The sequence below is a fragment of the Molothrus aeneus genome, chromosome 2, assembly GCF_037042795.1.
Source record: "Molothrus aeneus isolate 106 chromosome 2, BPBGC_Maene_1.0, whole genome shotgun sequence".
NCBI lineage: Eukaryota > Metazoa > Chordata > Aves > Passeriformes > Icteridae > Molothrus > Molothrus aeneus.
In genome coordinates, this window is record NC_089647.1 from 116,200,058 (window position 1) to 116,261,005 (window position 60,948).

Here is a 60,948-nt window from a genome sequence, read left to right on the forward strand (position 1 = left end):
GATTTTCTGAATTGTTTGGGTTGTTCTGTTCTGATCTGAACAGATTTTCTTCAAAATGAAAATATTCCTTTCTCAAAAGGAAATACACAACCTCAGGCCTAAGAGCAAACACAGAAGATTTCAGGCTGTGCAATAGGAAGGGGGTGGGAATTGGGAATTGTCAGTGACAAGTGGGTTCTACTGGAAGTCCCATCTTGGATTCAACAATGGGATTGGTATCTTGATCCTCGCAGTTAAGAAATGTGGATTTCCACATCGGCCCCATCTTGCATGAATTACTGCAGATCTGACAAATCTGAGTTATTGGGCTCCTCCTGGGAGGTTTTTCAAGCCAATTGTAACAGCAGCTGATGGGAACCAGCTGCTCCAGCAGAATGAGGAACCAGATCCTTGGCATTTGATGAATTAATAAAGCCAGGCACAATACAAATGTCAGCAACAGCCAGCAATCCTCCAGGAGAATGGGGAGCAAAAGGAAAAGAGCAGGAATGCAGCTGCAGCAGCTCCTTGGCCAACAGGTAGGGGGGAACCATTTCATCATGGCAAAAGCTTGGAAAGCTTTTCCATGATTCCCAAAAAAAGGAGCTCCTTGCATCGAGATCAGAACAGAAGTGCAGGGCTTGAATGAATGTCTGGCTGTTCATCTGGGGGGAAGCCAGGCAAAGAGAGAGGGATTGCACATCAATTGTCCAAAAGGGCAGGGTCAGAGCCTGTGTGACTGGGAATGTGGCTGAAATTGGGGACAGAAATCCTTTCACTGCCACAGTTACAGTTCCAGAGGCAAGAGGAGGGACGTGAGTACAAATAAATATCTGAAAAAAAGGGGCAGAGGGGCTTTGTAACAACCGACCTTGGTTGTGTCAGGGTTTTGCATTTGGATCAAACAGAATTTCCCAGTTGTGTCAGGGTTTTGCATTTGGATCAAACAGAATTTCCCATGGAGAAGGAGCTCTGTACAGGGGACAAGCTGAGGAACTGAATCCCAGAATCATGGAATGGTTTGGGGTGGAAAGGACCTTAAAGCTCATCCCATTCCACCCCTGCCATGGCAGGGACACCTCCCACTGTCCCAGGCTGCTCCCAGCCCCAGTGTCCAGCCTGGCCTTGGGCACTGCCAGGGATGCAGAGAATGATCAAGGCCAGCTTGGATGGGGCTTGGAGCAGCCTGGGACAGTGGGAGGTGTCCCTGCCATGGCAGGGGTGGCACTGGATGAGCTCTGAGGTCCCTCCAACCCAAACCATCCCAGGATTCTGGGATCCTGACTGAGCTGCTGCTATTTAGGGAATTGGTCTGGGAGTTTCTGGGTAATTCCCTGAAAAGGCAGCTCAGTGTTCAGTGGTGGTGGAGAAAGGAAAAAGCCAGGGAGCAATGATTAGAGAACTAAACAAAATAAAAATGGATTTTGCCTCTGTTCAAACCCATTATGTGCAACCAGAAGGAAAGAGAAGGGAGGGAAATAAAGCTGAGGAGAAATGTAGAAGGGATTAATAGATTGGAAAAGATGTGAATGGGAATATAGATCCAGAAAGTCCTGAGGAATGAGGAACAGGGTAATAAAACTGGTAATAAAAGAAGGAGAAGCTCTAATCAAAGTATCAGGCAGAGAATTTAACAGAGACCAAAGGAAGATCTCTTTAATTCCAGTTGTAATTAAGTTGTGAAAGCCTTGATCCCAACACAGGGAGGAGACCAAAGGTTTCAATCTGTTGGGAGACAGTTTGGACAAACCCAGGTAGGCCAGGTTTGTCTGAGCTGATGAACTCTGGCCACAGCCTCCAGCCCAGCTGGGAAATCCCAGAGTTCCAGGAATGCAGGAGGGCTGAGCTGGCTCCTGGGCCCTTCTGCTCTTCCCATGGATGAACCCCTGGATGCTCCATGCCATGAAAAAATCCATTCTGTTGGGATTCAGCTCCCTGTAAAGAGAGATTTCAAAGGTGGTTTTCCTTGCCCAGCTCTCACAGACCTGCTGGAAATCCTTCTCCATAAATTAAAGATTGGTACAAACAAAGCAGGAAATTCCACGACATTTCCAGGGGCTGCCATTGTTGGAATCTCCCCACTCCTGGTGGAATTCCTGCCCCATGCCTCCTTCTGGGAAGGGATGGAATAATGTGGATGGAATAATGGAATAATCCCAAAAAGGAGCTGCCAGTCACAATGGACATCTCCAGCCCTTTGAGCAGGGATTCTTTCCCAAGGCTGTCCTCAGGTTGTGGATTTTGGTTTTCCATGTTCTGGAGGAGAGGAGGCTCCAGGAGAACTCCTTGAGGCCTTCCAGTGCCTTAAGGGGGCTCTAAAAAGGAGGGAGAAGGAGTTTTTATCCACAAATAGTGACAGGAGAAAGGGGAATGGCTGCCAGTGCCAGAGGGCAGGGCTGGATGGGATCTTGGCAATGAGGAATTGTTCCCTGGCAGGGTGGGCAGGCCCTGGCACAGGGTGCCCAGAGCAGCTGGGGCTGCCCCTGCATCCCTGGCAGTGCCCAAGGCCAGGCTGGGCACTGGGGACAGTGGGAGGTGTCCCTGCCATGGCAGGGGTGGGAATGGGACAATCCTCAAGCTCCTCCCAATCCAAACCATTGTGGAATTCTATAATTCCATGGTTTAACTGATAATATTGGAGAGTTCCTTCAAACAGAGGGGTGTTTTTTCCAGGGAGCACAAAGGTTTTGCACAAATTACTGGGTTTGGGGGGAAATGTGCTTTAAATTCTTCACTGGATGTCATGGAGTTACATCCCTTAAAGTTCCCAGGAAAAAACTTTTCCTCCCTGAATGGAATTGACCTGTTGTGATCCATTTGCTGGGATTTGGTCATGGCATTGTCCAATTTCCAGTGTGGATTTATCCAGGATATCAAACATGAGTTAACCCTGAGTCTGACCTCACTCAACAACAAACTGAAATATTCCACTGAAATATCCACAAGATTTTTTTTCAACAGGAAAAAAATCCCAATGAATTCTCAGCTGGTCAAAACATGTAAAAAAAATGCTGCATCTCGGTATTGTTTGAAACCCTAAATATTCAGTTTTCATGGTGAAAGTCAATCAAGGATGTTCCAGGGGAAACTCTGCTGAGCTGGTTGGCTGCTTTACTATGGAATAGTCAAATATTCCAGGCCTTGAGCTGCTCCTAAAGTTATTTAAACAGATTAAAGTCGGATAAGGGAAGCTATTAATTCTTCAATCATATGATCTTATATTTATTCTCATAATCAAATACCATTCCCACCCCCTCAGTTCCATGAAATAAATGTGGATTCAGACTCTGCCTCCAGTTCAAAAGAGAAATTAAATTACAGTAAGTTTGCTTTATATGGAATTGCTTCATCAGGAGGCAGAGTTCCTCTAATCATATTTAAATATAGGCACTGGAAGCCAAACATTGACCAGGGGTTAAAGGAATATTATGGGGGATTTAATGGAAACCCATTTATAAAGCACAAAAAGAATTTTAAATCGCGTCGGGGTAAATCGAGATGATCCCAAATTCAGCAATGAACTTCCACAGCCACTGCCATGTCTTGGAAATGAGATTATTTTAAATCATGATTGGAATGGCTGTGGAAGTGTGGAAAAAATAGTGAGAACAGAGCGGGAAAATGGTGGATTTTGGCTCCAGTGCAGCTGAGATTTCCACAAGGTAAATAAAAAGCATGTTCATGGATTTTCTCTGCCTCTGCTCATCACCAGCACGGCTGGAAATCCGTGCTTGGGAGAAGAGCAGCTGGGAAGGGGCTGGAGGCCCAGGAGGGGTTGGAGAATCCCTGAGGGAGCTGGGCAGGGGCTGGGGAATCCCTGAGGGAGCTGGGCAGGGGCTGGGGCTGGAGCAAAGGAGGCTCAGGGGCCCTTGTGGCTCTGCACAAGTCCCTGCCAGGAGGGCACAGCCGGGGGGGTCGGGCTCTGCTCCCAGGGAACAGGGACAGGAGCAGAGGGAACGGCCTCAGGCTGGGCCAGGGCAGGCTCAGCTTGGACAGCAGCAGCAATTTGCCCATGGAAAGGGAGCTCAGGCCTTGGCAGGGGCTGCCCAGGGAGCTTTGCAGTGCCCAGCCCCGCAGGTGTCCCCTGCAGGTGGCACTGAGTGCTCTGGGCTGGGGACAAGGTGCTCATGGGGCACAGCTGGGGCTCTGTGACCTTGGAAATCTGTTCCAGCCCCAGGGATTTGGGGGTTCTGGGATGAAGCAGCCCTTTTGCCACTGCCTGGGGGTCTCTGCCTTCCTCCAGCCTCCCTGTCCCCCTCAGCAAAGGACAAACTAAGAGATCACAGTGTTTAAAAAACCCCAAATCAAGCAGCCAGGGAGCAAGGAGAGAGTGCAGGAAAGGTGGGATGGGGAGAACTCCCTCCTCCTCGACCAACACCTTCTTTAGGAAGTGCCACCTCCATGAGTCTCCTCAGGCACCCCAGCTCAGAGCTTCTGGAGCCTTTCTCTGCAGCCTTCCAGCCTGGCCTCAGTAGGGTCATTTCACCTCACCCTGGCACTCCCAGCACTCCCTGTGGAATATCTCGAGGCTACACAACCACAAATCCTAGAGAAACAATATTTAAGTTTTCGAAGACAATTGCCTTGTTTTTAAGCCCAACCACTGGCTTGGCCCAGGGTATGGATTTTGTGCCTGGCAATCTCCAATTTGCACCAGATGTGAAGGAAAACTATTCCCTACACATCCCCCAAAGTGCCCAAATTCCTTCTCCTTTGTGTTCCCTTAACCTCAGCTTCCATCCCACATAACTCCCCTCACCTCAACTATGCTCTGTGGAATAACATTGAATTTTGGTCAGTTCATTGTTGGCTTTGCTTGTCCTTGGTGTGTGACAGCCTTGGCTGGTGGAGAAGGAATCCAAGATGGGAATCCAACCCTTTGCCTTGCACTGCAGGAATAGTTTCCATTCTGGCCCCTGTTTTTCACACTCTCCTGACTTTCCAAAACACTCACCTTTGGACATGGAGTTTTCCAGGGGTGGTGTTTGCCTGGAGGTGAAATTTCCTTGGGTGAGTGAAAGCTGGAGCAAAGATGTGGCTTTTACTTTATGGGAGAGTGGAAAAACCCCACTTTTGTTGTTCCAGGTTGAGGGGAAAGCAGTGTAACCACATTTCTAAGAAGGGCAGATCCGCTGAGGTTTGGGATTTGACAGCACGGCCGGAGCTGCTGGACTCATCCCTGTGTCTGCAGGGGACAATTTGAGTCCAACAACCCAAGCAAGCAGCCACCCCAACTCATTCCTGGCCCCTTTTCCCTGTGTAAGCACAAACCCAAGAGCTGGGTTATTCCCCTAGGGGCTGAAAAAGCTAAAGTTCGATTTCTGATCATTTACTGGAATGTGTTTCATGAGCTCGTGTGTCAGGGACTTGTTTGTCTAGGTAAATCGGGAGAACTGAGTGGGACTAAAAGCGTTGGAATTTCCTTGTGCTGTTGTTTTTATTTTTCCTGCTTAAAACACCTCCCTGAGGTCTGCAGGGCTTGGAGCTGGGAGAGCAGCTGAGGAATCCTGCATGGAGCCAGGCTTGGAGGGACAATTGTCCTGCTATGGAATCGTGGAACCCCAGACTGCTTTGGGTTGGGAGAGTACTTAAAGATCATCCCATTCCATGGGCAGGGACAGCTCCCACTGTCCCAGGCTGCCCCAAGCCCATCCAGCCTGGCCTGGGACACCTCCATGCTTGTACTGCTGAGAAGGCACTCCCAGGTCACCTTTATTAATGAACAGTAATTAGCAACTCACCAGGAATGAGCAGCACTGAGAAGCTGTGACAACCCAGTTGTCACTCCGTGTGTGACATTGGACAGGGAGGAGTCCCACAGTGGGGTGGGTCATTCCAGCAGCAATTCCAGGAGCAGTGGGTGGACAAACCCAGGGATCCCTGTCTGTCTGTCTGTCTGTCTGTCTGTGCTGCACCTGGAGCTGCCCTGGGGAAGGAGCAGAGCTCCCCGTCCCTGTCCTTGGAAGAAATTCCATAGGTGTGAAGGTTCTCCCACAAATCCCAGCAGCATTTCAGTCCAGCTCAAGCCTTGCCCTCAGTCTGGACTTCTCTGGAGCACGAGGCCAGACCAGGCAGCTCCTGAGGCCACCTCCAGCCTGACCTTCCCATGACCCCACACCGCATTCCAGGGCTGGTTTTGCCACGTGTCCCCGGTGGCAGTGCCACCAGGCAGCTTGGCAGAGCCATGCACTGCCTGGATTATTCCCTGTTCCCACTGCCCAGGGGCTGGGAGAGCATCTCCCCCTCTCTGGGGGAGTTTTACCCCACGGTGCTCCCCAAATTTGTCACTCCCACAAGGTTTGGCTGTACCTGGGCCTCTCAGATCACCACAACTCCTGTCCCTCCTGCAAGTCCCCACCTGCCACCCCTGCCAGGTGTTTGCTGTCCTGCTGTTGGCACCACACACCAGCCCCACACTGGGATTATCAGCTCTGGGACCCCCAGATAACCATGGGGAATTCAGCCCCATGCTGGGATTATCAACTCTGGGACCCCCAAAAGTCCATGGGGAATTCAGCCCCATGCTGGGATTATCAACTCTGTGACCCCCAAAAGTCCATGGGGAATTCAGGCCCATACTGGGATTATCAGCTCTGGGACCCCCAGATAACCATGGGGAATTCAGCCCCATTCTGGGATTATCAACTCTGGGACCCCCAAAAGTCCATGGGGAATTCAGCCCTGTCCTGAGCTCCTGCCAAGTGTGTGCTGAGTGCCTGGGAGAGATCACAGGATCGTGGAATGTCCTGAGCTGGAGGGACCCCCAGGGATCCCCCAGTGCCAGCCCTGCCCTGCCCAGAGCCCAGCAAACCCAGCCTGGGCATCCCTGGCAGCGCTGGCCAAAGGCTCCCGGAGCTGTGGCAGCCTCGGGGCCGTGCCCATTCCCTGGGCAGCCTGGGCAGTGCCAGCACCCTCTGGGCAAGAACCTTGCCCTAAAACCCAACCCAAATCCCTCCAGGCCCAGCTCCCTGGGGGCTGTCAGGTCACAGGGGGCAGAGATTGGAGCTGCCCCTCCTTCTCCCCTCCCATGGAAGCTGTACCTGCAGTGAGTCTCCTCTCAGTCCCCTCCATCTGAGCACCCCAAAGGGGTCACAGCCTCACCACCCTGCCCCAGGGGCAGCAGCAGGGACAGGCCAGGGTGGGCATGTCCTTGGGGTGAGAGAGCAGGGACAGAGGTGAGGACAGTCCTGCAGGTCAGCGAGTGCAGAGCAAGGCTCGTGTGGTCAAATCCCTTTGTGGCTGACAAGTGTAATCCTGTGGTCAAGGCCCAGCAATCAGCACTGGCCTCACACAGAGGAGCAGCTGGCAAGGAATCATTCCTGAAAGTCAGCTCCCATGGCACTGCACATCTGGAACCGCTGGCAGCAGGCACTCCAGGGGCACTGACACTCCTGTGCCCAGGGAGAAGGGTCAGGGCACTGGGAGGAAGCTGGGGGGGCCATCACATGCTGGCCTGACCTTTTCCTTCCCCTGGCTGCAAGGCACAGCTCAGATCCCTCTGCCAGCTCCCTCTGCCGTGGCAGCAGCTCCAGGATCAGGGGGATTTGCTCTTCTGCTTCCCCAGCTCTGTGATAACAGAGACTGGAATAAAGGGGGTCTATGGCACCCCTCCCCAGAAATGATAAAACCAAGAGGATTAAAAATAGTAAAGCTGAAACAGCCCCAGGGCCCTGAGTTCCCTGCTGGCCCCATGTCAAGGAGCTCTGTGATCCTGAAGGTCCCACTGCAGCTCCTCAGAGGGACAGCTCTGAGCTCTGCTCTGGGACAGGGACAGCACCCAGGGAGAGGCTGGGGCTGGGCCAGGAGGGATTTGGGTTGGATTTTAGGGCAAGGTTCTTGCCCAGAGGGTGCTGGCACTGCCCAGGCTGCCCAGGGAATGGGCACGGCCCCGAGGCTGCCACAGCTCCAGGAGCCTTTGGCCAGCGCTGCCAGGGATGCCCAGGCTGGGCTTGCTGGGGGCAGTGATCAAAGCAGGAACAGGCAGAGCCATAGGGCAGTGGTGAGACCTGAAAGGAAAAAATCCCACTGGATTTGGAAGCTGGAGGCCACTCCAGGCCTTCTGCCAGGAGGGATCTCAATGCTGCTGCTCAGCACCCAGCAGTGACATCTGTGGGACATCTGTGCCCCAGTTCTGCTCATTGTCACTGCTGGAGGTACCCCTGACCTCAGCAGTGCTGGCTACACCTCATTTACTCCATGGCCTCTCTCACACAGATCCCAGAATGCCAAATCCCTGGTGCTGGCCCAGCCCTGCCAGCCCATGCAGTGCCAGCTGTGCCCCATGGGCACCTTGTCCCCAGCCCAGAGCACTCAGTGCCACCTGCAGGGGACACCTCCAGGGCTGGGCACTGCAAAGCTCCCTGGGCAGCCCCTGCCAAGGCCTGAGCTCCCTTTCCATGGGCAAATTGCTGCTGCTGTCCAAGCTGAGCCTGCCCTGGCCCAGCCTGAGGCCGTTCCCTCTGCTCCTGTCCCTGTTCCCTGGGAGCAGAGCCCGACCCCCCCGGCTGTGCCCTCCTGGCAGGGACTTGTGCAGAGCCACAAGGGCCCCTGAGCCTCCTTTGCTCCAGCCCCAGCCCCTGCCCAGCTCCCTCAGGGATTCTGCAGCCCCTGCCCAGCTCCCTCAGGGATTCTGCAGCCCCTGCCCAGCTCCCTCAGGGATTCTGCAGCCCCTGCCCAGCTCCCTCAGGGATTCTCCAGCCCCTGCCCAGCTCCCTCAGGAGGGTTTTCCTGTCCCTGGGCTTCCCAGTTGAGGCAGAAGTCTCTCTCCCAATCTCAAATGGTTGCTCTTCTGATCTTGAAGGAATCCCTTCATGTTTTCCCTTTTGCCCTCCAATTTGCCTTTCCTCCAGTTTGGCCAGAGACCTCCTTGTATCCCAGAGCTCCTGCAGCTCCACTCCATGAAATGTCCCTGCAGGCAGCACTGCCAGGGATCCAGGGGCAGCCCCAGGTGCTCTGGGAATTCCAGCCCAGCCCCTGCCCACCCTGCCAGGGAACAATTTATCCTCAATTTCCAACCTAACCCTACTCCATGGCAGTTTTGGCATGTGTCAGAGCCCAGCACGAAGCTCATTATGCAAATGAGGCCGGCTCCTGGTGTTATTCCTCAGTAATGAGCAGCAGACCTTGAATCCTGACCTTTCCCTGCTGTTGGGTTCTCTCTGCTGCTCAGTTTGTTGGGTTTGGGTTTTGGTTTTTTGGGTTTTTTTGTTGTTTTTTTTTGTTTTTATGGCTCTGTCCTCGCCTCACCAGCCCCGAGCCAGGTGGATTGGGCACAACTGAAGGTCAGGAGCATTTTCCTGCCAGCTCTGCCCATGGAAGTGGCTGGAGCAGCGCTGGAGGGGGCTGTATTTATATTTATGGCCATGCAGATGAGCTCGCAGTTGGACGCGGTCCTGCTGGAAGGAGCAGGGATGGAGGGATGGAAGCACAGCTCTTTGGGGACACGCTGTGGTGGCTCCCGAGAACGCCAAAAAAACCCAAAAAACAAAAGCAGCACAATCCTGCTTTTCCTTGGCTGGGAGCAGGAGCAGGTGAGGAACCCAAGGTGACAACTCAGAGGGGCAGCAGGGGCCGGGTTTTGGTGGCCAAATTCCAGCGCTGAGCAGTTTGAAAGGAAGAAAATGGTGATTCCAGTTCTGCACTCAGCTGGATTCAGAGGAAGGGCCAAGGGCATCCCAGCTGCTGTAAATCAGGAGCTGGGATTGCCTCTGGAGTAACCCCAGGGCTGGGCAGGGGTCCCTCGGGCAGCACCCACTGAACTGGGGGAGTTCTTCCTGTGCAAGGGGCTCCCTCCATCCTGCAGCATTCCCAGCAGGCTCCTCCAGCTCCAGATGCCCTTCCAAGGAAAATTCTCTGACTCCTTCAAAAGGAGGCTCAGGGGCCCTTGTGGCTCTGCACAAGTCCCTGCCAGGAGGGCACAGCCGGGGGGGTCGGGCTCTGCTCCCAGGGAACAGGGACAGGAGCAGAGGGAACGGCCTCAGGCTGGGCCAGGGCAGGCTCAGCTTGGACAGCAGCAGCAATTTGCCCATGGAAAGGGAGCTCAGGCCTTGGCAGGGGCTGCCCAGGGAGCTTTGCAGTGCCCAGCCCTGCAGGTGTCCCCTGCAGGTGGCACTGAGTGCTCTGGGCTGGGGACAAGGTGCCCATGGGGCACAGCTGGCACTGCATGGGCTGGCAGGGCTGGGCCAGCCTCTGGGATTCGGGGATTCTCCTCTGGCTCCCTCTCCAGCCCCTTCCCAGCTCTGTTGCCCATTATGGGAGTTTCAATCCCATGGGACAAACCACCCAAATCCTCAAAGGTGTTTTGGTTCCTCAGTCCCACTGATTAAATATGGATTACACACCATGAGGATTTACACTGTCCCTTGCTTTCCTGGAAGGACTCAGCAAATCCAGGTTTTTCCTTTGAACTCATGGAGTTCATGGTGATCCTGCCATGAGGAATCCTGGCCTTGGGCACTGCCAGGCATCCAGGGGCAGCCACAGCTTCTCTGAGCCGCTGTGCCAGGGCCTGCCCACCCTCACAGGGAGGAATTTCTTCCTGATATCCCATCTAATTCCATTGTCAGTCAGTTTACAATCATTGTCCTTTGTCAAAGGATGCATTAAAGCACCTGGTAACACCTTAGAGAATTCCAGTCAGGAATGTATCCATCATCCCAGCCAAATACTCAAAATTCCTGCAATTTATGGGGTCTTCCTATTTGTCCATTTCTTCATGGCCTGTTTGGTTTATAGTTTTGTTTCTTGGTTTGTTGTGTTTTTTTTGTAGGTTTTTTGTTTTATAGTTTTTTGCTTTATAGTTTTTTTATCTATATATGTAAACAGCAGGAGGATCCCATTTGGACTGTTGACATGGACTGTTTGTTGACATGGACTTTTTTTACTGGAATGATCTCCAAAGGGAAAGATAAACATTTTGCTTCTTTAATTGTCCCTCCCAGTAGGAAATGGGATTGAGAGCAGTGATTCCAGCTGGAGCTGGGACCTGCATCCTCCAGGGTGCTCCAAGAGAAAAGCCAAGGGACGTCCTGCTGTCCTGATTTATGGAAAAACGTGTCTCTGGGTGAGATAAAATCCTCTCCTGCTTCCCTGGCAAAAGTGCCCCAGATATTTTTCTATCTTATCAGGCTCCCTCTCGTTTATCAGGATGTTTAGGCAGAGCTGGAGGTCAAACACACAGCTCCATGCTTGGCCAGGCACGGGCTGAGACGGAGCCTTTGGAGGAAGGAATGGGAACAAACCTCCTCCCCACAGGTCTGGGCTCCTGAGAAGGGGGGACACAAGTGACACATCACTCCCCAGCCCACTCTCGACCACTTGTGGTTTTAATTCTGATATTCTTGGCAATATGTGGGATATTTATCAGAATTAAAACCCGAATAAAGCACAAAATATGAAGTTTTAGGGGCCAGTTTGAAGAGAAATTCTGGGTTTGATGAGAGGTTGAGACCTCCGTTCTGGGATTAAATTACGCCAGGTGAGCTGTGGGATCTGTGTTTGTATTTTAGTGATGCAGAATTTGATCATTCTGGGTGTGGGCTGGCAAAGTCAGCCCCCAGAGATGGGGATCCCTCCTGTTCAAGGCTCTTTGTCTTCAGCCAAACCATCCAAGCCATCCCACAATTTGGAATTTGGATGCTTGGGGTTATTCTGGAGGAGGATCAGTTTGCCTGGAGGAACCTTTCCATTTGGGCTCAGCACTCATGGCACAGCACTGAAATCCCAGCTCAAATGGGAATGGATCAGCATGAGGAATATCCAGAGCTGCAGCTCAGCTCCTTCCACAGAGGAATGAGTGGGATGCAGCATTGGAATCCAATTTGGATTCGTATCTGAGGGAATTGTGGTCAGGAAGGTCAGGATGTCTCCTCATCATACAAAATTCCTGAATTACGGCCCTGAAGAGGTGAGTGCTGGCTTTTCCCTTGGAATGTCTTTTGGGATAACCTCAGAGGAGACACACATGCAAAGCCAGGAGTCTGTCCTGTGAAATCCACTGATTCCCAGCTCCACAGGAACAACAAGCTGAAGGCCACTGGAGCAAACAAATAAACACCCACTTGACTCCAGACTCTTGGATGTTTGTGGGACCAAATCCTGACTTTTAGCTGGAATCTGGTGTCTGTTATCACCAATTTGCATTAGGAACCTTGTGCTGGTTTTTTTTTTTCTGCCACTAGAACAGCAGCAAATTCCTGAAAATCAAGCTCCAGGATCACCCCCCTAAGTCAGACACTGCACACAATCCCAGGCTTACACACACACCAAGGTCTGCAGACACACCGTGAAAAATCTGATTTATTTTCAAAATGAACATGAATTTTGATGAAAATGGTAATTCCTAATCTTTGTTCCATCCTCAGGTCAGCGAAAGGCAGCACCAGAAATATCCAACTCATGGTTCTTGAATGTGGCACTGGAACAAAAAAAAAAAGCAGGATCAAAAGGCACTTCCATGATGTTGGTGGGATAAATGGATAAACCAGGCTTTTCTGGCCACCACACTCAGAGTGTTGTAGAAATTCCAAGGTGAATCAACGCTTCCAGGCTTTCTCCTGGAGCTGCTTCTGGAGCCTTCCGTGGAGACACCAGGATGTGTTTCTAGAGAGCTGGACACGAGCAGCTCCAGCAGGGCAATTATCCGCAGGGAATCCAATTAAAAGATTACTGTTCTCCAGCCAGGAGTGTTCTAGAGATGCTCAGAATTATCTGTTGAAATCCCTCAGGCAGCTTACCCGGAATAACCTTCTCCTGGATCCACTCCAGCTCCCAGGGGAGGCTCCAGCTCAGGAAATCATCTTGGTGCGGAGCAGCTCGAGCTGCACGTGAGCAGCACTTCCCAGCAGGATGCAGGAATTGTGCCATCCCTGCCTCCCTCAATGCAGATAACGGCAGCAGGAAGGTTCCAGTGGGTTTCGGAGGGCTGGGAGGAGGCTGCTGAGAATCTCTGTGGATTTGCTGTGCTTTGTAGAACCATGGAATGATTTGGGTTAGGAGGGATCCTGAAGGTGATCCCAATCCCACCCCTCTGCCATGGCAGGGACACCTTCCACTGTCCATCCTGGCCTTGGGCACTGCCAGGGACCCAGGGGCAGCCCCAGCTGCTCTGGGAATTCCAGCCCAGCCCCTGCCCACCCTCCTAGGGAAGAATTCCTAATTCCCAAAATCCCACCCATCCCTGCCCTCCTTCAGCTTACAGCCATCCCCCTGGTGCTATCACTCCATGCCCTCCTCGACCATGGGAACACCCTGAGTTCTGGAGTGCAGGTTAATCTCCCAAATCCCACATCCCCTCACCCTGGGAGCCATCCCAGAGAGGGAGATGACCCCATGTGACCCAGCAAACCAGCATGAGGACTTCCCCTGGCTTCCAGAACCTTCCTGAGGGAGCTGGTGCTGGATAGGGGATATTGGGAAGCCAGCCCAGCGCAGAGCAGAGGATCCAGAGCATTCCTGGGCCTGCCAGGTCTCCTGGGTGCCACCGGACCCTCACCTGGAGCCCAGGCTGGGTCCAGGGCAGGGCTGGCCTCTGCCTGCCCCTCTAGAGGCAAGGACTTTCTGCTGGAAGCAGGAGCTGGGTTGCGAGACCCGTTTGCGCAACGGGATCGCAAACGAGCCCAAGGTCAAGGCAGGGGGAGGAAACAAGAAACGAGGAATGTTCCTGTGCTCATGCAACACATCCCAGGTTTCGTGGGCAGGGATTTCTTAACTCCTGTGCTGACACCCTTGTTTGCTTTCCTTGGGTTGGAAATGATCAGCTCTCCTTGCCTTTAGCCACGTGGGAAGCCCCACATAACCCCAGACTCGGGGTTTTGTGCGGCCTTGGGATGAGTTTTGGCCTCTGTGACCTCCCGGGATGGTTGTGAGTCAAACTGAGATTTTTCCTGCCAAAATAAACAGCAGTGGAAGTGGAATTTTCTCCGACAGTCGGGCTCAGAAGATGCCACTGCTGGAGGTCATGTGGGGTGGCTGCCCTGGTTTTTGGGGTCATTCAAACGTCCTGACCTGGCCTTTGCTTCTCCTCTGACTGTGCAGCCCCCACTGGGAGCACAATCCCAGGGCTCCATCACAGTCCCAGGAATGGGAATGAGCCTCTCTGGGCTGTATCAAGTAAAAAATAACCAGCATTTCTTTAACAGTCAGTTACAGGGTGCAGCCAACCCAAAATATGCAGCAGTTCTAGACCTGACTTGATGTTTCTGCCAAACTCTGAGCTCAGCACGGGTTGTACCCAGTGGCCAGGTGCCCGTCCCAGAATTCTGGCAGGATTTGTTCCTCCTGTTCCTGCCTGTGGCATAAACACAGCCCGGACCTCACCAGTAACACCATCCCAGAATCCCAGAATTGTTGTGGTTGGAAGAGACCTCTGGAGATCACCCAGTCCAAGCCCCCTGCCCAGGCAGGGTCACCCTGAGCAGGGACACAGGGACACATCCAGGTGGGTTTGGGATGGCTCCAGAGAGGGAGAATCCATCACCTCCCTGGGCAGCTCTTCCAGGGCTCCATGGAAAAACATCTCTCCTCAGGTTGAGGTGGAGCTCCAACCCATTTCTCCTCCCTGACTCTTTAGAAATAAGAATAAATAATCATTAAAATTAGAAGGGATTAAGATACGTAAACCTGTGGGTTCCTAAGTCTGGTTTGCAGCCTGGTGTAGGGAATGTTCCCTTCCCATGGCAGTGGGAACAAGATCAGAATACCAGGAAAAGCTTCCAACAGAACAAGGCTCAGGAGTGTCCTGGATTTTTTCAGAGCTCAGTAGGGCTGGGATTTAATCCTTGACTTCATCCCTCTGTCTTCTAAACAGCCTTGTTTAAAATATGCCTGGAAGCACAGGAATGCTGCTAAGAAGCCAGGGAAGTGGTGGAATTCTCCTGCCCGTGGGGGTCAGGCCACTTGTTTTCCTGAGGAATTATGGAAACAGATCCTTCACTCCTCCATCCACTTCTCAGGAATAATTCTGTAATTCCATGAACATGTGGGTTACCAACACCACACTCCATGAAAGTGAGTGTTGATGGGAATGTTCAGGCTCTCCAGGGGCTGTTTCATCCCAGTTCCCCATGGAATTCCATGGGCTTCACTTGAGCCAGGAGAGCAGAACCAGTTTGGTTTTGATCTGGAAACCAAAGCCAGCCCAAGTATCCCTGCACCTCCATCCTGATCCACCTCGGAGCTGCCATCAAACCCACTCTGAACATCCACGGAATTCACCAACATCCATGGAATACACCAACATCCACAGAATACACCAACGTCCATGGAATACACCAATCTTCATGGAATACACCAACGTCCATGGAATACACCAACATCGATGGAACACAGCAATGTCCATGGAATACACCAATATCTGTGGAATACACCAATATCTATGGAATACACCGACGTCCATGGAATACACCAATGTCCATGGAATACACCATCATCCATGGAATACACCAATGTCCATGGAATACACCAACATCTATGGAATACACCGATGTTCATGGAATACACCAATGTCCATGGAATACACCAATATCTATGGAATACACCAACGTCCATGGAATTCACCAGCATCCATGGAATACACCAATGTCCATGGAATTCACCAGTGTCCATGGAATTCACCAGTGTCCATGGAATTCACCAATGTCCATGGAATACACCAACATGAGGTTGTCCCTCCTGGCTCAGCTACAAATCCAAGAGGGACACTCTGGCACACAAATCACTGTGAGGTGGACAGGTTGTGATTCCTCTTCTGAGCCCTGAGGAACCTTCTGGAAAGTTTCTGGCTGCTCTCCTGCCCTCCCCTTTTTATTCCCTTTGTCCCATCCGAAGCTCCATGAAGTCCCAGCACCTTTGCCCCAGAAGGGAAGGTCTGACAGGAACATCCAGGTGACCTCTGCATCCTTCCTTGCTCGGCTTCCCAGGGACAGCTTGTTCCCCACATGCATTTTTTTCCTTTTCCCACCCTCCTCTTTCCTGCCTCTCCCTCCCCTTTCCCAGAGAGGGTGGGGAGGTTTTAGGTGAAGAAATCTGTCGAGGGAATGGACAAAGCTGAGGGATTAAGGAAGGACACGCAAGTGGGGCAGGCATGTGGTCACACCTGCCCAGCCTAATCCTCTGCTGGGACTGGACACCATGTCCTTTTACTCAAACCCTCTGGATGCATTTTCCCTCTGTGAATCAACCTCTTTTGGAATGTGTGCACCTCCATTGTCCTGTGGCACGAAGGTCCCACAGCTGAGCAGTGTGAAGGGAGAAGGGGATAAGGTGAATCAGGAGATTCAGGACTTGGATCCAGCTTCCAGGCCACTGTGGTGAGGAGATGAGAGGAGAAGGAACGAGACTGGAAAGCAGGAGTGCTGCTGTGGGAATTCATCCCTGTCAGACACTGAGCTGTCCCTGCCCATGGGAGCTGTGGCAATCAGTGGCCTCTGGCAGGGCTCTGCCCTCCTGCCAAACCCAGGGGCTGGTGCTGCAGCTGCTGCTCTGCCTCCCTCTGCTTTGGGAGGACAGGACGTGGCAGGAAAATGGGGATCAGCAGGGCTGCCTCTCCCAGTTTCCATTCCTTGGAAACTCCAGGCTCAGGAGGGGCTGGTTGTGACAAGTGGCAGGTGGGACAGGATGGCTGTGACCATTGCACACCTGGGCTGCAGCTTATGGGAACCATTTCCCACTGCAACCCCAAATAAAACCTCAGGTCTCCTTGAGGCCAAACTACGAACCTTTGGCCCTTTGGTACCATCTGCAGCCTCAGTTCCCTGTCTCTGGTGTCATGTGCGGAAGTGGAGAGAACCTGGAATCACAGAATTGTTTAGGTTGGAAAAGATCTGTAAGATCATGGAGTCCAAAGTGTAAGAGAGCACCACCACGTCCATCCCAAAACCATGGTCCAAAGAGCCACATCTACATGGCTTTGAAATCCCTCCAGGGATCTGTCTTTTGGGCAGCCCCTGCCAAGGCCTGAGCTCCCTTTCCATGGGCAAATTGCTGCTGCTGTCCAAGCTGAGCCTGCCCTGGCCCAGCCTGAGGCCGTTCCCTCTGCTCCTGTCCCTGTTCCCTGGGAGCAGAGCCCGACCCCCCCGGCTGTGCCCTCCTGGCAGGGACTTGTGCAGAGCCACAAGGGCCCCTGAGCCTCCTTTGCTCCAGCCCCAGCCCCTGCCCAGCTCCCTCAGGGATTCTGCAGCCCCTGCCCAGCTCCCTCAGGGATTCTCCAGCCCCTGCCCAGCTCCCTCAGGGATTCTCCAGCCCCTGCCCAGCTCCCTCAGCCCCTCCTGGGGCTCCAGCCCCTTCCCCTGCCCTGGACACACTCCAGCCCCTTCAGGTCTCTCTTGTGAAGGCCCAATGTGATTCTTCAGTGAGGCTTCAGCTCCACTATGCCAAAAAAATCCTTTTGAATGTGATGGATCAGGACCCACTTTTATTTCCAGGCCTCAGAGTGTGGCTGTCAAGAAAAGATCAGAGCAGAGGGCCCAGCTCACAGCCTGGATGAGGGACAGGAGGGACAGTGGGGCCTCCACGCCACCACTGCTGCTGGTTCCAGCCCTGATGGCAGAGGAGCTCTGGGTTCAGGTTTTCCACCCCATGGAAGCAGAGGGGAGGTGGGGACAGACAGCACCTTGCTGTGTGACTGTCCTTGGTGACATTGTGCTTCTCATATAGCTCAGAGCCCCTGGCAGGGCCTGCAGGGGCTCCAGGAGAGCTGCAGAGGGACTGGGGACAAGGCCTGCAGGGACAGCACTCAGGGAATGGCTGCCAGTGCCAGAGGGCAGGGCTGGGTGGGATCTTGGCAATGAGGAATTGTTCCCTGGCAGGGTGGGCAGGCCCTGGCACAGGGTGCCCAGAGCAGCTGGGGCTGCCCCTGCATCCCTGGCAGTGCCCAAGGCCAGGCTGGGCACTGGGGACAGTGGGAGGTGTCCCTGCCATGGCTGGGGTGGCACTGGATGATATTCAAGATCCCTTCCAACCCAAACTATTGGGACAAAAAAAACAAACAGCCAATTAAACAAACCAAAGCCCCCAAACCCTCCAGCCATTGCTGCTGTCCGTGATTCTCTTTGCCTCCCAGGATGTTTTGAGCAGAGGTTGTCCTCAGGTCCCCACAGGCTGTTGCAGTTCAGCTGCAGCACCAATATTTTCATCACAGCTGAAAGAATGGGGAACCCCCCCATATTTCAGAGGGATCAGTGTGGGCACCTCGAGTTTCTCTTCCCCTCTGAGGGACACGCACACCCCTGAGCATTTCAAGTGTCACATCTGCTCTTCCCAGCCAGAAATATCCGTGTTTGCTTTTCCACTTCAAGGCTCTTGTGCAGCCAACACCCTCATTTATCCCCTGAAGCTTTTGCAACAGCACCACATAAAACCATGGCAACAAAGCTGGGCAACAAAGCTGGGCACTGCAGCCTCCTCCTGCCTCCCATTTCTCCATCCCTGCAACACAGCTTTCCTTGGCAGGATCTCCTTGCTCTCCACCCCTCCCTGACAGGAAGGAGCAGCAACTTCTCTTCTTCCATCTCCTAAGTGTGATAATTTATTTGTGGGGAGTTTTGAATAAGTTAGAGATGGGGTTTTCTTACAATTTTGGAGTTGTTTTTGATGATGTGGGGTTTTTATAATTATTTTTTACATAGGTAAGAAGGGTGAATTTGGCTTACATTGTTAGAATATGGTATAAAAGGTTACAAGACTTCTAGGTATAAGACTTTTTTAAGGAATTATTGATTAATAAAACACTGTTAAAAAGGATATTTATGTCTTTTACCTAATCTTTAAATATTTTGTCTTATGGATTTATATCTAACAGTGTAAGATTTTATAGTTAATTATGACACATAAACTTATAGTATTGTGTTTTAATCTCTTTGTTTATTTTGATAACTACTTTTATTTTTAGTTTGTTCTGAAAGTTCCTTGCATTTCAGATTCCAACACTAAGGGAAGAAAATGAGAGGAAATGGCTTCAAATTGCACCAGGGGAGGCTCACATTAGGGATTGAAAACAATTTTCCCCACACAGAGTGGTCAGGCCTTGGAATGAGCTGCCCAGGGAGGTGATGGAGGCACTGGAAGGGTGCAGGAGGAGTCTGGATGTGCCCTTGGGGACAGGGTTTGGGCTGATGCTGGATGCCCATGGAAGTCTCTCGGTGATTCTGTGACTCTGGGATTTCCCTTTAGCCACAGAGGAGCATCCCAGGTGTCCCTCTCCAGCAGGAATTAAGGACAGGGCATCCTGATGTGGGCTCTGGCCTTCAGCCATGGAGTTATTGGGATGTTTAGACAGGGTTTTAGCAGATATGGATATTCTGGGGCAGCCTGGCAGGATCCCTCTGGACACAGCCAACACTGCAGCAGCTCAGCTGGTCCTGTGATCCTGTGGGGAAAGATGGGCTCAGACAGAGCCAAAGGGTCACACCAGGGGATCAAACACTAAATGGGGCTCAGGCAAAGCCAAAGGGTCACACCAGGGGATCAAACACTAAATGGGGCTCAGACACAGCCAAAGGGTCACACCAGGGGATCAAACACTAAATGGAGCCTCAGGATCTCTCAGGAAACCAAAATACCCCAAAGGCTGACCCACTCAGCACTCAGAGACCCCCAAAGATGCAAGAACTGTTCCATCAGAAAGAAGCAATTCCAAAGGGTTTCCTCAGGTAAAAAGAAAGCCCTGGCCAGGGCAAGGCATCCAAAGGGCAGAGTTTGTTTCTTGCAGATGATGCAGGGAAACAATGGAATGTTGGGAAAAAAAGGGATCAAGTGCACTGAGAACTCCTCTGAAGGAAATGTCTGAGGGAGATCAGCATTGATCCCAATCCTCTGCTATTCAGGAGAGTCACAGAATCAGGCAGGTGGGAAAAGGCTCCAAATCACAGCACAGGGACAGCACCCAGGGAGGGGCTGGGGCTGGGCCTGGAGGGATTTGGGTTGGATTTTAGGGCAAGGTTCTTGCCCAGAGGGTGCTGGCACTGCCCAGGCTGCCCAGGGAATGGGCACGGCCCCGAGGCTGCCACAGCTCCAGGAGCCTTTGGCCAGCGCTGCCAGGGATGCCCAGGCTGGGCTTGCTGGGCTCTGGGCAGGGCAGGGCTGGCACTGGGGGATCCCTTCCCACTCAGGAATTCCATTATTATTATTATTATTATTATTATTATTATTATTATTATTATTATTATTATTATTATTATTATTATTATTATTGTTGTTGTTGTTGTTATTATTATTATTATTATTGTTATTCCATGAGGTCAGGGGCATTTTGCTTGGCATTAGTCTCCATTCCAGGCCAATATTAAGGTTTCCTCCTTTCCTGCCCAAGACCTTTGTCTGCTCCTCCTCCTGTTTAATCATTCCCACCCTGTCTGTCCCTGACCCCTCCCTGCTCTCCAGACTCAGCAAACCCTGAGCTCAGTGACCTTCAGGGGGACACTGGGACTGCCATTATTCAGGGAAGCTTTGGTTTCAGGAACAGCTGGTAGAAGAGAGGGGTTGAGGGAGGGATAAATTTCTCATTATTGGCAGTGATTTCTCAACTTGGGCACTTCCAGGCTCCTTTCTCATTTCCATAGCCAGACAATAGAGCTCCAAGTGACTTTATCCAGCTGGGAGCAGCCAGGGAATGTCTGTGCACAGCACAGGGAGGTGCCTCTGGGGTTCCTCACAGCACACTGAAGCTCTTTGGGGGTAAAGCCAATGGAACCTGCCAGGAAAAGTGTGGGATCAGCAGGAAATGCTGCCAGCAGCTCGTCCCTGTGCTGGGAGGTTTCCTGCTCAGAACATCTCCAGGATGTTGCAGTAACCATGACAAGGGTGGCAGCAGCAGGGTTTCCTCAGGGATCAGCATTTTCCACACCAGGAGCAGATCTCCCTCCCTCTGGGGTGTGCTGTGGATTTGGGATCACTCCACGCTGCCTTCCTGCCCCTCAAGGATGGCATTTCTTGGGCAGGACTGGCTGTAAAATGAAAATATGGTTTTTTAATCCCAGCCCAAGTGCTTGGGGAGCCTTTTGCACCTCAATCCCACCATGATCCCCCTCCCTGGATGTCTCCAGCAGAGCAGGAGCTGCTGCTGATGCTCCTGATGTGGTCTCATTTCCCTGAGCAAACTCCTCAGGTGTCTCAGAGCCTCTCAGAGTTGTCAGCATCTGCTGCTTGCCAGAAGGAAAGCCAAATCTCATTCATTCTCCTTTTTTTTTCTTTTTTCTCTTTGGGTTTGGTTTTCTGGGGTTTTTTTAGGAAGTTTTTTGTGTTTTCCTGCTCTAGATCATGAGTGAGGTGCCCACAGAGGAGAGCTTTGAGGATTTATTTCTGCAGCAAGGGCATGGAAGTGAAAAGGGGAAAGGAAAAGGGGAAAGGAAAAAAGGGGAAAGGAACAAGAGGAGGAAAGGGGAAAAGGAACAAAAGGGGAAAGGGGAAAGGAAAAAAAGGGGAAAGGGGAAAGTGGAAAGGGGAAAAAGGAGAAAAAGGGAAAGGGGAAAGGGGAAAAAGGAGAAAAAGGGAAAGGGGAAAAAGGAGAAAAAGGGAAAGGGGAAAGGGGAAAAAGGAGAAAAAGGGAAAGGGGAAAAAGGAGAAAAAAGGAAAGGGGAAAGAGGGTAAAAAGGGGAAAGGTAAAAAGGGGAAGGGAAGGGAAGGGAAGGGAAGGGAAGGGAAGGGAAGGGAAGGGAAGGGAAGGGAAGGGAAGGGAAGGGAAGGGAAGGGAAGGGAAGGGAAGGGAAGGGAAGGGAAGGGAAGGGAAGGGAAGGGAAGGGAAGGGAAGGGAAGGGAAGGGAAGGGAAGGGAAGGGAAGGGAAGGGAAGGGAAGGGAAGGGAAGGGAAGGGACTCAAGCTTAGGGTATTGAGCAACCTGACTGCTCAGTGCTCACTTCTTGTGCCCAGATCAGCAAAGGAAATCATTGTTCTTATCACTGCTGGTGCTACTGGTTTATTCATAGGAACATGGGATGATTCAGGTTGGGAGGGACCTTAAAGATGATCCCATTTCACTGTCCCAGGTTGTTCCAAGCCCCATCCTGGCCTTGGGCACTGCCAGGGATCCTGGAAGTGCCATAGCTGCTCTGGGCACCCTGTGCCAGGGCCTGCCCACCCTCACAGCCAAGAATTCTTCTCTAGTAATTCTTAATATTATTATTATTTAACAGAGCTCATCTTTACTCTTCTGGCTCACCAAGAATGGAGCTGCAGCCGTTTATCCCCAGGAAAGCTCTTTTCCAATATCTGAACTTGCAGCAGTCAGCACAAAGGCTCAGTCCCAGATCTGACAGGATGACTGATGCAAGCTGTCAGCCAATATTTGACTTTCCAGGTGAGATTAGATTTAGCTTTTAATTTAATATAAACATAAGTGCAGTGCAAGGCACTTATTTCACAGGCACCTGCTCCCAGCCTTGTGCAGGCTCCTTAAAGACATTCCTGCTCTTTTTGGGGGAGTTTCACCCCATTATCCAGTGGAGCTGGAAAATCCTGAATCTCCTTAGAGAAGGACACAGCAAAGGTAAGCTGCTGTTACAAGTCTATTTCCTCCTGAAAAATGATAGCAGTTTTTGATGGAAACCAGGGAAAAAGCAGGTTTTACAGACAGTAAAGGCAGTTTGTATTTGTATTTTCTCATTTAGTTTCATTAATTACCTTTATCCTCTGTATTTGAGCATGTGTGAGGGAGTAACTGCAGAGGGATCCACCTGCACGTGTACCTGAATCCCTGTGGGCACAAAGGCTGAATTCCTGAATTCCTGAATTGGAACACATCCCAAATTTTTATTAGCAATGAAAATTCACTGCCTCTTCCCCTTGGATGCAGCCAACTCCTCATTCTTGAGGATGGGACTGGGAACAAAGGGCTTTGGGGGAAGATTTCCACGGGTTTTAGGGCTTGGCTGGCCTGGAGAGAGGAAGGAATTGCCCACATTAAAGTGGGACAGCCTGGGTGGGAATGGGATCTGGGTGGGAATGGGATCGGTGTGGGAATGGGATTGTGTGGGAATGGGATCAGGTGGGAATGGGATCAGGGGGGAATGGGATCTGGGTGGGAATGGGATCAGGGTGGGAATGGGATCAGGGTGGGAATGGGATCAGGGGGGAATGGGATTGTGTGGGAATGGGATCAGGTGGGAATGGGATCTGGGTGGGAATGGGATTGTGTGGGAATGGGATCAGGGTGGGAATGGGATCAGGGGGGAATGGGATTGTGTGGGAATGGGATTGTGTGGGAATGGGATCAGGGTGGGAATGGGATCAGGGGGGAATGGGATTGTGTGGGAATGGGATCAGGTGGGAATGGGATCTGCGTGGGAATGGGATCAGAGGGGAATGGGATTGTGTGGGAATGGGATCAGGTGGGAATGGGATCTGGGTGGGAATGGGATCAGGGTGGGAATGGGATCAGGGGGAAATGGGATTGTGTGGGAAGGGGATCTGTATGGGAATGGGATCAGGGTGGGAATGGGATCGGGGGGAATGGGATCTGGGTGGGAATGGGATTGTGTGGGAATGGGATCTGTATGGGAATGGGATCTGTGTGGGAATGGGATCAGGGTGGAAATGGGATCAGGTGGGAATGGGATTGTGTGGGAATGGGATCTGTATGGGAATGGGATTGTGTGGGAATGGGATCAGGTGGGAATGGGATCTGTATGGGAATGGGATCTGTATGGGAATGGGATCTGTGTCGGAATGGGATTGTGTGGGAATGGGATCTGTGTGGGAACGGGATCTGTATGGGAATGGGATCTGCGTGGGAATGGGATTGTGTGGGAATGGGATCTGTATGGGAATGGGATCAGGTAGGAATGGCTCTCATCAGAATGGGATCAGGTGGGAAGGAATTCTGGAGGGGGATTTTCCTCCTGTGGGACACACACCTGGTTTATGGGGCCTGAGCAGCACTGGCGTCTGAATTTTGGGATAATGGGATCAAACATGGCTTTGCAGTAGCAGGCAGTGTCTCTTCCCCTCTGGGGACTGTCCCAAATGGTCCCTGAGGGCACTCCAGGGATGGAGTCTCAGCCTCCCTGTCCCTCCCATGGCTTTGTCTTCTCCTCAGGAGCAATCCTTCCTCCCTTGTGGATTCCCCTCTGCAGGGAAGGGACAGTGCCACAAACCCTGTGACAGGGACATGGGGGCCTTCACCAAAGTGTCCCCAGAGCAAAGGGACCTGAGTGGGCTCCAGGATGGGCAGAGGGATGGAGCAGCTCTGCTGGGAGGAAAGGCTGGCACAGCTGGGATTGTTCACCTGCACAGGAGAAGCTTTGGGCTGAGCTCAGGGTGGCCTTGCAGGGCCTGCAGGAGCCCCAGGAAAGCTGGAGAGAGACAATTTCCAGGGGATGCAGGGACAGCACCCAGGGAATGGCTGCCAGTGCCAGAGGGCAGGGCTGGGTGGGATCTTGGCAATGAGGAATTGTTCCCTGGCAGGGTGGGCAGGGCTGGCATGGAATTCCATCCCTGGATCCCTGGCAGTGCCCAAGGCCAGGCTGGACACTGGGGACAGTGGGAGGTGTCCCTGCCATGGCAGGGGTGGCACTGGATGATTTTAAGGTCCCTCCCAGCCCAAACCATTCCATGATTCTGAGTAGGACCTCCTTGGGTCTCTGAACATACTGAACCACTCAGAGATGGGGATTCTCAGCTGAGCTAAAGCTGCACCTTCAAGTGTCAGAAGGGGACTGTTACCAGATAATTGACATAACACCGACAAAATACTCCAAACCAACTCTTTTAATGCAGACATCTGATTTAAAAGAATATTTTCTTGTCTTTAGCAGCATAATTGGCGAGGATGACCAAGCTGCAGAACTTCACTTGGGCAGTGGAAGATATTTTCAAGGAAACCTTCCTCAATTACATGAACAGCTGGAGGAGGAACATGACAGAAGCAGCGGACAAACTGCAGGCTGAGGTGGCTGCTGAAAACTTTGACTACGTTATCCTGTACCTGATGGTGATGATTGGGATGTTCTCCTTCATCATCGTGGCCATCCTGGTGAGCACTGTGAAATCCAAGAGGAGGGAGCACTCCAATGATCCCTATCACCAGTACATTGTGGAGGACTGGGGCGAGAAGTACAAGAACCAGGTGCTGAACCCAGAAGATCTCAAGTGTGTGATCCATGAAAACCTGGGGGCAAGGGATAAAACAAGCCCAGAGTCACCTTGACTCTCTGGGAATGCCAGCAGTGAGGGACTCATGGAGGCACACAGAGGGAACTCACTGGAATTCCAAAGAGCTGTGGAAGTGTTGATTCAATTTACACACAGGTCCATGGATAATGGAGTCCTGAGGAAATCAATGCGATGGCTCCTGTGAGGATCTTGGGAAAGTCCAAGAAAAATTTGTGATTGTGCTTCCCTTTGATAGTCTGTCCTTTGGGAAAATAAAGCCAAGACAGGGATAACTTGATTATTTGAGCATTTTTAAAATCCACAAGCAGATCTGGATGTTCCCACCTCAGAATAACTGTGAATTAGTGCTGGTCAAAAGTGCCAATTTAGATCCAAACTGTGTGACTTAAAACCACTTTAAAAATAACCTGAAAATATCCAGTAAAATCTCCAATCTCCACACATTGCCTGAAGAAGCAATTAGGGAATTGTGAAAAACACCAATCATTTGTTTTTAAAATTTTAAAGGTTTAATAGTAATAAAATGGTTATAAAAACAGTAATACAATTAGAGTAATAATAATCTGGAAAAATTGAATTAGGACAATATTAGACAATAAAAACAAAGAGTTACAGACAGTCCAGGTACCTTTTTCTTGGCATCACAAGCCCGAAAAAGGGCCCACATTACCAGAGGATTAACCCTTAAAAACAATAACCTGTTGCATATTCATACACCTCATACATGATAAATTCCATTCCATTAAATTCCATTCAAACACAGGATTCTGTCTGCTCATCTCTTCCTCTAAATCCTAGCAGCGCCTTCCAGGCAGGAAGAAGTTCATTTCTTCTGATAATGCAGCAATAAATTCTTTTTCTCTGAAAGATTCAGGTGTCCTGTGGCTCCTATCTCGCTGCAAGTCCTTTCTTTAAAAAAAGTATTCTTCATAGCATAGTTTCTATTTGAACATTTTTTATAACCTAAAACTGTATTTAACACACTACTTAAGAGAATTAATACAGCCTTACTTTCTAACACAACACATATAATATTCATTTGAATATTTGCCAAAAGCCAATCATAAAATAGATGCATTTTTCACAGGAATGGATCACAGGAGGGACCTGATACCTGCACACACTCACTCCCGACTCCTTTTTAGTGATCTGATTCCTTTTTTGCTCGTGTTAAATAATAAATGACAAAGGGCTTCTTTTCTTTGGGGGCCTTTGGCTTGTCTTGGGCAGTGGGGAGTGCCACAAGGGTGGCAGCAGCAGGGTTTCCTCAGGGATCAGCATTTTCCACACCAGGAGCAGATTTTGAGATTCGAGCTGATACCATCACTCTGTAGATGTGCTGGAGGTGCAAAAGAAGCACAAGGAGCAGGCTGGAGGAAGGGATTGTCTACTCTGCTTGTGTGAGACCTCACCTGCAGAGCTGCCCCTGGATCAACACCAGAAAAAGGTGGAGCTGCTGGGAGAGCTGAGAGAAGCTCCAGGGAGAGCTCAGAGCCCCTGCCAGGGCCTGAAGGGGCTCCAGGAGAGCTGCAGAGGGACTTCTCACATAGAAATGTATTGACAGGACAATGGGAAATGGCCTTAAAATGAAAGAGGGCAGGTTTATGTCAGATGTTAGGAAGAAATTATTTAGTGTGAGGGTGAGGCCCTTACACAAGCTGCCCACAGAGAGGATGTGGACTCCACATTCCTGCAAATGTTTAAGGCCAGGCTGGACAGGGCTTGGAGCAACCTGGACACCTCCCACTGCCCCAGGCTGCTCCAGCCCCAGTGTCCAGCCTGGCCTCGGGCACTGCCAGGGATCCAGGGACACCCTGTGCCAGGGCCTGCCCACCCTGCCAGGGAGGAAATTGTTCCTCATGTCTGATCTAAACCTGTAATTTTTCAGTCTGAAGCCATTCCCTGTGTGCTGTCCCTGCATCCCCTGGAAATTGTCTCTCTCCAGCTTTCCTGGGGCTCCTCCAGGCCCTGCAAGGCCACCCTGAGCTCAGCCCAAAGCTTCTCCTGTGCAGGTGAACAATCCCAGCTGTGCCAGCCTTTCCTCCCAGCAGAGCTGCTCCATCCCTCTGCTCATCCTGGAGCCTCCTCTGGGCTCTCTGCAGCAGCTCCAGCTCCTCCCTGGGCTGGGCCCAGGCCTGGGGCAGCTCTGCAGGTGGGAAATCACCTGAGGACAGGGGCACAGGGGCACAATCCCAACCATATCCCAACCCCAGCTGCGCACGGGGGTCTCTGGGACCTCGCCGCGGTCCCTGCAGGATCTGTTTTATGGCAGAACTGTTCATTTTGAGGGAGAAAAGCGGAGCACCGCCATGCCCAGCGCGGCAGCCGAGCGGGCGGAGCGGTCCCGGCCGGGCCCGGCGCTGCCGCTGCCGGGAGCTCCGTGAGGGAGCGCCGCCCCCGCTGCCATGGCCGCCCGCAGGTAGGACCGGCCTGGGCCCCTTCCTTTCTTCCTTCCTTCCCTTCCTGCTTCCTTTCCATCCCCTCACGGCCTCGCGGGGCTCCGGCGGAGCCCGGCCCGCATCGCCGCCGGCCCCGAGCGCTCCGCTCCCGGCAGCCTCGGCCGCTCTGCGGGGCCGGGCCCGCTGCCCGCCCTGCCCCGGCCTGGCCTTCCCCTGCCCCTTCTCCACCGCCTCCTTGCCCTCCAGGCCTCCTCCTTTCTCTCCAACCCCCCTCCTGTCTAATCCACCCTCCCTTCCCTCTCTCCAGTCCCTTCCGTGTTGCTCACCCCGCTTCCCTCCATCTCCAGCCCCTCTCTTTGCCCTCCACCCGCCCTTGCTCTCAGTCCCTTGTTCCGTTCTTCTCCAGCCTCCTCCTTGCTCTCCAGCCCCCTTACTTAATATCCGCCTTTCCCTCCTTGTTCACCAGCCCCCTTTCCTAGTTTTCCATCGCCTTCCTTCCTCTCCAGGCCCTCCATTCTTGTTCTCCACTCTCCTTCAGCCCCCCTCCTTATTCTCCCCTTCCTCTCCAGCCCCCATTCCTTGTTCTCCAGCCCCCATTCCTTGTTCTCCAGCCCCCATTCCTTGTTCTCCAGTATCCCTCCCTTTCTCTTCAGCCCCCTTTCCTTGCTCTCCACCCGCTGCTTTTCTTGCTTTCCACCTCTCTCCTTGTTCCCCAGTCCCTTCCTTCTGCTCCAGTCCAGGACAGAGCTGGGCTGGGATCCAGGGGCAGCCCCAGCTGCTCTGGGCACCCTGTGCAGGGCCTGCCCACCCTCCCTAATTCCCCATATCCCATCCAGCCCTGCCCTCTGGCAGTCTAAAACCATTGTCCCTTGTCTTGGCACTCTCTGCCCATATAAAAAGTTCCTCTCATTCCTTTTCAGCACTGGAAGGGGCTCTAAGGTCTCCCTGGTCCCTTCTCCAGGCTGGACAATCCCAGTTCTCCAGCCTCTTTCCAGAGCAGAGGGTCTCCAATTTTGGGATCATCTTTGTGATGCCATGGTGGAAGAGTCTGATGTGCCCCTGGCATTTCTGGGTTTGGTTTGATTTTAATCCAACCAGTGTGAATGAAACGTCCCATCTGCTCTGTTCCTGTTTTCCAGAGTTTGGAGTATGTGAGGAGCTGCCAGAGGAATCACTCATATTTTAATTTCTGCTTCATCAGGTATGAAGATCTTGATGGTTTTTTTCAATTGTTTTGATGTTGCTTGAATTGGAACCTTGAGTTGATCCAGAATCAGAATCAGGTGTGGGTTGGAAAGGACCTTAAAGATCATGTCATTCCAAGCCCTGCCATGAGCAGAGACACCTTCCAGGTTGCTGAGAGTCCCATCCAGCCTGGCCTTGGTGAGTGACACCCTTTTCTAGCTCAGAAATGTCACATTTAATTGCACTCAGATAACTCAGTAGCTCGGTGCTTTCCAAGGCCTCATGGCTGGAGTTGTCCAGCAATCCCCAAAGGGACATCTCCAGCCCCATTTTATGGGAATGCTGGAGCTCTTGGCAGGCAGGGTGAGATGTGCAGCCTGCCAGGACAGCTCCAGGGGGTTTGGATGCTGGCGATGCTCTGGGGATGTTCTGTAGTGCCTGGGGGCTGTCCCTGCTCTGCAGACAATGCCCTGAGAGCCTGGGCTGGGCTGTGCTTCTGGGGAGGGCTGGAGCTGCAATCCAGGCTTGGGATTCAACTCCCTGCTCCAGCACAGCCCTCCCTGTGCCTGGGGCTGGAGCCAGGGCTAATCCCAAGCTCTGGGATATGCTGCAGCCCTCCCTGAGGGACACTGCAATGAGCCTGCTGTGCCTGCAGAGCATCCCAGAGGATTTGGGGGTCACAGGGAATTGCTGGAAGGTGGGATCTGGCCAGACCCTCTCCTCTTTCCCATCTGCAGGAGTCTGATCTGCTTCACCAGACAGAATTCCCTGGGATGAGGCTGCACACAGAGCCCAGGATCCCAAAATCCCAGCGTGGTTTGGGTTGGGAGGGACCTTAAAGCTCATCCAGTGCCATGGGCAGGGACATCTCCCACGGTCCCAGGCTGCTCCAAGCCCTGGGACACTGCCAGGGATCCAGGGGCAGCCACAGTGGCATTTGTTGGAAAAGGAGGAATAAAGGAATATAAAAGGAATTAAAACTATAAGGAATAAAGGAATAAAACTATAGCAACGCTGTGAGGGCCCTGAGCAAGGAGGAATGATGAGGAGGACTCCATGGATGTCAGAAGGCTAATTAATTACTTTATTATACTATATTATGATTATGAGATGATATGATATCATTATTATTATTATCATTATCATTATTATTTACATCTAAAACTGAATCTGCCAAGCACCCAACCTTGCACACACTGCCCAGAATCTGTGCCTGTCACCCAGCAGTCCTGACACACACACACACCCCTGCTGGCCCTGACAGGCCAAGGAAACAAAGCACCATCACTTTGGGTGAACAATCTCCACATTGCATTCTGCTTTGGCACAAACACGGGCACAGCAAATGAGATAAGAATTGTTTTTCCCTTTCTCTGAGGTTCAGACAATGTGAAACCCAGAAATATTCCTGGGAAGAACTGTGCCTTGCTTTTCTCTGTGCAGAGAAATGTGGAGGGGCTACATAAAACTGCAGGGGGGACCTGGCAGTGCAGTCCCAGGGAATCCCTGCCAGCCTGGGGCTGTTCTATCCCAGCTCTGGAGCATCTGTCAGGGCATCCCTGGCAGAGGCTGCTGCTGCTGCTGTCCCTCCTCACGTGGCTGCTCACAGGAGCAGGTGAGGGGAGGGAGCAGTGCCCTTGTGTGGGGCCCAGGCCCTGGGTTTGCCTGCATTTCCCTGGGGAGGGAACAATGCCTGCCTGTGGATGTGTTCCCTGCTCCTTTCTGTGCCTTATCTCCTCAGGAAAGGCAAACACTCCATTCCAGCTGTTGATTTAAGATATCCCAGCCTTGAAAAAGCAGTGTTGGGGCTTTTTGCTCTTGCACTGATGACCTCAGTGCTCATAAATGGTGGTTTTTAAGTGTGAAGGGAATCCTAGAATCCTGGAATGGTTTGGATTGGAAGGGATTTCAAAGCCCATCCAGCCTCCATGGGCAGGGACACCTTGCACTAATCCCAGGATGCTCCCAGCCCCAGTGTCCAACCTGGCCTGGGACGTTCCAGGGATCCAGGGGCAGCCCCAGCTGCTCTGGGCTTTAAAATCCTCCCCTTTCCCCACTTTCTCCCCTCTTCCCACTTTGTTCTCCCTGCCCTGTGCTGCTTTTTTCAATCCTGAGGTCTCCACTGGATTTCATAAGGGCTGGGATCAGAGGGGGGCTGGAAAAGGCAGGAGATGAGAGGGGGAGAAGTGCTTGGCCATGGAGGCTGGTGGGATGTGGGAATGCAGCCTGGATTGGAGGGAGCAGTGACATTCCCACTGCACAGGACACTGTGGGGACAGAGCAGCACAGCTGGCAGCTCTGGGAAACATCCTGGGGTTGCAGCAAACATGGAAAGAGATGTTGGGCAAGGGATGCAGGGACAGCACCCAGGGAATGGCTCCCACTGCCAGAGGGCAGGGCTGGGTGGGACATTGGGAATCAGGAATTGTTCCCTGGCAGGGTGGGCAGGGCTGGCATGGAATTCCATCCCTGCATCCCTGGGCCAGGTTGGACACTGGGGACAGTGGGAGGTGTCCCTGCCATGGCAGGGATGATCTCCAAGGTCCTTCCAACCCAGAGCATTCCATGATTCCATGAAATGAAGATACATTTCCTTGGAGGTGTAACAGCAGTGACTGTTCACAACCACCCTGCCATTGCCTCAGCAGGAGAAGGAGCTGCACAATCAGGATCTGCACAGGAATAGTGGCTGATGGAACAGTCACTGCCACTCCAGGGCCTTGGTACAGCTGGGCCTTGGTCACTCTGCACGAGTGGGAATGTTTCCAGAGGGGTCTCAGCAGGGTGAGAGGGAAAAGGAGAGGAGAGGATGCTCTGGCTGGAGAAATGAGAAAATCTACCCAGAAACTGAGCTGCAGGAACATTGAATTTCTGCAGGGAGCTCAGCAGCTGCTCTCTGGTGTGGTGCTGATTTATCCAGCCCAGCTTTTCACGGTGCTGGAGTGTTCCCTCCTGCTTTTCCACTCTTGCTCCATGGACAGGAAAGGCCTCCAGGGGTTGATTTGGATCCCAGCAGCTGAGCAGAGAGCCCAGGGCAGTGCTGTGTGTGCTGCAGCCTTTTCATCCCAGGAATTCAGCTCTGGAATGCTTGGTGAGCACTCAGGGCTCCAGGGACTGCTTGCTTTGCTAACCTCTGTATTTATAAACTGTTAGGATGGAGAATTAAATTAATCAATCACAGAGGACTGAGAAATTAGAGGATTAATTCAATGTTCAGGCTCCAAACAGAGCAGGTGGGCTTGGAAACCCTCCAAGGCAGCTCCTGTGTGTCCCTGGGTCCCAGCAGAGGCAGGCAGGGGGAGCACACACAGCTCCAGCCCCCAAAGGCAGCCGTGCTTTCCATGTTGTGCATGGGGCAGCTGCCAGGGGGTGGGATTGCAGCCCCAGCACCTGCTCTGGGCTGTCTCAGCCCTGGCCTGCTCCTGTCACTGAGCCCCAGAAAGGCCCTGAGGTCCCTGGGGGTTGCTGGGGATGAGCCCCTCCCAGGCAGGGTCGGCTAATTAGCAGCTACCCTAATTCTCTTTCAGTTTCTGTTTCTCCAGGACTTCATTCTGCTTTGTTTTTCATTTCTCCAAGAGTTCATTCTGCTTCTTTTTTCCATTTCTGCAATAGTTAATTCTGCTTTGTTTTCCATTTCTGCAATAGTTAATTCTGCTTTGTTTTCCATTTCTGCAAAAGTTCATTCTGCTTTAATTTCCATTTCTGCAATAGTTAATTCTGCTTTAATTTCCATTTCTGCAATAGTTAATTCTGCTTTGTTTTCCATTTCTGCAATAGTTAATTCTGCTTTGTTTTCCATTTCTGCAAAAGTTCATTCTGCTTTAATTTCCATTTCTGCAATAGTTAATTCTGCTTTAATTTCCATTTCTGCAATAGTTAATTCTGCTTTGTTTTCCATTTCTGCAATAGTTAATTCTGCTTTGTTTTCCATTTCTGCAAAAGTTCATTCTGCTTTAATTTCCTTTTCTGCAATAGTTAGTTCTGCTTTCTTTTTCCATTTTTTCAAGAGTTCATTCTGCTTTAATTTCCATTTCTGCAAGAGTTAATTCTGCTTTCTTTTTCCATTTCTCCAAGAGTTCATTCTGCTTTTTCGTTATTTCCCATTTCTCCAAGAGTTCATTCTGCTTTCTTTTCTGTGTCTCCAAGATGCTCCTGCCCTGCCCTGTGCCTCCAGGAGTGTGACCCCCCCAGTCCTGGGGCACCCCACAGCTGAGATGGTGGCCTTTAACTGGAAGGTGAGGCTGGGGCAGGTTCCCAAATCAGGGATTGCTGCTCTTTGCATGGGGGATGTGTTGGGTGGGATCTGATGGTTCCTTTCCCAGGCAGGGTTGTTTGACCCCCACCCTCTCAGGACAGGGGATTTCTTCCTCTCCTTCCTTGCCCATGTTAGACCTGAGCTCAGCAGAGCTCAGCTCATCCCTGCTGCTCCTGCCTTTCCTCTCCCCAGGTTTTCCTCTGGCTGCTCTTCCCTCAGCTGCTTTTCTTACTGGATGGGAATTTCTCCCCCTGTGTTTTTGGGGTTTTGGGGGTTTGGGGGTCATTGTGTCAGGCACCACAGTGTTGGAACAGGTTCCTCCTGCATGGAGCTGTTGGAACAAGTCCATGGAGGCTCCAGGATGGGCAGAGGGATGGAGCAGCTCTGCTGGGAGGAAAGGCTGGCACAGCTGGGATTGTTCACCTGCACAGGAGAAGCTTTGGGCTGAGCTCAGGGTGGCCTTGCAGGGCCTGGAGGAGCCCCAGGAAAGCTGGAGAGAGACAATTTCCAGGGGATGCAGGGACAGCACCCAGGGAATGGCTGCCAGTGCCAGAGGGCAGGGCTGGGTGGGATCTTGGCAATGAGGAATTGTTCCCTGGGATGGAATTCCCAGAGCAGCTGGGGCTGCCCCTGCATCCCTGGAATGTCCCAGGCCAGGCTGGAGCACCTGGGACAGTGCAAGGTGTCCCTGCCTGTGGAACTGGATGAACTTTGAAATCCCTCCCAGCCCAAACTGTTCTATGACTCTGTAATTAACAACTTGAGCTCATTAAATCAAACTTTCTCCCAGCCCTGGTGTTGCAGAGCTGCTGCCTCTGTGATTGTGGGGACATTGGCAGAGCCTGGTGCTGTTTTTCCAAGCTCCCTGCTGGTGTAGGGACACAAGGCTTGGCCTAAATTCAGAGTTTTGATGTGTCCTGACAGCTTTGGGAGCTCCTGAGGGAGCAGGGTGAATTCCAAGTTCTCAGATTTACCACAGAACCCTGGAATGTCCTGCTGGGAAGGGACCCACAGGGATCACCCAGTCCAAGGCCTGGCCCTGCACAGACCCCCAAAAAACCCCACCCCATCCCTGGGGGCCTGCTCAGTGCCCACCACCCATTTCCATTGGATTTTCCTCTCCAAGTTTATATTTTTATAGCATTGAAACACTCTGTGCAATTCCAGGCATTCAGCAATCCTTGGATTTTTCACTTTTCTCCCAGTTTCAAGTCATTTATCTGCCCCTTCCATTTCTCAGCAGGTTCATTAGAGAATTGCTGTGAATTAAGATTTCCTGGGGTGTTTTTGGGGATCCCATCTGAGAGCTGATCCCCAGGGATCCTTCACTTGGGAGGATTCTTCAGCAGCTTTTCCACTTCCACAACTTCCCTAAAATACTCAGCTCTTCCCCTTTTTCAGCTCCAGGTGGTGCAAATATTGCTGGAGAATGAGCAAAAGGAGTTCAGGGCTTAAGGAAAGGGTTTTTGTTTTGTTTTTTTCTGCTTTGTTGCTGTGCCTGGTTTAATTTCCCACAGAAATAAAAACCATGGTGAGAGAGGAGCATTAATATTGGAATGGAAGATGCAGAGCATCCCTATAAATTCATTTTTAATTGTCCAAGCGTTCCAGAAGTGCCTAAACAGATTCTTTGGCATTCCAGGCTCTGGAGAACTTCCCACTGCTGATGTACATCTTGGCAGCTAAAACATTGATCCTTTGCTTGGCCTTTGCTGGAGTCAAAATGTACCAGAGCAAGAAAATTGAGGAGAAACTGAAGAGGGAACGTGAGGAGAAACTGAAAGCAGAAGCAGAGAAGAAGGATGAGTGAAGAGTGCCTCAGGTGTGGAATTGATTGGGCTTGGACATTGCTAATCCCAGTGGGATTGATTTGGGTTTGGATCCCAAAATGAGCTCTTGGGATATTTGGGATGTTTCAGGGATTTGCTCTCTCATTTTTTTGTGGAACTTGCGTGAACCACTGTCCTGTTGGAGGATGTTTGAGCACAATGTTCCCTCTCTGTTTTTATCTGCCTGGGTTTTTGTGCCTGATGCACAAAGAGAGGGATAAATTGGGAATAACTGCAGGGGAGCAGGCAGGCAGGATGCTGCAATCAGAGCTCTGGGCTTGAAGTCACAAAATAAAGAGAGAAAATAATCAGCCTTTCTAGAGGAGTGAAATTATTGACAGCTTGGGGGTGGTGTAGCTGGAAAGGGCAAATTCCACACCTGGAATTCCCAAAGGGACAGGTTCTGCCATGGAGCATCCACCATGTAGAATCCCCTGAGAAAAATGCACAATTTTTCTGCTTGAAAGAGCAAAATGAACATTACAAAATTCTCTAAATTTGAGATTTTCATTCTGAAATTCCCAAGTTCCTCCCCTCTGTTTCCAAAGCTGAAGCAGTCCCTGCATTCTTGGAGCAAATCCATGAGCAGAATGAGTCCTGCCTGCTGCTTGGATTCTATTCCCTGCCTTGCTTGTCATTTTTGGAGCAGTTTGCTTCACTTCTCCCTGTTCTGCAGCAAAATGGGAATTCTATTCCTGCCTGCCCTTTGGAAGCTCAGTGGGAGTTTGATGTCATGTTGCTCTTTATTGAAATAAAATCTTATTTCCTTTTCTGAGGTCATCCCCTCCCATCTAAAGGCACTTAAAATCTTTCCTCAATTTTATTTCCACCCTGTCACTGTTTTATTCCCTTTATTCCCAAGGATTGGGAATGGTGCCTAGAAATGAGGCCCTGGGAATAACCATGGGAACAAAGTTTTTTTCTATTTACACAAAAAAAACCCCAAAAAACCAAAAAAAACCCCAGCAAAACCAAAGGGGTTTTTCATGCTTCCAGCAGATTCAGGACTTTGCTTTGGGGCAGATTTTGGGCACTTCCCTGGCAAAGGAAAGGTTGTGCAGGGCTTGGAGCAGCCTGGGGTAGTGGGAAATGTCCCTGCCCATGGCAGGGGTGGATGGGATGAGGTTTAAGATCCCTCTAACTCAAACCAGTCTGGGATTTTGGGGTTCTGTGCAGTTTTATCCCAGGGAATTCTGTTTGGCAAACCCCACAGCTCCAGGGATTTCTGCCCCAGGATGATCACAGAACCTCAGTGCCCAGCAGGTGACACCACCCTTGGTGTTAAAACCTCTCTGATTCCACAGAAATTCCCTTCCCACTCCCCAGAGCTGCCCAGCAGAGACCTTGTCCTGGGTAAATTCTGGGATTCAGAGGGAGGAATTCCCCCATGGAGCTGGGAGCAGCTCCAAAGGTGCCCTGTGAACACTGGAGCCCCTGTGCCTGCTCTTCTCACTGCTCTGTCCCCACCCTGCAGGTTCCTGACACTTGGATTCCCCTCCCAGGAGGATGAAGCCTTCCTGGAAAAGAAGGATGGGTAACCTCAGAGTGACACTTAAATTATCTCTGGTTTTATGTGTACAAAGCAGCTGAGCCTCTATTTATGCAATAAAAAATGTCTTTGTTTAAAAAATAAACGTGGGTGCTGCTTCCTCAAAAGATTGGAGCTGCAGGGGAGGCACTTGGGAAGGACCAGCTGCAAGGAGGTGGCTGGGATGGAAGAGGAAAAGGCTCTGGAGGGAAAGATGGAGGAGAAAAATGCTCTGGATGCATCCTGGGAGGCTCCAAGGCTCATGGAGAGGCAGGAGGAAGTGGAGAGGGCTCAGTGCAGCTTTTGCAGCTGCTTCCTGCAAGGGCCAGGCTGTGGGGCCTGCCTGGAATCAGGAGGACAATCCCAGGAGAGGAGCAGCTCCAGGCTCTTGGTGCATCCAGGACTTCCTTGGGCCCATGGAGATCACAGAGGGAGTTTCATGGCAGGAATTTTATCCCAAGAAATCTCTTTGGTTCCTTGTTCTCTGCTCAGCCTGGGGCAGCTGTTCCTGCCTTTGCTGTGGCACCAAATCCTGGAGACCTTGGGCGTGGAATCCTGGAATGGTTTGGGTTGGAAGAGACCTAAAATCACCAAAAAATCACCTAAAATCACCTTGTTCCACCCCTGCCATGGCAGGGACACCTCCCACTGTCCCAGGTGCTCCCAGCCCCAGTGTCCAGCCTGGCCTTGGGCACTGCCAGGGATCCAGGGCTGGAATTCCATGCCAGCCCTGCCCACCCTGCCAGGGAACAATTCCTCATTGCCAAGATCCCACCCAGCCCTGCCCTCTGGCACTGGCAGCCATTCCCTGGGTGCTGTCCCTGCATCCCCTGGAAATTGTCTCTCTCCAGCTTTCCTGGGGCTCCTGCAGGCCCTGCAAGGCCACCCTGAGCTCTCCCTGGAGCTTTTCCTTCTCCTGGACACTCCCAGCTCTCCCAGGCTGGCTCCAGAGCAGATTTAGGTTCCTAACAGAGAATTAGAGAAACAACAATAAAGGCTCAGGTGTGGCAGTGCCTCAGGGACCTTCACATCCCCATTTCCATTCCAAAACACTTCCTAGACCCTTCTGGGAGCTAAGCAGAATTTTTCCAGTGGAATGGGGAGAGGAGGCAAGAGAAGGCTGGAGAGCCCTTGGAGGAGCCCTGAGCTCAGCCCTCACCTGAGCAGGGAGCACAGGGGGTGCTCAGGGAGCTCCCTGGAAGTGCAGGGATGTTCAAATCTCCTTTTTCCTGCTGTCTCCTTGGAGACTGGAGAACAAAAGCAGTGCAGAAAGGCATTCCCAGCCCAGAGCAATGTCCTGCTGTGCAGTATCCTGCTGGATCCTAGAGAAATACCCTGCTCCAGCACCCCAGGGAATGCAGCAGTTCCCCTCTGCTCCCAGCACTCCCCTGTGCACGCCAAGGTGAACTTGGGGGGGATTGAATTCAGCTCCTGGGGTGCCAGTGAGCACAGCCTGTGCCCACCTCCCTGAGGGAAACTCAGGAATTCTGGGGGAGCCACTGCCCCAAAGCTCCCAGGGAATTGTCAGCTCTGCTGCCACCAGGGCTTGGCTCTGGGCACTCACTGGTTGTTTTTGGATATCAGCCCCAATCTGGAGTGTTTAGGCTGTCCAGAGTAGATTTTTCCAGGAAAAAAAAATAATAACAATGATGAGGAATTATTTTTTAGCTTTTCAACTACTGTTTTGTGAGCAGAAATCACCATCTCCCTGTGCAGCTCCATTTACCACCAAAGCCACTGGGCATCATTTAGCACCCAAAGCAATCAAGTCTGGCTTAAATTCACCCCTGCCAAAGATGTGCAAGAAGGGAATTAATGCTCTTTTTTTTGTCCCTAAATATGGAGGAAGGAGCTGTGAGGAGTCTCCTCAGAAATCCTGCAAATTCCTGCACAATCTCTGCAGCCAGATCAGAAAAATCTTTGCAGTTAAAAGACTTCAAATTTGCCCCAGCCTGATTTTTAGAATCCCAGGGTGGTTTGGGGTGGGAGGGATTTTAAGGATCACCCAGTGCCACCCCTGCCATGGCAGGGACACCTCCCACTGTCCCAGGCGCTCCAGCCCCAGTGTCCAACCTGGCCTGGGACACTACCAGGGATGCAGGGGCAGCCCCAGCTGCTCTGGGAATTCCATCCCAGCCCCTTTTTACCCTCACAGCCAGGAATTTTCTCCCAGTATCCCATCCAGCCCTGCCTTCCTCCTGCCTGAGGCCTCTCCTAAATTTCAGTGTAACATCAGAGCTTGGCATGGGGGTTATCCAATAATTTCCAGGAAAACAGAAGAAGGTCTTGTGCAGTCCTGTCCCTTCCCAGACTGAGCCATGGCTGTTCCCAGTCCTGTCCCCAAACTGAGCCATGGCTGTTCCCAATCCTGTCCCCAAACAGATCCATGGCTGTTCCCAATCCTGTCCCTTCCCAAACAGACCCATGGCTGTTCCCAGTCCTGTCCCCAAACTGAGCCATGGCTGTTCCCAATCCTGTCCCCAAACAGACCCATGGCTGTTCCCAATCCTGTCCCCAAACTGAGCCATGGCTGTTCCCAGTCCTGTCCCCAAACTGAGCCATGGCTGTTCCCAATCCTGTCCCCAAACAGATCCATGGCTGCTCCCAGTCCTGTCCCCAAACAGATCCATGGCTGTTCTTAATCCTGTCCCCAAACAGATCCATGGCTGTTCCCAATCCTGTCCCCAAACTGAGCCATGGCTGTTCCCAATCCTGTCCCCAAACAGATCCATGGCTGCTCCCAGTCCTGTCCCCAAACAGATCCATGGCTGTTCTTAATCCTGTCCCCAAACAGATCCATGTCTGTTCCCAATCCTGTCCCCAAACAGATCCATGGCTGTTCCCAGTCCTGTCCCTTCCCAAACAGACCCATGGCTGTTCCCAGTCCTGTCCCCAAACTGAGCCATGGCTGTTCCTAATCCTGTCCCCAAACTGAGCCATGGCTGTTCCCAATCCTGTCCCCAAACTGAGCCATGGCTGTTCCTAATCCTGTCCCCAAACTGAGCCATGGCTGTTCCCAATCCTGTCCCCAAACTGAGCCATGGCTGTTCCCAATCCTGTCCCCAAACTGAGCCATGGCTGTTTCCTGTCCCCTCCCAAACAGAGCCATGGCTGTTCCCAGTCCTGTCCCTTCCCAAACTGATCCATGGCTGTTCCAAATTCTGTCCCCAAACAGATCCAGGGCTGTTCCCTGTCCCTTTCCAAACAGTTCCATGGCTGTTCCCTGCTGTTCATGGCAGTTTGAGCTGTGGTCTCACAGCTTCCAGGTGATTTCACCTTTGGGAGTCCCTTGTGCCACATCTCGAACAGGAGAAATCTGCTGACACTGGGGGGAGACAGCAGCTCAGCTTTGCTGCAGTTCCTCCTTCAGAGAGCAGCTGGGGGCCTGGAATTCTGAAAGAATCCCCAGATCCCTGGGGCTGGCCCAGCCCTGCCAGCCCATGCAGTGCCAGCTGTGCCCCATGGGCACCTTGTCCCCAGCCCAGAGCGCTCAGTGTCACCTGCAGGCCTTCCTTGGGCACAGAAAGGTTTTTATGGTTAAAAACACGTTTAATAGAGGAAAAGAGAATTCAGTTCAGGTTCATTTCTGAGGGAGAGGAGGCAGCAAGGATAGAGGGCCTTGGAGTGCTTGGTGTATCCCAGAATTATCAGGGTGGGAAGAGCCCTCCAGGATCATCCAGTGCCACCATCACCCCAAAGGCTGTCCCCAAGTGCCACATCAACACCAGAGGATCTGCTCAGAAACCTCTTGGAAATATTCCCATCCCAAAAATCGAGCCAGGTCACTGTGGTGCCTACAGAGCACAGGGTCTCTTCTCCTCCCCATTCCATAAAATTCCTCTTTTCCAAAGCAGGGATCAGGCTGTACCTCCCTTGCACAGGTCTGTGTTTCTGATATTGTCATTGTCACCAGTGCCAAGTGTTGAAGACACAAAATAAAAAGAGTAAAATTAAAAACTGGCTTCTAAATTTCCAGTGTTTGCACCTTTAGGGTTCCTTTTATTCACATGAAGGCTGTGTGGGTTTAAACAAAAGCTGCAATCCCTGTGGAGTGATCAGGAAAGGAGCTGCTGGGATTTTAAGGGAAACAAACCAAACTCTGCCAGGTTCTGAGGTGACTCAAGTGGCTGCTGGAATAGGGAGCTCAGGGCTCTGGGCTTTCTGAGGTCCTGAAAATAAAAAGATGAACCTTCAACAGGACATTAGACTTTAGCTGAGATAAGCTCAGCTTAATTTTAATCCCACTGAAAGCTTTTAGTCTGAGACTTGTGCCAGAATCACCTCAGGCTGGGGCTGGAGGGAGGCAGAGCTCCCTGAGCAGCATCCCAAGGGATCCAACATCCAAACAGGAATCCCAACATTTCCTTCCCTGCTTTTCCACTTGGGAATCAGCAATTCCACTGCAAATGTTCTATGTGGGGGAGAATCCTTCACAATTCCCTGGGATCCCAGCTCCAGTCTTGGCAGCATTGCTTTAACTTGTTGCATCCTCTAATTATAGCATATATGACATAGTTAATTAGTTAATATTTATTAATTATTATTAACCTCAGCCTTCGAGGCTAATGGGGAGCTGATGGACCTCACATGAGGGAGTTGGAATATCCTGAGTGGGAAGGACCCAGAGGGATCATCCAGTCCCACCCCAGCCCTGCCATGACCCCCCAGCAATTCCAGTTTTCCCCTGGGAATGTGGTCCCAACACTCCTGGAGCTCTGTCCAGCACTGCTGACCCAAGGAGATTGCGAACTTTGGTTTTTCCTCTTCCATTCATTCCCACATCCTGGCTTGGACAATTTTTAGGACAAGGCAGGATGGCAGGAGCAGCTCCTTCCTCAAATTCCTGGTGGGTTTTTGGGGAGCAGATGCCAGTGGGAACCATCTCAGGATCATCCAAACACACACAGAGATTCCTTCCTGCAAAGCTCTGCCTGGGAGCTGAAGGGAGATGTGAAAAAAAAAAATATATTAAAAAAGCAAAGAGGTGGAATTATCCCAAATCACATCTGAGATGTGAACAAGGCTTAAATCTTCCCTCTGCTGGAGCTTGCAGAACATCCAGCAGTGCTGGCCTTGGTGGGACTGAGCCATGGAATTCCTGAGTGGGAATAAACCCCCAGGAATGAGAAAGGAGCCTGGAAGTTCCCAAGTTCAGGAATCACTGCCAATAATGAGACATTTATCCCTCCCTCAACCCCTCTCTTCTACCAGCTGTTCCTGAAAGCAAAGCTTCCCTGAATAATGGCAGTCCCAGTGTCCCCCTGAAGGTCACTGAGCTCGGGGTTTGCTGAGTCTGGAGAGCAGGGAAGGGTCAGGGACAGACAGGGGGGGAATGATTAAACAGGAGGAGGAGCAGACAAAGGTCTTGGGCAGGAAAGGTGGAAACCTTAATATTGGCCTGGAATGGAGACTAATGCCAAGCAAAATGCCCCTGACCTCATGGAATAACAATAATAATAATAATAATGATGGAATTCCTGAGTGGGAAGGGATCCCCCAGTGCCAGCCCTGCCCTGCCCAGAGCCCAGCAAGCCCAGCCTGGGCATCCCTGGCAGCGCTGGCCAAAGGCTCCTGGAGCTGTGGCAGCCTCGGGGCCGTGCCCATTCCCTGGGCAGCCTGGGCAGTGCCAGCACCCTCTGGGCAAGAACCTTGCCCTAAAATCCAACCTAAATCCCTCCTGGCCCAGCCCCAGCCCCTCCCTGGTGCTGTCCCTGTGCTGTGATTTGGAGCCTTTTCCCACCTGCCTGATTCTGTGACTCTCCTGAATAGCAGAGGATTGGGATCAATGCTGATCTCCCCCAGACATTTCCCTTCAGAGGAGTTCTCAGTGCACTTGATCCCTTTTTCTCCCAACATTCCATTGTTTCCCTGCATCATCTGCAAGAAACAAACTCTGCCCTTTGGATGCCTTGCCCTGGCCAGGCATTCCTCTGAGGAAACCCTTTGGAATTGCTTCTTTCTGATGGAACAGTTCTTGCATCTTTGGGGGTCTCTGAGTGCTGAGTGGGTCAGCCTTTGGGGTATTTTGGTTTCCTGAGAGATCCTGAGGCTCATTTAGTGTTTGATCCCCTGGTGTGACCCTTTGGCTCTGTTTGAGCCCCATTTAGTGTTTGATCCCCTGGTGTGACCCTTTGGCTTTGCCTGAGCCCCATTTAGTGTTTGATCCCCTGGTGTGACCCTTTGGCTCTGTCTGAGCCCCATTTAGTGTTTGATCCCCTGGTGTGACCCTTTGGCTCTGTCTGAGCCCATCTTTCCCCATAGGATCACAGGACCAGCTGAGCTGCTGCAGTGTTGGCTGTGTCCAGAGGGATCCTGCCAGGCTGCCCCAGAATATCCATATCTGCTAAAACCCTGTCTAAACATCCCAATAACTCCATGGCTGAAGGCCAGAGCCCACATCAGGATGCCCTGTCCTTAATTCCTGCTGGAGAGGGACACCTGGGATGCTCCTCTGTGGCTAAAGCGAAATCCCAGAGTCACAGAATCACCGAGAGACTTCCATGGGCATCCAACATCAGCCCAAACCCTGTCCCCAAGGGCACATCCAGACTCCTCCTGAACCCTTCCAGTGCCTCCATCACCTCCCTGGGCAGCTGATCCCAAGGCCTGACCACTCTGTGAGGGGAAAAATTGTTTGTAATTCCTAACCTGAGCCTCTCCTGGTGCAATTTGAGGCCATTTCCTCTCATCCTCTCCTGCTGAAGTTCAGAGCCCACATCAGGATGCCCTGTCCTTCATTCCTGCTGGAGCTGCCCAGCCCCTGGTGCTGTCCCTGTGCCAGGAGCAGAGGTTGGAGCTGCAGCCCCTGAGGGTCTCCCTCAGCTCCTCCAGCTGCACATTCCAGGTGCCCTCAGCTGCTTCTGGTGTCACCTTTCCCCATGGTTTGGGCTCTCTCTGACATCTCTGCCTCTCCCACTGCAGCTCCACATGGAAAACAGCCCAAAGTCCAACCCAGGAGTGCATGGGGACAGCTCAGCTAAAATCTCCACAAGCTGAGTTGATGTTTTCCCCCTGGATTTGACCCAAGGGCCTTTTTTTGGCTGTGAGTGACTGAGGACTGGGAGGTGGCACAGCCCAGGTCACTGCCCAGGCTGGTTTTGGTTTGGAGCTGCTTTGTCTTGGCTGCTGGAGCAGTCCCAGCCTGTCTGGGCTCAGTGTGGGGCACTTTGGGACAATCCCAGCTGCTCACAGGAATTCCTGGCAGCTGCCCCAGGTTATCCCATGGCAGTGAGCTCCTGCAGAGGGAAGCTTTCTTTGGGCACAAGGAGGGATTAGGCTTTCATCCATGTGGATTCCCAGCTGGCAGCCTTTCCTGCTGGGTCAGAGGGAGCTCCTGGAAATGTCCACGTGTCCCAGCATCCCTGCAAGGCTGTTCCAGTCTGTCCCAAGGCTGGGATGTGGCTGTCACATGGAGGAGGATGGATGTGGCTGCTTCCTGTTGATGCCATGGAGCACACATGGGTGACTCTCCTTTTTGATTATCCTTTTTTTTTTTTCCTGGACTTCTTCCTGCTGTGGCTTTGCTCCCCAGTGCCTCACTTCCAACAGTGTGGCCCTTCCACAATCCTCCAGCTCTTTTTATCTGCCCTGACTCATGTCTCTGGCCTAAACTCGGGCTCATTTCCCAGCCTGGTGTTCCTCAGAGCCAAGCACCAACAAATGGCAGCTCCAGCAGCGGAGTTGGAGTCAAAGAAATGAGCCTGGGCCTTGTGTCTGGGCTCTGAACCAGCTCTGTGGTTCTGCTTTTCTCACACAGACCTTCATCAGGGTGTTCCCTCTTCCTCCCATGCCTGCTCCTCTCCCACCTGGGCCCTGCAGGAAGAAATTCCAAGGAATAAGTTCATAGGGACAGAGCAGGAGCTTTGGGTGATGTCTCCTGGCTCTCCATTCCTGGCCACCCTTCTCCCACTTCCCAGTGGGCTCCACTTTGCCTGCTCACTCAGAAAAGCTTTTATCCCAAAATCCCAAATCATCCAGCTTGGGAGAGACCTCCAGGATCCTCCAGTCCCACCAGAATCACCCCTAAATTATGTCCCCAAGTGCTTTTGGCCCTGGGGTGGGAGAAAGCTGTCAGGACTGAGGGCTTGAAAATGGGGGAAAATGTTCCCATTTAAAATGTTCCCATCTAAAAATGTGTTGGGGTGATCCATTACAGACCTGCTCCAAGAGATGGAGGAAAACTAAATGTTTGTGGGGGTTTTTTTTCCATGAAGATGAGGCATGGAAAAGCACTTAGGAGTCATTAGTCAATGAGACATGATGGAAATTCAGGTGATTTGCATCCCAGCTTGAGCACAGGGACATCTGTGACAGCTTCTCCCCCAACATTTGCATCTGCCTCTGCCTCTTATCCCTATGCAAAGATCCTTTAATTATTTTTTCCCACATTTTACAGAAAATCTCCACACACACACACACAGAGATTCCTGAGTGGGACCAGAGCTTGGCTTTGCTCTCCTGCAATATCCAAGTGCCCTGAGCCTCCCTCCAAGAGCTCCTGCTGGCAAACCCAATAAAACAACGGGGATTTCAAGCCCTGCTGAGGAGCTGGGGTGTTATTTCAAGGGCTCTTGACTAAGGTGCTGCTGTTGGGTAACATCCTCCCATTAACTTGAGTCAGATGCTCAAGGAATTGCTCGTCACCCCAAATTACCAGTTGAGTCACAGCTGCATCAGCCACAATATTTTCCTTCCCCACAAAGGGTTACAGGGTTTTGTGGAAAACATGGGCTGTAATTATCCCTCACAGCAGCAAAGGGGGACTGGAGCAAAGGCAAGGACTCCTCTTGGAGAGGTTTCTGTAAAATCCCCAAAGTTCCTTGGATCTCAGACTCAGCTCTTTTTCCTGCCCACAGGTTTCCATGATGTTAAAAGGGACTGGGGAGAAAAGCTTTGCCAGGCCTCAGCCTCCCAGAAGGAAGGGATTGGACAAAGCTTTCCCAGGAAAAGGAGATTGTTCTGGTTTTCCCTTTATTTTCTGGGAATCTGGCAGGAAACTTCCTCTCTCTTAATGCTTGTTTGCATGAAATCCTTCATGGGGGCTCCCCCCTTGTCTTCCCAAGGAATCCAAGCCAGGAAGGATAATTCCTGTGGCACAAATTGCTTCCTTGGGATATTTCCTTGGGAAGCAGGAGATTGGAGTTGTCCAGCTTGCAGGAGAGAAGGTTCTGGGGAAATTTTAGAGCTTTCCCAGGGCCTGAAGGGGCTCCAGGAGAGCTGGGGAGGGACTGGGGACAAGGCCTGGAGGGACAGGAGCCAGGGAATGGCTTCAAAATAGGATTTGATGGGATCTTGGGGATGAGGAATTGTTCCCTGGCAGGGTGGGCAGGGGCTGGGATGAAATTCCCTCAAAGCTGTGGCTGCCCCTGGGTCCCTGGCAGTGCCCAGGTTGGACCTTGGGGCTTGGAGCAGCCTGGGGCAGTGGGAGGGGGATGGAACAAGATGGTTATAAAGCCCTTCCAAGCCAAAGCATTCCATGACCCTCTGGTCCCATTCCTGGTCCCACAGGCTCTGCTGTGTCAGGGAGGGCAGGACACACCTTTCCATGGAACAAGGGTGGAACAGCACCAGATCCTGCAGCTGCTGAGCCCTGGAAGCAAAGCCCAAGGAGGGAGCAGAGCCAGGGCTCTGAGCCCAGCAGGTTTGGGCTTGTTCTCCTTCCTGCAAACCCAGACACAGCAATGGAGTGCTGGGTTTGTGCTGCTCTGGCTGGAGCTGCTCCCTGTCCCCAGAGGGGTCAGCAGGGCAGGGCAGCAGTCACTGGGCCATGGGGTGAGCAGAGCTGTGGCTCAAGAGGAGCCCAGGGCTGTGCAATCCCTGCCTTTCCCCGGGGGACAGAGGCACCACAACTATTCCTTTCCTCATTCTGATTTCACAGCACTCCCAATCCATCAGCACAGCCTGGGAGGAGCTGCTGAGGGAGCTGGGAAAGGGGCTCAGCCTGGAGCAAAGGAGGCTCAGGGGGGACCTCACTGCTCTGCACAGCTCCTGACAGGAGGGACAGGGAAAAAATGAGAGGAAATGGCCTCAAATGGCACCAGGGCAGGCTCAGGTTGAAGACGGGCAAAGAAAATTTCCCTCCATTGGAATGAGCTGTCCAGGGAGGTTTGGAGTCATTGGAAAGGTTCAGGAGGAGTCTGGATGTGGCCCTTGGGGACAGGGTTTGGGGTGATGCTGGATGCCCATGGAAGTCTCTTGGTGATTCTGGGATTCTGTGACTCTGGGATTTTCCTTTAGCCTGCTGTCCCTCTCCAGCAGGAATTAAGGACAGGGCATCCTGATGTGGGCTCTGGCCTTCAGCCATGGAGTTATTGGAATATTTAGACAGGTTTTTAGCAGATATGGATATTTTGGGGCAGCCTGGCAGGATCCCTCTGGACACAGAGGAAGGCTGCCCCAGAGCAGAGGCTGGGCAGAGCTACAGAATAAAGCAGGGACTTATTCAAAGCATCTCCTCCATGGATGCACCTTGGGCAGCACCAGAGCCCAGCCAGGGCTGCACCCAAGATGAACCAAAATGGCCCCAAAATGCACGGCCGGGCACGGGGTCTGTCCCTGGGATCAGTTCTGCTCCATTTGCACCTTGCAGTTCATTGTCCCATTCCAGCTTTAGCCCCTGCAGTCCCACCCTGCTTGTTTTTCTCTCTCCAGCCCACGGGGTTTGTGCTCCGGGGCTGAGATTTGGATCATTTGTCCTTGGTGCCCAGCTGGAGCAGGAATTGTTTTGTCTCCCTGCTCTGTGCACAGAGCTCACCATCCCTAATATGAACCCAGCCCCACACACTAAAGCAGCACAGGACCTGAAAAATAGAAAAGCTCAAACTTAAGGCATCACACCCAGGGCAGAAGTTGTGCCTCCTGTGCAGGGGAATTGCTGGGCTCAGGCCCTGCCCGTGGCTCTGGGGCCATTGCTGGGCCTGGAGCAGAGCCTGGGCCTGCTCTGACCTCTGCACACAGGGACAGACACAGGGACAGACACAGGGACAGACACAGGGACAGACACAGGGACAGACCCAGGGACAGCCAGAATCCCAGAATCCCTGGGTTGGGAGAGACCTTCAAGACCATCGAGCCCAGCCCAGCCCCAACCCCTCAACTGAACCCTGGCACCCAGTGCCACATCCAGGCTTTGTTAAACACACCCAGGCATGGGGACTCCACACCTCCCCGGGCAGCCATTCCAGAACTTTCTCAGCCTTGCTGGAAAAACCTTTTCCCTGCTCTCCACCTGGATTTCCCTTGGTGCAGCTCGAGGCTGTGTGCTCTGGGTGTGTCACTGCTGCTGGAGAAAGAGCCCAGGGCCAGCTGAGCCCAGGCCCCTTTCAGGAGCTGTGCAGAGTGAGGAGGGCAGCCCTGAGTCTCCTTTGCTCCAGGCTGAGCACCCCCAGCTCCCTCAGGGCTTCCTCACAGGGTTTGTGTTCCCAGCCCCTCTCCAGCCTCCTTGGCCCCTCTGCATGTGCTCAGGGTCCCCAGGTCCTTCCCAAACTGAGGGGCCAGAGCTGGGCACAGCACTCCAGGTGTGCCCTCAGCAGTGCAGGGACAGAATGACCTCCCTGCTCCTGGGACAGCCAGGGACAGACCCAGGGACAGACACAGGGACAGACCCAGGGCCAGGCAGGGCCAGGCAGGGCTGAGGCCCCTCTCTCTCCCTGGGGCTCCTCTCCAGGCTGAGCAGCCCCAGCTCCCTCAGCCTTTCCTGGGCACGGAGCTGCTCCAGGCCCTTGCTCAGCTCCAGGAGCTCCTGGCCCTGCTGTGCTGAGGAGCCAGAGCTGGACACAGCAGCCAGAGGTGCCCCCAGGGCTGGGCACAGGGGCAGCATCAGCCCTGACCTGTTTGTTTCCTTCTTTGATAATTTTATTTATTTATTTCATCCCACACCAGTCAGGACATGCCCTTCTTGAGACAGGCTCCAAAAGGCCCTGTCACTTTTGTCATTCTTGCTTTTAGCCCTCCCTGATTGTGAGTGGACACCAGGAGGAAAGCAGTGAGGGAAGGGCTGTGGGAGCATCCAGGAATGAAGCAGGGCTTCCTTTCTTCCCTGCTCCCTCCTCTGTCCCTGTTCCAGGCTGACATGGTGTTCCTGAGGCCTTGGGGACACAGCATTGTCCCAGGGGGCATCACCCAGCTCTGGCTGTCCCTGGCTCCTTCACCCCCAAATCAAACCAGCCTGGTGAGGGGCAGGCAATGGCCACTGCTGGGACAGGGACAGGATCCTTGTGGAAACCCAGAAATATTCTACCAGGAATATTTCTGTGTCTGCTCTGGGGTGCCCTGACCCCCAGGGCAGCACTGACTCTGACCCTCATCCATGGAGAAAGTTTCCCAGACTTCAACATAGACTGGAATCCACAAAAGTGTGAAATAGATTATGGAGAGCAGTGCAGGTGCATCACTTGGTGAGAAATTGAGGTTTTGGGATTTTTAGTGTGTTGTGAATGGAAGCAAGATGGAGGGCACAGGGTGTGGTCCTGGGTTTCTTCTTCATCGTGCTTCTTCCTCCTTCTTCTCCATGGGTTTGGGTGGCATTTTGTAATTGGGCAGAAAAGTCCCCATTGCAGCTCTTTGGGATCAGTTATTGGGTTAAAAAGGAAAATAATTCAGGTGTCAGTTCTTCATTGGATAGTTCAGTCTTAAAAAACCTTGTAACAAGAGATTGTTGGCCATTTTGTGCCTTCTAATGGAAAGCTGCAGAACTCACAGCAGTGAGACTGTTTTACTGATATAATAAGTAAGTGTTTTACTGAAATAATAAGAAATATTAAACACCTGAGTCCAAACATGAAACACCATCTTGAGTGCCTTCAACCCAGACCCAGAGAAACCAACAGATCCTGGCTGGGGCTGGGCCTGGAGGGATTTGGGTTGGATTTCAGGGCAAGGTCCTTGCCCAGAGGGTGCTGGCACTGCCCAGGCTGCCCAGGGAATGGGCACGGCCCCGAGGCTGCCACAGCTCCAGGAGCCTTTGGCCAGCGCTGCCAGGGATGCCCAGGCTGGGCTTGCTGGGCTCTGGGTGGTCCCTGGGGGTTTATTCCCACTCAGGAATTCCTGATTCTGTGGTCTGGCAATCCCAGTGTCACTGAGCAGGGGATTCTGTGTCCCAGCCCCATAGCAGTGACATAAACCAACCCAACCACCAAATTTACCACTTCCCCCTGAACAAAGTCCCTGTTAATGGAGCAATTAGGGTGGCAATTATCACTTGCATCCCAATTACCCACTTCAGGGGTCATTATGTCATTACCTTCACAGTCACCACATTTGAGATTCGAGCTAAAAATCATCACAAAACCATTTATTTTACACACGTTTTCACATTTATTTTAAAATGCCAACAAAAAACATCATGAAATTCAGAACATAATGAAATACACAGTGACAGTAGGGTTTTTTTTAACTGCTGTATTATATTACAGCTAAAATTAAGTTTGAAATTTAATATTTTATTTTCATCTAAATTAAATGTTTTGTAGGTTTCTTTTTTTTTTTTTTCCAAAACCAACTCTCCACAGGGAATTTGGTTCTCTCCCAGTCTTACACAAAGTGACAAAGATTAGGATTCTTTTTCTAACCAACACCATCCCCAATTTAAATAATCTCTTTTCCGTCCCACTGGCTGATGAATTCCTGAGCATGAGCTGAAGTCCCACACCAAAGTTGTATTTCTGGTGTGAAAAATACTTTCCAAAAATGGGTAATTTTAGCTCTGCTGGAACCAAGAGAGAAAAACTTGCCCAAATCAAAGATGGCCTCAGGATGGAAAGAGAAAAAAAAGTAAGAAATTTAGAAAATAAATAAGGACAATAATTAAATTAAGAGCCTTCTACCCCTCAGAACAGAGTCAGTACAAGAGCTGGTGGTTTCCTGCTAAACCAGGGAGAGACTTTGTGAAAACTGATGGAATTTGGGGTTGGGCATCAGGAATTCTCAGCCAAGGCTGAGTTTATCCCACTCCCCTCATGGCTTCTGCCTCATCCCAGACACCATTCCAGGTAGAAATGGGAACATTGGACTCTGTAGGATTGGGATTTCTTTGGGAGTTGGAGCTTTTATCAGCATGGTTTTATCAGCTGCATCTCCCTGGGGTGGGGAGGGAAAAGCCAGAAGGGAAAAAAGCTCCAAGGGGCTGGGACAGAGTGGTTGGGAAGGGGACAAAGCCACCAACCAGATCCTGAGTGGTCAGAATTTGATTTCCCCCTCTCTTTTTGGGATGTGGAGCCCCCAGTGCAGAGGGAAGGACCCACCTGAGCCTCCCACAGGAGCTGGTGAAGGAGTGAGCAGGAATGGGCTCATTCCCAAGGGAATAGCAGAGTTCTGTCGTCCCTCAGCAGGGACTTTGCTGCTGGAAGCTCAGTTTGCCCTTCCCTGTGGAGTTCAGCTTCCAGCCTGGCACTTCTTGCAGCAGCAACTGGAGCAGGAGGTGAAATCCCTGCCCAAAATCTGGAGTGGGAGATGGAGGCTGAAACCTGGATCTCACCATGGAATGAGGCACCTCCAAAACCTGGATCTCACCATGGAATGAGGCACCTCCAAAACCTGGATCTCAGCATGGAATGAGGCAGCTCCAAAACCTGGATCTCAGCATGGAATGAGGCACCAAGGAAACCTGAATATCACCATGGAATGAGGCATCTCCAAAACCTGGATCTCACCATGGAATGAGGCATCTCCAAAACCTGGATCTCACCATGGAATGAGGCATCACCAACTCTGCTTCCTGATGCTGTTGCATGGAAAAATGGAGAAGCAGGGTGTGCAAAGCAGGAATTCTCAGAGCTGCTGGAAGTCAGGCTGGAATCTCCTCTCGGTGCTGGCACGGCAGAAATTGCATCCAATTTTGGATGGTGCCACCTGTCCCCTTCTGGAAAACAGCCCCACTGGGGAGAAGGACCAAACCTGGAAGCTGCAAATGTTGTTTCTACCTTTAAACATCTCCCCTTTTCCAGCTGAGCAGCAGCAATGGGAACGTGGCTGCTGGGAGCTGGAGTTGTGGACACCTTGGGGAAGCCAAAGGAACAGGATCCAAAACCAACCCCAATCCCTAATTGGCCCCTGCTGGAGCCAGGGCTGGGAATATGCACCTGTCCAAAAAAGGAGAGGTCTCTGCTGGAAAGCTGAACCTCTGGAACTGCAAGGACAAGTGTGGAAAGCCAAGAGAGTGGCTTGGATTTCAGCCTGGATATCAGCTGGAAGTAGCAGCCTTGGAACAGTTCTGAGAAGATCAGGCTCTGAAAACTCCCTTGAAGGATGTGGCCCACATGGAATAAATCAATTCCAGGCAGTTGGATTGGCCCAAACAGTGGCCAAATCCCATAATAGCAACACTTTATCATGGCAGAAAAGGATACAGGAAAATCTGGGAGAGAAAAACATCACAGTAGCAAAATGTGAAGTTCCAGACAGTAAAAACCTGTGGAAGGAGAATTAGGAAACAATGCTCCCTATTAAATTGTTGGGAATTCTTTTCCTGTCAGTAACAAGGAGCAAACACACAAAGGAACATAAAGGAGGCTGAGAGGGACCCCCAACATTCAGACTCACAATTTTATAGGATTTCATAGGATTTTTGCTCCTATAACCAAATGCCTCAAGGTTCTCACAGTATCTGCCCCACTGGTCTCCAACCATTTGGATTTGCAGACTCCAGAGCTTTTGCCAATGAATTCTTGGACCAAGTGTAGCAAGCTGGAACCCTCTGCCAGCATTTGCCTCTCCACATCTCCCATCCTGGACTCCAGGACTCTGCAGGGCACAGGCTGAGCACTCCTGAGCCCCGTGGGGACCTGCAGAAGACACCCCAGAACTGTAACAGCCCCCTTGGTTCCTGTAACCACCCTGGGGAAGCTGCAGGGATTTTGTTTTGGGATCACTGGCACAGCAATGTCACATCCCCAAGGGCTCCAGCTGAGAGTTGTCAGCCCTGAGGCTGCCCTGGGGGGCTCTGGGAGGGACATCAGGAGCATGGAATGGTTTGGGTTGGAAGGGACCTCAAACTCACCCAGTGCCACCCCTGCCATGGCAGGGACACCTCCCACTGTCCCAGGTGCTCCCAGCCCCAGTGTCCAGCCTGGCCTTGGGCACTGCCAGGGATCCAGGGCTGGAATTCCATCCCAGCCCTGCCCACCCTGCCAGGGAACAATTCCTCATTGCCAAGATCCCACCCAGCCCTGCCCTCTGGCACTGGGAAACCATTCCCCATTGTCCTGTCTCCAAGCCCTTGGGAATGGGATGTCCTGGCCCTCCTCATTTTCCTGGTTTAGGGCAGCCAAGTGTGGAAGAGCTGCTGAGAAATGCACGACCACTGTCCAAAACCTGCTGCAGACGAAACAAGTCCAAGTCCAGCATGTGCCTCCAGGTCCTTGGAATAACCTTCATTCTTTGTGGAATGGCTGGACACAGATTCCACTGAAGATCTTCAACCCTTTCCCATCATTTGAGGCTGGACACAGAGGCTGTTCCTGCTGGCACAGTCACAGCCAGGGCTCACTGGCAGCTCCCAAATAAATTAGGGAATCAGAAATACCAGGAAGCAGGCACAGACACACTGTCCCAGCTGGAGGCAACAGCAAAGGAAGGGTGATCCCTTCTCCCGAGAGTCAAGCCATGGAAACACAACAGGAACAGCCATGGAAGAGCAGCCAAGAGGGAATTCATCTCCAGCCCCTCATCCAAAGGCCTGGAGCTGGAACAACACACCTTCCCCTCCAGTGCCTTCACAGCTACACGTGGGAAGCCTCCACAAAGGAGGAAAATGATCCCTGGGTAGGCTGAACAACAGGAAAGATTTTAAAAAAACCATTTTCACACATCCCTGAGGACCGAGTTTGTGCTCAGCCCCTCGGTCCCGGGCTGGTTTGTGCTGTCCTGCCGCTGCAGGTCCAGGAAGGCAGCGCTGTTGATGATGACAAAGGTGTCCCTGGTGTCCTTGCTGTGGGTCTGGGGCAGCTCCAGCTGGCCCCGCGGCGGGCTCAGCTTGCCCGAGTACAGGTAGTCCATGTAGTTCTCGGGCTTGCTGGAAACGATGTTGCTGAGCATCATGACAAAGAGCAGGAAGCCGAAGAAGCCGACGATGATGAGGATGTAGAAGGAGGCCATGATCTCCTCCTGCAGCTCCAGGGCAGGGTTGCTGTAGTTGTTGAACCTCAGGGCCTTCTTTTGTTCCATGTGGAGCAGATTGGGCAGCACCGAGCTGCTGTTGGTGTGGTTGCTCAAAGCCATCACAGCTTCCACTCCAGAGGCCAAATCTAAACAAAACAAAGGGAAAAAGAAGGGATTAGCTGAGCCCAGGGCCTTCACACCACTCCCTGTCCTCTGGTCTGGGGATTCCTGCACTTGGGATGTTCAGCTGGAGGAGCCTGAGCTCACCTGAGCTGCAGCCCCAGAGACAGGGACAGATCCTGGCTGGGGCTGGGCCAGGAGGGATTTGGGTTGGATTTTAGGGCAAGGTTCTTGCCCAGAGGGTGCTGGCACTGCCCAGGCTGCCCAGGGAATGGGCACGGCCCCGAGGCTGCCACAGCTCCAGGAGCCTTTGGCCAGCGCTGCCAGGGATGCCCAGGCTGGGCTTGCTGGGCTCTGGGGTGGCACTGGGTGATTCCTGGGGGTTTATTCCCACTCAGAGATTCCAGGATTCCATCCTGCAGTTGCACACCTGACGGGCAGAGCTCCACAGTGGAAGCCAGTGGCAAGTTAGGGCAGGAATTCAGGGAATGCAAAGTTGTGCTGTCTGTGGAACACGGGCAGGGCACACACAACTCCCTGAGGCTGCTTCTGTTCTGCTGGTGCTGCAGCATCAGAGTGAGAATTTGGGAATCACCCTGCCTATTCCAGGGATTATCTCAATGGAAATGGGATGAAAAGTCACTTCTTCAAGAGGAGAGGAAATCTATACTGGGATTGTCACAGAATCAAGGAATGGTGTGGGTTGGGAGGGACCTTAAAAATCATCCAGTGCCACCCAGGCCGTGGCAGGGACACCTCCCACTGTCCCAGGCTGCTCCAGCCCCAGTGCCCAGCCTGGCCTTGGGCACTGCCAGGGATCCAGGGGCAGCCACAGCTGCTCTGGGCAAACCATTCCCTCCAAGCAAACCACAAAATCCTGGCATTCTGAAAAATCTAAAGATGAAATGAATTTTTGCTCTATCTCCCAATCCCACATCCAAAAATAAGCTTTTGGCAGCAACAATTTCCCAATTTTGACAGAAATCCATGGATCATTTTTAGCTCTCTGAAATGCCTTCTTTGAGAAGAATGTGACAATCTCAGAAAAGCTTTGTGCCACTCTGCCCATGAGGGCTGTAAATCTAATCCAAGAGTTTCATCCCAAACACGCAATTTTTGCTAATTCCAAGTAATTCCCTCTCCTGGTGCTGGGGCCCTGGCACAGGGTGCCCAGAGCAGCTGGGGCTGCCCCTGCATCCCTGGCAGTGCCCAAGGCCAGGCTGGGCACTGGGGACAGTGGGAGGTGTCCCTGCCATGGCAGGGATGGGATGAGATTTAAGATCCCTCCCAACAGAACCATTCCACCATTCTTTGTCTCAGTTTTCCTTGGTTTTCATCCTGTTTTGCTCATCAAGGGTCTTTAAAAATGAGGGAACAACCTCTTGCAGCCAGAGCTCAGGTGCTTTACAACACCTGAGGGGTTGGCTCTGCCTGAAATTTCCTACCAGAACCTATTTAAAAAGTGAGTTTCAAAGGTTTTAAAGTGGGTTTTTAAAAGTGGGTTTAAAACAGCTCACATTTAAGACTTAAAATTAACGTTAATAAGAGAATTTATAAAAATCTGAAAAAATAAGGAGATTAAAGAAAGAGATAGAGGTAGATATATGTATATGAGATATATATAGACACATATATATGTATATACATATTTATATACATATTATATATATTTATATATATACTAATATTTTATAAATATAAATATAATTTTCTATTTTATATATTTTTATATATAAATATATATGTGTATATACATATATATGTATATACAAGTTTTATATATTTTTATATTAGTATATATTTCGATATTTTTATAAATATAAATATAAATTTTATATATTTAGATATATTTTATATATTTATGTATAAATAAATATATGTATATACACATACATATATATGTATATACATATTTATAGACATATATTTATATAGATAAATATATATTTAATATATTTTATAAATATTAATGTATATTTTTAATTTATATATTATATATTTAAATATATTTAAATATATATGTTTGTGTGTTTATATACATTTATATATACATATATATACATTTATATATACATATACGTGTACATTATGAGAGGAATAGTGGATTTGTCTTTACAAATCAGCTCTGGGTCTGCTGGTAGATAAAACCAGCACTGGGACAGAAAAGAAACAATGGGAAGGATTCCACTGATTGATGAATGGAAAAAGAGATTTGCTTTTACTAATGAACTTTAGGTTTGCTGATAAATGAAATTAGACATTGAGAGATGAAAGAAACTATGGGGAAGAAAAACCCCTAAATTCCATAAGAATTAAACATTAAAAGGGAGGGTTATACATTAGAGGGTATCTCTGGTATCAGGTGTTTTGGGAAGTCTGAACCTCTCAAGTGCCTCAGGAATGGGGAAAGAGAGAAGGGAAATGTGGCTGGGAAATTAGAATAAAAAAAGAAGTTGTGTCCTCCAAAAATTGGAGAGATCCCAGGGGAATGGCCCATGGCTTCTCCCTTAACTGGAATAAAGCCAAAGGACTCCTCTGTCTCCTTTTTGGACATAAACCTCTGGTGTTTGTGGATTAATTTTCCTGACACTGCTAATGGCTTTGTTTGTCCTGCTGGTCTCTGACTGCTCCACCTGGAATCTCCTAATGTCCCAATAAAGTCTGTGTGATCTGGGATTTATGGAGATTTACAGGCACAGCACCTGGAGCTGGGGATGTTCCAGGGAATCCCAGGAATTCCAGCAGCTCTGGGTGTGTGGGATATATAGATATATATAAATATATATGTTCCAGGGAATCCCAGGAATTCCAGCAGCTCTGGGTGTGTGGGATATATAGATATATATAAATATATATGTTCCAGGGAATCCCAGGAATTCCAGCAGCTCTGGGTGTGTGGGATATATAGATATATATAAATATATATTTTCCAGGGAATCCCAGGAATTCCAGCAGCTCTGGGTGTGTGGGATCACGTGGCTCAGGTGTGGCTTTGAGATGAACGGGATTTTTTTGTCTCTATAGGAAAACAGAAAGGCAAAATCCCTTCCAGATTCCAAATAAAGTCCCCATGGATTATTAAACTCATGGATTATAAAACTCTTCCCTCTGCCCCAGCCCAAAATGGCTTCTTAAAATTCATCAAGAATTTGAAAGGGACCTTAAAGATAATTTTGTTCAACCCCAGGTGAAGATTTTAGGCTGCAAAAAATCTGACTGAAAATCCATTTTAATGTACATCAACATTTTAAAATTTTAAAGGATTTTTAATGTATTTTAATGTGTCTGTCTGTGTAGGGGGAGAAGAAATTTATACAAATCTCCATGTGTGCATGGATTTTATTTATTTTTATCTACTTCTGAGGCAGGAGGTGGTGATCACAGAAAAGGCTGGGCTGGATGGGACACTCAATCTCCTCCAGGGAGATTTTTATATATAAATTTTATATTTTTATATATAAATATATGTATATATATAAAAATATGTGTATATATATATGTAGATATATATATCCCATATATATATATCCCATATATATATATCCCATATATATATATATTTATGTCTCTCTTTATATAATATGTATATGCATATATATGTGTGTATATATATATCCCATATACATATAGCTATCTGTCTCTCTTTATATATATATATATATTATATAACTGAGACTTGTAGCTCTGTTTTTGTATTTTAATGTGTTTCTCTGTGTAGGGGGAGGAGAAATTAATACAAATCTCCGTGTGTGCATGGATTGTATTTATTTTTATCTACTTGTGAGGCAGGAGATGGTGATCACAGAAAGGGCTGGGTTGGAAGGGACACTGATAAGATTTTCCCAGGTGTTCCCCAAGCCCAGCTCTCCTTGCCCTGCCCCTCCAGACCCTTCTGCTCCATGGGATTTATGGGCAGTGCCACGAGGGGCACAGAGACCAAAATTCAGGGATAAATCCCCACTCCTTCCTCCTCCTGCTGGAATTCCCAACTCCCTGCAATTCTACCTCAAAAAACCACCACCAACCCCTCGCTCTGCCACCCCCAGACCATCCCAGCCCCAAAATTCTGTTTGTTTGCTGCCATCTGAAGGTGAGGCAGCTTTGGGTGCAGCTGTCCCTGGTTTTATGGACACTGCCTGGGACCTGGGACATTGGGAGCTGTCCCTGCCCATGCCAGGGATGGCACTGGGATGGTCTTGAAGGCTCTTTCCAACCCAAACCTTCTGGAATTCTATGGGTTCCCCAACTCCTGCCATCACTGGAGTGGGACTGGTCCTGGTGTAGGAATTTTTGGGGGATTTAAAATCGAATATAAAGCCCAGAATGCTGATTTTTCATGTGGTCAGACTTTGCTTTCTAAGGGAAACAGTGTTTTATTCTCAATGAAATGTTGGACAGGCACTTCAAATCTCAATATTAAAAAAGTCAATATAAAGAAAGTCAATATAAAAAAGTCATTATATTAAAAATATTTTTAAATCCATATTTTAAAAAATCAATATATTAAAAAATAAATATCTTTTAAAAATCCCAGTATAAAAATATCCCAGTATAAAAAAGTCAATATATTTTTAAAATCTCAATATATTAAAAAAATCTCAATATATTTTTAAAATCTCAATATATTAAAAAAATCTCAATATACATTAAAAATAAAGAAATCACATAAATAATATATTTATTTTAAAACAAATAAATAATATAAATAACATATAAAATGTTATTATATATAATAAATTTTATTATATATAATAGAAAAATTATTTTATAGAATTTCTTTTTAAAAGAAATAAATAATATTAATAATATATTTATTTTTAAAGAAATAAATAATATGTAAAAATATTAAAAAATTAATAATTAAATAAAAATTTGGGCAGAATCTGCCTTTAGAGACAACTAAGGAAGGATTTGTGGCTGCTCTTGGGCAACTCCAGGTGTTCAGGAAGGTGTAAACAGGTCTTATATAAATAAATTGAGTTATTTGTCCATGAGCAACTCACAGGCAGTGCTGGAAGAGCTCGGGACCACAGAAACCAGAGTGGGAGAAGTCTCCAGGAGCAGCAGGTCCAACCCCAGAGCCCCGTGTGCCAGAGAAAGGGCCTGGGTGGGTTTTGGGTCACCACGGAGGCACTGGGGTGTCCCTCCAGTCCCATTTCCATTGGTGGGTTAATTAAACCCGTGAAAAATCAGCTTTTTTTTGTTTGTTTCTTTCCAAGACTGGGCTCAGCCCCTTCCCCCCCTCTTATCCACATCCTGAGGATTGCTGGGACCTTTCTGTGTGTGTGTGTGTGTGTGTGCAGAGGGGTAGCCCCACACCCACAGCTCAGGATGGAATTCCCAGGGAAGCTGGGAGCCCTGGAGTGGCCCAGGAGCAGCCTGGACAGTGCAAGGTGTCCCTGGAGGAGGCTGAGTGTCCCTTCCGACACAGCCCAATCCGGGATCGCCATCTCCTGCCTCACAAGTAGAAAAAAATAAATAAAATCCATGCACACATGGGGGCTTGCATAAATTTCTCCTCTTCCTACAAGGAGAAAAACATTAAAATACATTAAAAATACTTTGAAATTTTTAAATATTGAAGTACATTAAAATTTCTCCTCTCCCTGCACAGACAAAAACATTAAAATACAAAAACAGAGCTACAAGTCTCTGTTATATTATACATATATATAGAGAGAGATAGATCTGTCTATGGGACATATATAAATACACACGTATAGATACAGATATATATACACATATTATATATAGAGAGAGAGATATAGATATATGGGATATATATATGTACACATATTTATATGTATATACATATTATATATATTCTATCGATAAATATATATTTTATTTATAAATATATATTTATATAGTTATATATAAATATATTAAAATGTATATATACAAACATATTTTTATGTACATACATATAACATATATTATATACACACATATACATATTACATATTTTTATATAAATATATTTTTAGATAGTTTTAATAATATATATGAATATATATTTTTATATTTTAATATATAAATATATGTATATATACATATATAAACAAACATATTTTCATGTATTTAATATAATATATATGTTATATGCACATATATGTATATACATATTATATATTTTATATAAATATCTATGTATGGATATTTTTATTTATAAATATATATGACTATATTTTATATATTTGATATATAAATAAATGAAAATGTATATATACATATACATGTACATATATATACACATGTATATATATACAAACATATTTATACATGTATATATATAATAGATACACATATATGTACATACATATGTTTTTATATAAATTTATATTTATAGATATTTTTATTTATAAATATATATGTGAATATATATATTTATATAAATATATGGAAATGGATGTATACATATACATGTATATATACAAACATATTTATATGTATATACATAAAATCTATATATTATATACACTCATATGTATATACACATAAAATATATATTATATACACTTATATGTATATACACATTATATATTTTTATACAAAAATATATTCATAGATATTTTGTTTACAAATATATGAGTGTGTATATTTATATATTTTATATACAAATATATAAAAATGTATCTATACAGATACCTGTATATATATAATATATATATATATTTGTGTGTGTTTATACATACACAATATATATGGCATATATATATACATACACACAGACACGTACACACACATATATTTATTTATATTTATGTTTATATTTATATATACATCTAATGCCTCTGTTTACCTAATGCCATATTTAGGTAATTTTTAAACAACATTCCCAATAACAAGAGGGTTAAACAAAACACAGCTGCTTTTCACGGGGGGGAAAAAACCACCTCCACTAAACGTATCCAAACAAATTTCCAACCGGAATGAATAATTAAAGCAGCTCACGTGTCATCAGCCCGGGAGATTGCAGAGGCTGTTTTACCTGCCCGGCGCTCCCTCACCTGCGGGCTGGCTGTGTCCCTGTGTCCGTCAGTCCATCCGCCTCTGTGTCCGTCTGTCCGTCTGGCTGCGGCCGCTCCCGGGTTTAACTATTTAAGGGGCGGAGGGGAGGAGTGGCCTGGCTGCGCTGGGGATAATCACGGCAGGGAGTGGCCGGGCAGGCGGGGACAGGATACCCGAGCTGGGCGGCTCCTGCTCCGAGCAAAGGGACTGAAAGGGACAAGAAAGGACAAAAGGTGGCCCTGGACCAAGCACAGCGGCAGGGTGGCACCGGGGAGGACTCAGGGGTGTCAGCAGTGGGAGGCAGGAAAGTTGTTCTTGCGAGGGTGTTTGTTGTTGGACAAAGAGGGGGTGGTGGGTCTGGGGGGATTTTTGGTTACTGGCCATAAATCCCCAGAAATTTTGGGACTTTTTAGACTCGGGAGCTGTCAGAAGTGTCCTGGTGCTCCC

General features: G+C 50.1%; 3 protein-coding genes and 1 long non-coding RNA gene across 8 annotated transcripts; 2 read left to right on the top strand and 2 right to left on the bottom strand.

Annotated features, from left to right (window-relative positions):
- Positions 1-22,118: 22,118 nt before the first annotated feature.
- Positions 22,119-25,210, top strand: KCNE2 (potassium voltage-gated channel subfamily E regulatory subunit 2). 3 transcript variants are annotated; one of them, XM_066571715.1, is made up of 3 exons: positions 22,119-22,267; positions 22,348-22,456; positions 24,720-25,210. In XM_066571715.1, the coding sequence occupies exon 3, from the start codon at positions 24,737-24,739 to the stop codon at positions 25,112-25,114; it is 378 nt and encodes a 125-aa protein (XP_066427812.1). In that variant the 5' UTR covers positions 22,119-22,267; positions 22,348-22,456; positions 24,720-24,736; the 3' UTR covers positions 25,115-25,210. The 3 variants fall into 3 exon arrangements, with proteins under 3 accessions (XP_066427812.1, XP_066427813.1, XP_066427814.1); XM_066571716.1 differs by lacking the exon at positions 22,348-22,456; XM_066571717.1 differs by lacking the exon at positions 22,348-22,456 and having other exon boundaries at positions 24,723-25,210.
- LOC136571347 (uncharacterized) lies at positions 24,658-25,425 on the bottom strand. Its single transcript, XR_010785699.1, has 2 exons — positions 25,170-25,425; positions 24,658-25,075 (listed from the first exon to the last, which is right to left on the bottom strand). It is a non-coding gene; the product is annotated as an uncharacterized lncRNA (long non-coding RNA).
- A 1,944-nt stretch (positions 25,426-27,369) lies between these two features.
- On the top strand, positions 27,370-36,382 carry SMIM11 (small integral membrane protein 11). Of its 2 annotated transcripts, XM_066571719.1 has the most exons (5): positions 27,372-27,499; positions 28,619-28,680; positions 32,811-32,899; positions 34,562-34,741; positions 36,223-36,382. In XM_066571719.1, exons 3-4 carry the CDS (start codon positions 32,879-32,881, stop codon positions 34,727-34,729), a joined length of 189 nt encoding a protein of 62 aa, XP_066427816.1. In that variant the 5' UTR covers positions 27,372-27,499; positions 28,619-28,680; positions 32,811-32,878; the 3' UTR covers positions 34,730-34,741; positions 36,223-36,382. The 2 variants fall into 2 exon arrangements, with proteins under 2 accessions (XP_066427817.1, XP_066427816.1); XM_066571720.1 differs by lacking the exon at positions 36,223-36,382 and having other exon boundaries at positions 27,370-27,499; positions 34,562-35,520.
- Positions 36,383-49,566: 13,184 nt separating this feature from the next.
- LOC136571349 (potassium voltage-gated channel subfamily E member 1-like) lies at positions 49,567-60,574 on the bottom strand. 2 transcript variants are annotated; one of them, XM_066571722.1, is made up of 2 exons: positions 60,501-60,574; positions 49,567-53,516 (listed from the first exon to the last, which is right to left on the bottom strand). In XM_066571722.1, the coding sequence occupies exon 2, from the start codon at positions 53,488-53,490 to the stop codon at positions 53,074-53,076; it is 417 nt and encodes a 138-aa protein (XP_066427819.1). In that variant the 5' UTR covers positions 53,491-53,516; positions 60,501-60,574; the 3' UTR covers positions 49,567-53,073. The 2 variants fall into 2 exon arrangements, with proteins under 2 accessions (XP_066427819.1, XP_066427818.1); XM_066571721.1 differs by having other exon boundaries at positions 60,445-60,543.
- Between the last annotated feature and the right edge of the window lie 374 nt (positions 60,575-60,948).

Bases quoted from the DNA above. Each gene is read 5' to 3' on its own strand.
- KCNE2 (XM_066571715.1), top strand. From the start codon at position 24,737: ATGACCAAGCTGCAGAACTTCACTTGGGCAGTGGAAGATATTTTCAAG.
- SMIM11 (XM_066571720.1), top strand. From the start codon at position 32,879: ATGGTGGCCTTTAACTGGAAG. The intron at 32,900-34,561 runs GTGAGGCTGGGG...TTGGCATTCCAG, and splicing joins TGGTGGCCTTTAACTGGAAG to GCTCTGGAGAACTTCCCACT.